The sequence below is a fragment of the Uloborus diversus genome, chromosome 8 (assembly GCF_026930045.1).
Source record: "Uloborus diversus isolate 005 chromosome 8, Udiv.v.3.1, whole genome shotgun sequence".
In the NCBI taxonomy this organism is placed as follows: Eukaryota; Metazoa; Arthropoda; class Arachnida; order Araneae; family Uloboridae; genus Uloborus; species Uloborus diversus.
Genome location: NC_072738.1, coordinates 79,232,198 through 79,304,286, shown reverse-complemented (window position 1 = coordinate 79,304,286; position 72,089 = coordinate 79,232,198). Strand labels below are relative to the sequence as shown.

The 72,089-nt window shown below is 33.2% G+C and overlaps 3 protein-coding genes across 3 annotated transcripts in view; 2 read left to right on the top strand and 1 right to left on the bottom strand.

The window, feature by feature from the left end:
* The window catches only part of LOC129227284 (adult-specific rigid cuticular protein 15.7-like), a 12,215-nt gene extending 4,744 nt beyond the window's left edge, over nt 1-7,471 (top strand). Inside the window, exons 2-3 of the mRNA XM_054861820.1 lie at nt 3,769-3,828; nt 6,658-7,471. Coding sequence (XP_054717795.1) covers nt 3,769-3,828; nt 6,658-7,170 — 573 coding nt within the window. The 3' untranslated portion in view covers nt 7,171-7,471. The remainder of the gene's footprint in view (nt 1-3,768; nt 3,829-6,657) is intronic.
* An 11,830-nt stretch (nt 7,472-19,301) lies between these two features.
* LOC129227373 (JNK1/MAPK8-associated membrane protein-like) lies at nt 19,302-22,092 on the bottom strand. Its single transcript, XM_054861923.1, has one exon. It carries the CDS (start codon nt 21,983-21,985, stop codon nt 21,074-21,076), a length of 912 nt encoding a protein of 303 aa, XP_054717898.1. The 5' UTR covers nt 21,986-22,092; the 3' UTR covers nt 19,302-21,073.
* A 302-nt stretch (nt 22,093-22,394) lies between these two features.
* LOC129227671 (arf-GAP domain and FG repeat-containing protein 1-like) lies at nt 22,395-67,949 on the top strand. Its single transcript, XM_054862263.1, has 8 exons — nt 22,395-22,562; nt 22,883-22,976; nt 36,753-36,992; nt 41,074-41,179; nt 55,928-55,978; nt 59,435-59,722; nt 61,528-61,856; nt 67,361-67,949. The coding sequence occupies exons 1-8, from the start codon at nt 22,399-22,401 to the stop codon at nt 67,430-67,432; spliced, it is 1,344 nt and encodes a 447-aa protein (XP_054718238.1). The 5' UTR covers nt 22,395-22,398; the 3' UTR covers nt 67,433-67,949.
* The last annotated feature ends 4,140 nt before the right edge of the window (nt 67,950-72,089 follow it).

The following is a 72,089-nucleotide window of genomic DNA, read 5'->3' as shown; positions in this document are numbered from 1 at the left end:
TTTCCAAAATTAAAGTCCAAAAAAACGTATTTTAGGCTATATTTGATCATTATTTGATCCCTTAGGGGATCAAAGACACTCGGGGTTCAAATGATGTTTTCACAAATTGATATTAAAGTATCAAAGCTTTAAAAACGTATTTTTAGGCTAGATGTTGAGACTTTAGAAGAGAGAGTGGGATTTTTCTCCAGGAAAGTTTTCAGAATTAAAGGTCTAAATATATATATATATATATATATATATATATATATATATATATATATATATATATTTTTTTTTTTTTTTTTTTTTTGGCTGTGTTTGCTACGTTAGACGAAACAGCAGGGGAAGGGACTCTGTCCAGAAAATTTTCAACATTGAGGTCTAAAAAAGTATTTCTAAACTATCTTTGATGATATAAGAAAAAATGATGAGATATTAAAGCTCTCTCTACCGCCTAAAAACATTTTTGCACTATTAGACTACAAAGTAGGGGTGGGAGAGGTTTCCAACCGGAATTATTTGAAACAGAATACTTTAAAACGCATTTTGAACTATGTTTGTATAAGTAGGGGATCCAAACCAAACGTTAAAAAATGAAATTCGCTTACCTTCCATATCCAAAATTGTCGAATAGATTTCTTCTCAAAAGCGAGAAAACGGAAATCCCTTATACTTCGTTTGAAGGAGAAATTTCTTGTAAAGAGTGGGAAATTAAAGCAAACTCTAAAACATATAAAGTGCGATGAGCAATAAATTGTTTAGTGTAACATTTTACACCTCCCCCTCTTTTTCTTACCCTTGTCACCATTTTTCTGAAGTAAAAAAAAAAAGTTTTTGTTTTACGAATAGGCTTTTAAGAAACTTTTTTAAAATCCCGCTTTAGCTTTTTCTTATAACAAAAGTTGGAAAAGTTCATTGTTTTCGTTTTCCTAAAGTTAACCTCTACAACAGTCTAAGTAACAGAATTTTTTTAAAAATACTATGCACTTTTCGTAATGCACTCAAAGCGACAAAATAACTTTTCTAGGTTAGAATGGAATACTTAAGTATTCCTTTACTTTTCAATTCTTTGTCAATTTCAATGTCACCACAAACAAAGAAAAGTGTGGCTCAAGTCAGGTAGAGAATTTCTTATTATTCTCTACCTGACATCAAGCCATCAAGCTTCTGACCATCAAGCTTTCATTCATAAATTTGTGATTTTAAACACGCATATTTTTCGGGAAAGTTTGGTTTGAAATGACTTTCAAACTAAACTTTCACTTTCTTGGAATTATTACAAACTGCTGGAATACTTAAACTGTCCATTGTGCTCCAGAGAAGTTATGTTGTCCTTTTGAGTGCTTTAAGAAGAGAGTTTCTTTTTTTCCGCCAGTAACAGATTAAACCCATAATTTCCTTATTTGGAAAATACATTCATTTTTCCATATCAAAAGGGTCAATTTGCCGCCCCTAGAAAAGTGCCGCCCGGTGTGGACCGCCCCCTCCCCCCCCTTAGCTACGCCACTGAGTACAAGGCGCTTAGCCCCCCCCTCCCCCCCGCCACACAGTAGTAGCTTCCTCATTTTCTTTGTCGGATAATACGGGGGTTGAACGATCGCGAGCGGGACAGTCTGGAGTTTACTGTACAACTAATTTAACGTTTTGTTGTATTACATATCTTTAGTTGAACATAGCAAAGCATAACGCAGATTCAGGTTTGATATTCAAAAATGAATGTACAGTCCTGTGCATCTGCAGAGAAGAGATAACGAGGTTCAATTATTCGTCTTTGAATACTCATATTTGAAAGAACTTTTTTCTGTGCATGAACAAGATATCCTCTGCATATCATATTTTACAAAGAACATCTTATATGCGCATGTGCTAGATCTCCTCTGCATATTTATACCTCACCAAGAAATTTTTTTATGAGCATGATCAAAATCTCCTCTATATGTTCATATTTCACAATCAATGAACATTCTTAATGCACATGAACAAGGTCTCCTCCGCATGCTCATATTTCACGTAAAACACTTTTATGTGCATGAATAAGAGTTCAAAAAGGATGAAAATTAAGTTAATAATTATTTGCACACTATTGTTCAGTCAACTAAAATAATGTCAAATTTTAGAGTAAAAGTATTTCTTTATCTAAATTATCCCTTCCTGGAATAAATATTTATGTGTTTGTAAGCACTCTTGTATGTCATATAACTTTTGTTAGCCCATTTTAGATTAAATTAATACAAAAATCTTTTTTTTAAAGAAAAGAAAAGTACACGCAGCCTCTTCTCAATGAAAAGCGATTGCTTGTTAATGTTTATCGATTATCAAAATATTTACTTTTTTAAGTATTTCTGGAGATTTGCATAAATTATGCATGTCATCACGCTTACTAAACTAGAAAATTCGATAAAAGTTGATGAATACTTTAACGTGGAAGACGCAACGTTACCAAAGAAATAAAAGTTTCAAATGTCCTTAGAATTTGGGAAATGTAACTTGAAGGAATAAAAAAAAAATTAAGTTAATTTTCTTTAATACTGTTAACGCTAATTTAGAAATATTTTAATTCATGTAATCTGAAGTTTGCAAAGCTTTTTAAATTCCATACTAGGTAGTGGAAAAGGGGAACACATGTGAACATACGTTTTACAAAGTTAACTTCAAGCAAAAACTCTTGCAAAAATCTCAAGTAGTGGCAGTACCAGTCCAGGGCCTTCGCGAAGTCCCCGACCAGTTCTATCTCTTGGCCAAACTTTCAAACAATGAGCCATTTTGTGTTTCTATGGTGACAACTGCTTCGTTTTAGCAGGTGTTGTATACAATTTTATCACTGTCTTCTTCACGTGAAAACGTATTTTGAGCTAGAACTAATAAGCTAAACTTAATTGTTACAAAACATTTAGTGGACATACAAGTAAATTTCTGACAATATTTAAACTTTTTTATTGAATTAAGAATCTTTTTTTTTTTAGTTTGTTCTAAAGTAGACGGTGCGGCACTTATGAACACATATAGGGCACATGTGAACAGTTCCGATACCCTCTTTGTGATATTAATATTAATGTAGGTTAGATTATAAGTATTGAAAAATTGCAAACATTTACAACTATTATTTTTCTTTAATCAGTTTGTGAATTTATTTTAAATTATTACTAGTATTTTTAAAAAATATTTATCTGTTTATTTTTTATTTATCTTTCTTTTTTAAATTTATTAAGTTTAATTTGGTTTAACATTATTTGGGGGAGGGGGGGTATACAGAAATTCAAAACGTAATGTGACGTCTAAAAATGTTTCCCGATATTTATCGGCATTTAAAAACCTAAATTAAAATTTTAAAATTTTACTGGGTGCCGAAAAAACTAAATTAAAGCTCTTGCGTGAAATCTTTAGATCACAACGAGTATCTCCCTTTGAATTCGAAGCTTTGCAATAATAATAATAATAATAATAATAATAATAATAATAATAATAATAATAATAATAATAATAATAATGATGATGATGATGATGATGAATAAATAAGTAAGTAAAAAAACATGCACATTTTTCTTGCAAGTTTACTTTTTTACTTGGTAGTATTACTATTACTTTTTTCACACACTGTCAAGTGATAAGAATAATCGAATAATCTAGTTTGAATCTTAGTTAATAATCTGTTAATTGTATTGTTTGCAACAGAACTCAAATCACTCTAGGTCGTACTTCGCCTTTGCCTTCTTTTTTACGGCAATGTTTCGGTACTTGTAATAAAAACACATTTACAGTTTTCATTTTCCCTCTTTATTGTTTCAGGTTGTTATCCTACTAGCAGTTGTGGTGGCAGTTCAGTCTCAAATAATTCAACCAATCAGAGTAAGTCTCAATGAATATTTCTCTCCCCCTCCCCCATAAGCTAACTATTATTTTAGCAATATTCTATTTCTGAGAATCATAATGTAGTGCAGTATTTGATATGCTTAAATTTTGGTAAAACATCCTGGTAAAAAATTATTACCTGGTGACGCCCCCGGCTTATTATTAATGCTTACGTTCGACGAGCTCAACCGGTAGCAACCGGTTAATTGTCACGTGACAGCTAGTGACGTCAGCTAATGCTAAAGCATTGGAGATGATGTTATTTTTTGACGTCATTATTTTAACCGGTGAGCTACCGGTCGCTCATCGAACGCAAACAATGTGTACCACATTGCGCTGCTAGATTTAAAAGAATGAAATATCACCATTGGGAAAGAGTGCGTGACTGTTCAAGTGAAATCAAACGTTAAAATTTTCAATGGTAATATGTTTACATTTAACTGTTGCCATTCAGCAACAAGTAATAAACTCAACTCATGTGATACGTACGTTAAAGAATTATACAAAAGACTAAAAAATCGCCCGTCAAGGTGTGACGGGTGAAAATTGCTGCTACATTTGAACGAAGCAATTGCATGTTGGGTGATATTTTGATAGTTGAAATTTTAACCATAACTCCAGTGGATTAACCTTAAACTCCAGTTGATAGCGTTCATTGTTAACCACTTTTTTGTTTCTTCATTCCTCTGAAAATAGTCTTACCAGTAAAACAGTTAAGATACCAGATCTAGTTCAGCCTCGTCAAAATAAAGCATTTCCCTGCATTTCAAACATTACCAAAATATATTATCAACTTATCATGACGTGGAGCGAATTTCATTGTTGATGACGTCAGGAGCGTTACTCGATCATTCGCTATTATATATACGGGGATATTTCTCATTACTATCATTCATATATAAAATAACAGTTACTTGCTACATAATGCTTATTAGAACCTCTATATAGTATTATAAAATGAAAAAAAAATGAAACAAGAAATTAATAATTCTTGATCACTTATATTTTCAAAAATTGCAATTTACAAAAACAATTTTCATATAAAAGATACATAATAATAATATTTATAACATTGTAGAATCTTGAATTTCTCTGGTGTATTTACTTGAAGAATTAAGTACAACGTGCATTATGAAAGTAATGAGCATGTTTATTTTTCTGACGTAACTTTGTCGCAGTGGGCTCCAACTGGTAGCAAAAAGTTGTGTGTGTGTGAAGGAGCGGGGGGGGGGGGGGTCTGAAATTCCAATAACGACCGAACTCAGTTCGCTCCTATCAGCCAGAGTTTCAGGAAATCGTTCCACGTGGAGCTTTTTTTCTTTTTGTAATACAGGCTTGAATGTTCTCTACAGACTCCCAATGTTTTTCTTTGAGCTCTTTCTTCAAGCGGAGACACAGAAAAAATCACAGGGAGCCAGGTCGAGACTATTAGGAGCCTGGGAACCAGAGTTGCCCTTACTCTAGACCACAGTTTTGGTTTTTCCGTTATCACATTTCTCATGAGCTTTGCACCTTCCGCATTTTCAAATTTTCGGAATTTTGGACAGCCACGTTAGAAAAAAACTTGTTCATTACTTTCATAACGCACTATTTATACAGATGGATATAGCTCATATTCGTCATTCCTGTGTTTTTTTTTTTTTTAAGCGGAACATAATTTATGATTAATAATAATGATTGCTAGTTGTAAACTCTAGTTTTTTTGTTTGTTTTTTATCCTTCTACTCCCCAAATTATTATTTTCTGTAGAAAATGATTAGATGCTCAGAATATTTTTAAATAATGCATTTAAACATATAAAGTGGAATTTTGTTTCTTTTTTTTATATATGTTTTCAAAAATAGGTTTGCGACTTTGAGACTGAAATATAAACTTGTTTCAGTATCGACAACTTAAATGTAAAGCAGCCATATTGCACCACTCTGTGAACACAGGTAAATGAAAGAATAACGCTCCTACTGAGAAATATAGTAAAGAAATTTGACCTGACTTCAGAGTTACGGTGGGCAGTAGAACAATAATATAAGTGTAGAACAAAATTTCTCCTCCTTACAATATACGTACTTCGCATAATTCTCTCACGCGAATCAAGAATTAAAAATCTAACAACAAATTTTAAAACTTTAAAAATAAGACTAAGGATTCTAGTATAAGGATTCTATATATATATGGAACAATATAACGACTAAAAAAAGTTTATCTCACACAATATTGTATTCCATAGCAATAACTGTAAAATAATTAGAATGGAAAATTGAATCAGGCTTGCGTAAGCTCTAGTAGCATCTTTGCCCCCCCCCCCGCTCCCTCCACTTTTTCTAATTTGGTTCGTGTTGATATAACATTTCTGTCTTGTAGGATTAGGATCACAGAGTTTCACACTATCCTCATTTATATAATAGCCAATGATCGAGTAACCCGCGAGTTTCAACAATGAAACTCGTGCCACGGCATGATAATTTGATAATAGGTTTTTTTAATGTTTAACATGCAGGGAAAGGCTTTATTGCGACAAGTCTGAACTCGATCCGGTAACTTAACTGTTTTACTGGTAAGACTGCGTCATTTCAGGGAAATGAAGAAACGAAAAAAAGGTCAACAATGAACGCTACCTACTGGAGTTTAGGGTTAATCCACTAGAGTTAGGGTTACAATAATTTCAACTATCAAAATATCATGGCTTCGTTCACATGTAGAAGAGTAGAAGCAATTTTCACCTGTCATACCTTGACGAGCGACTTTCTAGTTGTGATAATAGTTCTCAATTAATTTCAGTCAACTGTTATAAGCTGCTTTTCAAATAAATATAACACTCCTGTCTTGTAGGACTACAGAGTTCCCCAATATTATGATGAAAGTCCCAAACCTTATTCATTCAGCTACACTGCAATCAACGAAGACGGTGTTGGTCAGAGCTCCCGAACAGAAACAGCCGACGGAACTGGCAAAGTCGAAGGATCCTATACCCTAACCAACGACGAAGGCCACACCAGGATCGTTGACTACATTGCAGATCAAGATGGATTCCGGGCTGCAATCCGCACCAACGAACCTGGCACTGACAACAAGAATCCGGCTGATGTTGTCATCGAATCAGCAGGACCTTATTCCGACAGACCTCTGCAATATGGTCCACCAGTTTTAAACGCCCTAAGAAGGCCAGTCCAGCCACTGGTGGTGGATCCAGTCGCCCCAGTTGTTGAACCTGTTCCAGTGGTCCCAGATAACGCCCTTCCACCCGTCAGAAGACCATTTTACAGACAACCATCCGTTTATGCCAACAGAAATCTGGCCTACCGTCCAGCTAACAGATATGCTTACAACAGATACCCGTATTAAAATCGCCAGATGCCTATATTTCCTCAACTGTCAAAAGAACTCCCTGCACGAATCCATTTAAGTTCATTGTTATGTTCACGTAATTCCCAATGTCGTTATCGGCATTGAGAGCTTTTATAAACTCTAAATTGCATACTTAACTACTTAACATATCTGCTTGCTATAGGTAAAATGCATCTCCGGTTTCAGCTCCGTTATCTACACAAGACAGCAATGCAATTAGTCAATGTATTGGCTTTTGTCTTTTCATGTAAGATGTGCACACGCATTTATCCTAAGAATAAAATTCCTTTTTTTTAAAGACAGTATTTATTTTTGGCAAAATTCAAGATACTTTTTCGCCTTTATTTTTTAAAAGCATGTGGTTTTAAACAAAGGATCTTCAGTTTTCTAATGTAATGTTTTCCACTATAGGCTTGTTCTTTGATACAGTGTGGTTTTCAATTGTTTGTAGATGCTTTTTATTTGCAAATGGCTTTTTATGTTCCTTTTTATAAAGTTATATAATTCTGTTTCGAATAAATATCCAACATATAAAATTCATTAAACTTATTGTGAGAGAAATTTTGGATTGAAATATTATAAAACTGAAACATATTTAACGGAAACACGGGACAGAATACTATATCCATCAATTTCAAAAGTAACATTCTCGAGTTGGGTGTCATACTTACATACCAAATTAAAAAAGTAATTCGTTAAACTAAATAAACGAATTTTGAAAAATTATTAATCATCACAAACAAATTTTTAAAAACATTTATTTTAGTTGTTAACATTAACTAATTTGGTATGAGATTATTTTCTTCTTTCTGTAACTGAAAAAAGTAAATGCTACTTTTCATTCGCATTCAGAAATTATAGTTTGTGTTCATGATTCAAACGAAATAAAAAACCCACTTCCTAATCCTATCAATATAATCAAAAAGGATATTCCCTCTTACAATCCATACATTTTTTTCATCATAGTTATACTTTATTTGTAGATTTATTACTTTCGTATAATGAATGAATTATCTCCAAAATCAATAGGAACTTTGCCAGAAAATGATTAACATATTAGTAAAACAAATCCTCAGCGAAATATTTTTAATTAAAATTTACTTTGTTTCTAAAAATAATTCAGTTCTACATTTACTCTAGTTTCTTAGTTTCTTTGATCAGTGGAACCCTTTTAAATGCTCACTGTTTTCGTGGAACCCTTAGTATTTTGTCAATAGTTTGCAGTGGCATAACCAAGGTTCTGTTTGAGAGGGTGTCCTGGCTCTTATCTCAGACTATCACATTAGCTATTTGTCGTTAAATTGATAATTAAACAGACTTCATTATGTACCTTGGTTATTATTGCTTGCTGCTATTTATTATTTATTATTATAAAACACCAAAACACTCCTATTTGCATAGGCGGCTGGAGCCCCAAAAATGGGGGGTCAAAGGAGGTGTAGGGGGGGCAGGATTGGTGGGCGATACACCCTTAATGCTAATTTTTTTTTCTTCAGAAATTGGGCAATTAAATTTTTACGTCATTATTAGGACGATTCTCGAAAACATTTCCCGTGCGTAAAGCTAAGTTTTTTATTTTATTCAAGTAACTAGTTGTGTTGCCCGGCTTTGCCGGTCTATTTTGAAAACAAAAATTGTGTCAAGTGACGTATATTCAACAATCACGCATAAATAAAAGAAAAAAAAATATCATGCAAAATTTCCCCTCCAAGCAATGACGACAGATATTAAAATACTTTTAAGAAATTAAAATAAAATGAGAAAGATGGATTTAAAAAGCGTAACCATGGAAACACAAAATAAAATAAGTTCAGAATTGAAAATGAGAAAGATGGAAATAATGGATTCAAAAAGCGTTACCGTGGAAACGCAAAATAAAATGGTTAAAAACTTGAATAGAGAACAGATTTTTGAAATTCATTTAATTCGCTTGTAACTTTTTTTCTAATGGAGATAGAGGGTTAAACTTCCAACCATAGGTCGAGTTAGTTCTGGAGTAAAAAAGGTAGCTCTTTTTAATGGTGTCAGAAAACTGTAGGACAATTCCTTCACTTTTAATTGATAAATTTAATGAAGAAAGTAGTGCCTAAATTTCAGCTAAGCCTAAACAAATTCGAGCTAAAAACGTAAATAACTCCCGCCGCAATTAAGTTAGAGCGTTGGAACAAATTGCGTAGAAAGCGGAAAATTCTTCCCTTTCCAACGATATATAATATTACTAATTGCGAGTAATTTTTCACCCCCATATTCGGGAATTTATGTGAAAATTGGGCCTAAATTGGAATAAAAAAAGAACTATTCATAGAATTGTTTTCGAACTGGTCTGCAAACCTTCTCAGGACTTGAAGGAACAAATTGCGAAAATTTCAGCGAAATCGGCCGGGTAGTTCTCGAGTTTTGCGAGTTCAAACACACAGACGCTTTTTGGAGACTTCATTTTATACTATGTAGAGACTATTAATTAAATATGAGATTAACTGTTATGCTTTGATAGTATATTAAAGCCTGTATTATTAACCGAGAGCATTATTTTTTGAAGGCTTTGATTAGCTGGAAGAAATAAAAAACTTAGCGTTATGCATGGGACATTTTTTCGAGAACCGCCCATTAATGAATTGGCCTTCTTCCAAAAATTCGAGAAACGGACTCGAAAAGCGGGACCAGACGGCCGCAAAAGATTCCCTCCTACCAAAATCAAAGCTCCATTTTAATTTTTACGGAATAATAACATGAAACGAGCTGATGTGTGCATCACATGACTTCTTTTTACTTCAATTTAATGTCATTTCCCCATTATTAGCAATTTTAATGTGATTCAATTATTTACTTTCTAAATATCACCAACAGTGGCCAAATTGAAACCAAATTAAAAAAAAAAAAAAAAAAAAAAAATCTGCCAAATTTGTAGCCAATTTGGCGATAAAACTTGGCGACCAAAAGACTGGTGATATATCACCAAGTGTCCGACAAATTATAACACCACTTAAGTTTACATCGAAATTAACAACGATTTCCCCCCAAAAAGGGGCAAAAGACTGACTCCCTTAAGAACATCCGAATGCAACCAAAAGGGAAGGTTCACAGCTAGGCCCCACTAGGAGTCTACGTACAAAATTTCAATTTTCTAGGCATACCGTTCTTGAATTATGCGAGATACATACACACATACACACATACGCACATACATACGTACATACGGACGTCACGAGAAAATTCGTTGTAATTAACTCGGGGGTCGTCAAAATTGATATTTCAGGTGTCTGTAGGTTCCTAGGGATATATCCACGTGTGGTTGGGTCAAAAAAAAAAAAAAAAAAACTCAACATTCATTCGAGGGTGAGAAAAATGGAAATTAAGGCCAATTTTTGAGTGAAATTTTTTTTGCGAATACAATACTTCCTTTTTTGTAAAAGGAAGTAAAAAGAATAAAACAAGCACCTATTAAGTCAGTTCTTTCTTTAAACACGTGAATAGACCATATTATTTTTCATTCGACCCTTAGTTTTGAACTTAGAAAAGTGGAGGGGTAAAATCCTGTTGAAAGTGAGAGTGCAACTGCCCCCTCGCACGAGCCACCTATGCCTATTTATGATTCTGATTGAGTATTTTTAAAAGGGATAAAAAAAACAGAATTTATGCATGAGTAAAATGATTAAAATATTTTCTTAGTTAGGAAAAGAAATACTGATGTGTTTTACCTACAACAGTGTTAATAATTCACTAAAATTTACAAAAAAAATGTTTTTTAAATTTAAAAACTAAAATGTCTCTTATTTTACAACAATTTTTAAAGTTATTTATGAATCAGGGACTTTGATGTCACTGCATGTTATTTTGATTTAAATTGGTCCTCACTCGGTAAATGTTTAAATTATACTTTCAACTGCAGCCGTACATACTGGGAGAGTGGCTAGTATTAATAGTAGAATATTTGAAATTTAAGTCAAAAATCGAAATTTTTGGCAATACGTGAAATACACCGCCAGCTCAGTTATTTCCAGCCGAAGACTGCAGTTTCGTGCTTATTAGCACTCATCAGCCCGGCATAGGAAAATGACTGAGCTGGAGATGGAAAACCTCTTAAGGAAGCCAAGAGTGCCAAACAAACTGGTAGCTAAAACAGAATTAGCACTGACCAGACGAGTGACCGAAGCAATGGTTTGGCAATATTTGGTAATGATGCAGAAAAGGGAATTTTGCGTGTCCTTCCATAAGTTCTCCAACATTGAAGTCATTTTGTAACTCTCTTCGGTGATCTTAGGGGGTCAGTAGCTTCTTCCGGATTTTTTTCGAAATTGAAGTGTGTAAAAGATAGAAAGAGGTGCTTTATGACTGATCTTGGAAAATTTTCGTAGATGAATCTTAGAGGCACAATTTAAGGCGACAAATAAAATTATTCCCATAGTGGCTAACCCTGATGGGTAATCAAGCTCAGATTAGTATACAAAAGTAAAAGTAAATTTATTTTTAATTTTGGGAATGCGTTTTTATCGATCTTTTTAGTGACAAATTTGAAAGATATGGAATGAAAACATGCAAGTCTCATGAAACCCCTGACCCCTGAGAGAGCTCCGTGGAACCCTGGGGTTCTGCGGAACCATTGGCGTCGTCAGCTGAAATTTATTGGGGGGGGGGGACCATTCTGACTCTGTCATTTTCAAGTTGCATTAAGAAAAATTCGTGTGTGTGTGTGTATATATATATATATATATATGTGTGTGTGTGTGTGTGTGTGTGTGTGTGACAAAAACTTGACATCAAATAGAAATGGGTTTAAAAAATATTAATAAAATACATACTTTTAAACGGGTACATCTTGATTTACATAATTACACAATAAGAAAAAAAATTAAATACCAACGAATACATTTTTTCTAGACTGCACATTTGATACGAATATCCGTGCTTTTTTTTTTTTTTTTTTTTTTTTTTTTTTGTGATCAATTTCGTCCAAGATGTTTTTGTGAAGAAGATAGAGATACAACTTCAGCTTTCTCAGCGCACTGAAGCTTTTTTCAGCTTTACACGACGAAGGGCGGCACACCAAGAGTAGCCGCACCATATGTTCAACATTTTGAAACAGTGGACAATTGAATTAACCGTTCTTAATGAATGAAATCATCAAAAACGAAATCCAGCTTTATTGAATCAGCCGCTTTATGGAATCAAAGTTTAGAACAAAATTAGTCTCATATATAAGCCGCGACAACTGTATAATTAAATTTTTATATTACATAGTGATAAACCCTGGAGCTCTAAGTTCTTGGCACAAGTTGGATTCGAAGGAGTTTAATTTGATGTTTTCTAATTAAAAAAATAAAGTATATAATTCACGAACCTACGAAAAACACAACTACAAAAATAAAATAAGACACAAATAATTAAACTATCATAATATCATATTTTAATAACGCAACCTTTTAAAGTATTGTCTTAATTTTTTCAGGTTTTTTGTAACAAATGCACTAAAATTCTGCTTTTTTGTTGAATCCTCCTTACACTCAATGCATATGAAACCAAAAAGCAGCAAAAACCATGCCCATGTAAATACATTAATTTCCGATTTCCCAAAGTCAGCAGGGAATGTGTCCCTCCTGATCCTCTTTAAGCGACAAGCCTGCCTTATGAGACACACCCCACAGATTGAAAATTACTGGCTACACAGAGAACAAACAGCATTTGGTGTATAATTGAATTCTGATCAGCGGACGATGGGAAAGAGATAGAGAAATGAACTGCTTTTTTCCGACACGTGACAATAAGTTTTAAAATGGTTATTTCAATAAAATTTGTTCAGTAAAGCAGGATTATTAATGAATAATTTTCTGTTATGCTTTAATAACTAAAAGGAGTGTTATTTATTCCATTAAAATTTATAAAAGATGAAAAATAAAAAAAAAGAGAAAGTTGAACGCATCAGTTCCGATAGGACTCATAATGTCAAAATATTGACCGTAAAGCATACCTGATTAGCAAGCATTCAGGGGCTACTCGAGAGGAGGAGGACACTGTGAACTTTCATAAGCTTTCCTTTCCCAGAAAATTTTGTCTGACGAGTCTTCAAATTTCGAGTAGTTTTTTGTGAAATATTGCATTAAAAAGATATTCTCATTAGATGTAGTGATGTGGGTAATTAGGAATTTCATTCGGAAAATCGAGAAGTAACCCCATCTGAATAGTATAAAATCGGGGAGCCCCTGCATGTATTACACTAAACAGAATGGTACTTATCTATCACGGTCTTTTGACTTTTTGAAGATGGTTCCGTGGATGTTGATGATGATTGAATAGTTAAAATTTTCTCAGGTTTATTTGATATAGAAGGTTTGCTACATTTTTCCGTTTCAAAGCCACCTCTCCATAGTCGTAATCGAATATGTAAAAAAAGTATTTTTACCAAAATAGAAGCGCTCTTCAGGTCACCTACTCTCAAGGAGACCAAAAGACCACATGAAATTATCTTTATTTTTGTCGGAACGTTTTCCAATAGGGAAGCTCCTTTTATTTCTGTCTTTTTTTTTCTGGTCATCTAGCGCTTCTTTTTTCGTTGGTCTATCGGAAGTGACATCACAGTATCCATCGTTATGCTGGCTTACGATTTGCTTTTGAAATTGCACGTTAATTTTTAGACTCCTCCTCTTTTTTTTCTGTAAAGTAACGCTTTTTTGGTCAAATTCGAGATGCCACAAACACATTTGAGAAACTGCGCTTCGGTAAGGTACTTTGAAGCCACGTTTTGAATAATGTCAAACACATGACACGTCCTTTCCCTTTCTACCCCAAACTTAACCTTTGACCAGCTAAGTGGTTTTCTAAATTTTTGTGCCTCCTTTGGTCAGGGTTTTGTTGCCAGTTGCAAAAAACCGCCAAAGAGGTCTGGTGTCTCATTTTGTTTGGGTAACATCGGGGTCGCTATAAATTGAATCGAATCGGAGAAACAAACACTGCAAAACTCGAAACAGAAACCTGGAAGCGCCGAGAAACGAGATAAGAAAGAAAGGGGCAGAAACTCAGATCCCCGTCTGACTTCTGTTGACTTATTAGCACGAGAGTCGTAAAAAAGGGGGGGGGGGGTATCCATCTAGTAGTTTCAGTATCTCAAAGTTGTCCCGTTGTTTCCCCCTAAATAGCAACAAATACGCTGGAATTACTTTCAAGCTGGGGAGGCCGGCGACACGACTATGGATGGTTGACATTGCACTCGGGAGAAGGTGTCCCCTTTCTAGCATCCTCCACTAAAGCTAGTGTGCGCAGAGAGCAGAGCAATGGTTTGTCATTGGAGTTTCACTTTCCGACTTTCCGTTCACTATACACATCAGCTATTTTGTTTTTTTTTTTAGTTCATTTTTTTTCGATGTTCATTTCGTTTTATTTGACATGAATTAAACATGGTAAGTTATGTATTATGCAACTGTTTAAATCTTCAAAGCAAAAATAATTTCCCCAAAATAATGAATTTCATCTTAACAATTATCCACGGGGTCCGATTTTCAAATATTAGGGGGGGGGGGTCCGGTCCTCAAATATTGGTGGGGGGTCCGAACCCCTTGGACCCCCCCCCCCGGACGCGAGGCCCATGCGCGGAACACAATTTAAGAAACGCTGGTTTAAATAATAGCAGAACTGTTGAAAATTAAGTATAAGTATGGATTAATCTTTAAATACCGCGTCACTTTTTTCTAATCTACTGATACTTGTCCTCATTTTACAGCGCAAGCTTAAAAGAAACTCAAAGTGAAAATCGAAAATTACTGCCGTTTACCTGCTCACGGTAGCATAGTAACCATAGGGTGCTCGTATAAAACGGAAAATGCTCATTTGACTTTAAATTAAGAAGAATGTTACTCGGGTTCAATGATACCAACTGTAGAGATCTGCTTAAGAATCACTGCATTATTTAAGGTAGAGGTTCTCAAACTTTTCTGACGCGCGGTACCCTTTTAAAAATTAAAAATTTTCACGGCACCCTAGTCTATCTCTATTAGTATATACATATCAAAATTCCCTCCGGAGTTTGGAAGCCTTATTGAAACAAATATATTACCAATGTAGCAACAACGCTGACTTGACTGGAGAATGAAGCTGTAAAAGTATGTTTCACAAATGTTCGATACAAGGACCTTTCGTATTGCGGCAGATATCAAGTCTCAAGTCTAATTCTTGTTTTACTCGGTGTAACTTGTCATGATCAATCTTAGAACATACAATTGTGATCTTGTCCCGTAAATCTAACGAATCATTTGGCCCATGAGGCTCAAACTAACGATCTTCGATGTAACACCAAAAAAAAATCGATTGGAGTTAGATCCGGAGAGCACGGTCGCACTGCAGAAGGCGATTGTCGTCATTAGAACTTCGTCAAATCAAACGACTAGGAAGCTCTTTATTGAGGAAATGGGGAACGTCTGTCAGATAAGGGGGGGGGGGGGGGTGCCCCATCTTGTTGAAAAATGAACGACCATTGGTCCTAGCGTGTTACAGCGAATGGCAGATGAAATAGTTTTAAGACTTGATACCTTCCGCATTATGCTAGATTCACGTATTGAACATTTGGGAGCCAAAACTTGTACAGTTTCTTTCACCAGGAAAGCCAACAGTGTTGCTGTCTTATTTATGTGTTTATTTAAAAAGCCTTTTAAGCCCTGGAGGGAGTTGTCAATAAACCCGGACACCCCCTTGCCAATTCTGGCGGCACCCCAGGATGCCAAGGAACCCAGTTTGAGAATCCCTGATTTAAGGTACAAATAAAATATAAAAACAAACAAATAAATGAACTAAAATATCAGACAGTTTTTCATGTTTGGACACAGCTATTCGAACTCAGAAAAATAGTTAAAAGCAATTATTTTAGCATTCTAACTCAGCATTACAAGTGTTTTTAGTATATTAACTCAGAATTATATTAACTCTTTAATAGCTTTAAAATATGGGGGGGGGGGGGGTACCCTTTTCACTTCCTTTCTAAATGCTATTTGAAAAGTATGTAATTATCATCAAAGTCTGAGTAGGCCAGTCATTGATTGTTAATATATAATATTAAAATTTGAATGAATTTTGGTAAATTTCGAAGAATTTTTACTTAAAAAATCGCTAGATGGAGGATAATTCTGTTATCATATTTTTCGGAAAGTTTAAAAAAAAAAGGTTATGTATAAGTTATCATTGTTTTTTTTAATACTGATGTATTAGGGGTTTTTTTAACACTGAAGTAAAGGGGTGTTCAAATGCAAGGCCGTAGCCAGAAAATTGTTTGGGGGGGGGGGGTCATAAATTTTCGACAAAAAGACGAAGAAGTCAACTGTTGCTATGATTTTTGAAGCATATTGCACATTGGTAGACATATGGCGATTTAGCAAAATATAAAAATTTTAGGAAGAAGACTCGAGAAGGGGCAGGCGGTATTATTAATAATATTATTATTATTTTTGAACAGTAATTTTACTGAATTACCAAGACTTAAGGTTACTTTATCAAAATGCGAGTAAATGTTTTCTAACATAATTTAAATTTATCATTATAATATTGTCAAAATTTAATAATGTACAAGTTTTGATAGTTCAGAAAAAGATGTGAGTTGTCATAAATGTCGCAATTGTGTGTGTGTGTGCGAATGATACCAACGACATAAGGATCTTTAATTGGCTCTCAAGGAATTGAAATAGTAATATGTACCACTAATCACTTTTCATTGAGCTCTGAGGGTCAGGAGCGCCTAAATGATTGTTTGCAAGGGAAGTGCACGGTGCAGACATAGGAGTATGTTAAGTATTTTGAACTACATGCCAAATTGATACTGGGTTCGGTATCTCATTTTAGACGCAATTTCAAATGGCTTTTTAAAAATGCAATTTCAAAGGCTATATTTGGTAGAACTTGTAACACAAGGGAAAAGGCTTGGTTTGCGCGGCACTCCCCTAGAAATTTTTGGAGCCTTAAAAACGCATTTGGGACTGTCCCCGGAAAACCGTATTATTGAAATTTTAATAACGCAATTTTGGGATACATGCTGACATGTTAGGGGAAGAGGTGGTTGCTCTAACTCAGAAATTTTCTGAAGTTATTAAGCCTACGCTTGATGACGCTGGGGGAAGGGAGAAGGTTCGGGGGTTCTCAAACTTTTTGTCAATAAGACTCAGGGCCGGATTTGGAAGTGTGGAGGCCCCGGGGCAACGAAGTAGTGGAGACCCCTAATCAGGGTTCGAAAAGATCATCACATTTTCGAAAATATCCGATACTTTGATATAAATCCGAATATTTTGGTATATATGTATATATTCGATATTTTCGATCCGTGAAAGTTAGGGTATTTTGTAAAAATTTTATTGTGGGGGCCCCTTTGTTGTGGAGGCCCCGGGGCAGTAGCCCCGCCTGCCCTCCCCTAAATCCGGCCCTGATAAGACTTTAAAAACGTCATTACAAATTTTCTTTGCGTGAGTTTACGGAAAGGAGATGGAAATTTATGAGTTTTCTCTTCTTAAAACACATTCTAAAATTCTCTTTGGGAATGTTAAGGGAAAGAGGTTCCCCAGGGAAAATTATTTACAACCAAAGTCAAGAAATATGATTTTCGATTATGTTTGGTACGACGGCATTAGGAGCGGGTAAGCAGCTGCTGTCCACCCGTAAATTTTCGAAATCAAAATTCTAAAAATGCAACTTTCAGTTACGTTTAGTGATATTAGGGAAGATAGCAAAGATCAGGAACATTGACCAGAAAATTTCCAAAATTAAGGATTTAAAAACATAGTTTTGGACTCTTTTGGATCAGCAGTAAGGGTTTTTATCACAATACTTAAACTTGCCGCTCTTTAGTCAGAAGTTGTTGCCGCGGCATGATCCGATTCTCTGGGCCATTCCGAGGTTGAAAAATAAATGGGAGGTGCATGAAATTGAAGGCCTCTTTTTTACATCACATGTGTCTTAAATACACATGGGGCTTCTCCCCCAGAAAGTTTAAGGATTTGTAGGCTTGAATCGATCATTTTTGACGATCTTCGGTAATGTTAGAAGGAAAAGAGGTTTCAGGATGCTCTCCCGTCCAGTTGTTATATCTCTGATGATGTTAATAAAAGGGCTGTTTTGGGACCATCAACGAATTTTTTCTATATTGTAGCTCCAAAAACGCAGTTTTAGAAGATTTTTGGTGATGTTAAGGGAACTAGAGATTTAAAGACTCAACCCCGGAAATTTTCTTGTTTTGTAGATTTAAAACAAGCAGGCTGGTGGCGTGATGGTTAGGTACTGGCCTTCTACGCCTGGGGACCCAGATTCTGACCTGATGGCCAGTCGGTAGATTTTCGAGATGCAGAAAATCTTCATCGTCCATGTCGTATGATTATGCGGCATGTAAATGATCCCTTGGATATTCGTTTGGCTTAGAATATCCTTCGGATAAATTAAATTCCTAGTGCAATTTTGCATCAAATGAGAGTCCAAGTACCTCCATCTGGTGGAAACTGGGCGTCAAAAACACTACTGTGTCATGCATCAGCGCCTTAATGGTGACACACAAAAGACTGATGCATTGTTGGGGAGTGCACTAGGTCTGGTTATGTCCCAGATGCCTCTTGAGGTGGGTCTCTTATACAGTCCCATTGGAAAGAGATTTAAAAATACATTTTAGATAATTTTTGGTAGTGTAAAACCGGGGGGGGGGGGAGCACTCCCCAATCCGTTTTTTAAATTGAATCTTTTGGTGAAGATATGTCGAAATAATGAAAACTGCAGAGAAATTATGTAGTTTATACATCAGATTTTCGCTCCCCATTTGATAGGCACAATATCTTTACATTTGCTCATGTTAATGCCCTTTCAGTTGTACTCCCTCATTTAAATGACCTATTGTGACAAAGCTCAATAGAATATTCCAATGAAATAAAATTTTATTGGTCATGTAGATATTACTAGAAATGTGACAGACTTTTTTAAGGGAGGGCTTTACCAATCACAATGATTGGTAAAGCCCTCGCTGAAAAATGTCTGCTTATGACCCTGATTTTGTGAGTTTTCTTTTCGTTCTTTCTTTTTTTTTTTTGTCATTGGAAGATTAAATGTTAAATTTTTGTCAAATATATTGGTTATGCACAATAGTGAATCAGTTAAGTCTTTAGTAATTACAAATTTAAAAGTACAAAATGTCTTTTTCATCAACTGTCATACCTTCAGGCCAGCAATGTCAAGCAAAAAAAAAAGCTGAAACTTAATGGGAAAAAATAGTTTAGAAAACCTAAAGACATAATATTATTTTTATTGGACATGAATGAAAGTAGCTGTGATTTTATATTATTTACTTCATTATTATTATTTTTGCATTATCTTTTCTTAAATAAACTTTCACTTTTTCTATTAAAATGACTCTTTGAACACGAATTTTTTTTTGTAAGCAGGCTATTTCAAGCAAAATGCATGCATGGAATCATCAAAAGTTTGTTTTCAGAATCGAGTTGGAAAAGATCTTTTATCAAGTTTGGCTTCCAGTGGTTCTTTTTTCAAAGTCATACTTCTTCTTGTGACTTAACATAAAATGTGAATTGTCAAACTTCTTTGTTTACAGACACAAAATAATCAATTACAGTACAACTTCATTTGTCTGGAATAACTGGTCGCAAAGGTTATCGGAAGAATCGAAAATCTGGATGGTAAGAAGACAAAATGCTTGCCTTGCTCCTTAGTTAGATCATAATAATATTATTACAACAAGAACTTTTTACAATACATAACTAAGTAAAAATAATGTTTTTTTACATTGCTTCACCAAAAAATTAGTTTACTGTACCGTACACCACTGTATATTTGTTGAAGTATGAAGTGAAAAGGGGGGCGCTTGAAATCAACACGAGCACCAAGACCACAGGTCTATTGTACTAGCCCCGCTTAGGCTACTAAAGGAGCTCAGTAACAGAAATAAATCTCAGCAGTTGCCTAACCAAAATTTTAGGCAGTTTCCAGGACTACATAGTGGTATCCCAAGTGCTCAAATCTTTGTGCAGAGTAGAAGTCACATTCACATAGACTGTATATTTGTTACAATGATTTATTATACAATATATGCAAGAGCTGCACATTTAATGAGTGAATATTTACCACATAAAAAATTACGTTCATGCTAAATTGCACAATTTTTAGTTTACAAATTTGATCCTGATGAATGAGGTTTTACTGCATAATGTCCAGATCCTATTATTGAACATACAGTAAAACCTGTAAAGTTGACCACCTTTGTAAGTTGACCACCTGTCTAAGTTGACCGCTATTCTCAGGCACAGAATTAGTTCTATGTCATATAATTCAACCTCTATAAATAAACCACCTGTTTAAGTTGACCACCAAACTAGTGTACCGTAAGTGGTCAACCTATACAGGTTTCACTGTATTTTCAATTTAACAAACCCTATTGATCCAGATGAATGAGGTTTTATTGCCTAATGTCCAGACCATATCATTGAACATGTTTACAATTTAATGGATCCTACTGTCTGTCTTTCACGAGAAAAGGTCCCGCCGTCACGTCTGAGCCCGTCTACTGCCATAGAAAGACTTCGTTCATTTTCTGCAAGGGTTAGCAGGAAAGTTTTCTGGCACCATTTCACCACTCCTCTGCTCGCCTTTGTGCAGTCGTACGGGTTTTTCCAACATTAAGCTTTCCTTGGAAAAATGAGATGCGCCTCATTACTATAGCAGTAGACAGGCGCAGACATTTTGGCAGTGGCTTTTCTCGTGATAGTCGGATAGTATTGATCCAGATGAATTAGGTTTTACTGCTTAATGCCCAGACCCTATCATTGAACACATTTACGAATTAATGGAGCCTTTTGATACAGATGAACCAGGGTCAACTGTATAATACCCAGGCCCTATGATTGAACATATTTAGTTTAATGGACCCTAAAACTTAAATCACCTATTCAGAATGAAGCTTACAAGGGTCCGTAAATTTAGACGTCAAAATATAGAAAATGGTAGGGAAAGGGACAAGAGCAAGCAAAGAGCCATGTAAAACTGGGTCTGTCAACTGTGTAATTGCAATTATACCATAAGCATGAAGTAACCAGTGCCCTAACAAAATGACTAAGTTTCTAATATCTTTGACAGAGGTTATAAACAAAGATTTCATCGATTGATCCAGTCTAAATGCCAGGTGCGCTGCTACAGATATAAAGGTTAGAATAATCACAATAAAGGGAAATGAGTAATAAATTAAACCGCCACATGTTGCTTGAAGAACAACAAGCAAAGGAACGAGATACATTGTTAGATATATCGATTTTTTGCCTCTTCCAGCAGAAAATTTACCGACTATGAACGGTCGGAAAAGAAGCATAAAAAGCAGACCAAGAGCATAGTGTATGAAAACCATTGAATACAATGGATAGACGGCTTCTTGGGTACACCGTAAAGTTTTCAAATACCCCGGAGTAGGATTGTGTAGCATTGTATACCAATCAGATAACCGCTTCACTTTGCAAGCAAACACATTTAAGCTTCCACGAGGTTCACTGAGCAATAAAGTACAAACCGCAGACAAGATGTTCTCAATTAGTGCACAAACATGAAGCGATAAAATGTCTTTGGTGAAATTGCGTCTTTTCATAGTCTGGTCGATAATGTACCATTCTAAAACAAGCAACAGCAGAGCCATAAAACCGAGGTAAAACCAGTCATAAAATGTAGGAAAATCTTTGCAAGGTAGACAAATTGAATTCGCGGCAGCTCGAAATCCTCGAGGACATGCTCCACATTCACCCCAACTTTCATTTATACGAATACGACCACAGTAAAGCCCAGGGCAATGAGTAGAATGGTCCATAACCATCTTGGCCTCTAAGTATATTGGAGTTGGTGCTAAAAAATCAAAACTGTTCTTTTTATTTCTACCTACTTCACTTTCTTTCTGAATTGACTTTTGACACCAAATTTCGATTTCCGTATTGTAAACAAAAACATTTAGTTACGGTCACGAGCTAATACTTTCACTTTTTGTTTTCTTCACTGGAGGTAAAGTTGCTGAAAATGAATGCTTTTAAGACATTAAAAATTGAATCAGTTTATCCATCAGTAAATGAGTCTTTGATTTTCATCTCGATAATTCCTGATTAAAGCAGTTTAACGCACAGTTTTACAGGATCATGCGTTATCGACAACATTATATTTATAAGCTGTGTGAAGAAATACCAAATATTAAATCCCGGAAGTTACTGTTTCATTCTTTCCGGTTACAAGTTCGCAATGGCCGCCCGTGAAAAAACTAGAGATGAATTGGATATGAAAACTTTGCGTGAATTGGCTGCTTTACCAGCTAACAAATATTGTTTTGATTGCGGGCAAAGAGGACCTACTTATGTTAACGTTACTATTGGTGCTTTTGTTTGTTCCTCTTGCGGTGGTCTTTTGTAAGTTGTATTTTCTCATTGGACAGTGTTTTTAAAATTGTCTCACAAAATAATATAATGCTGTGTTATATTGTCTTCCAATTCTATAAATGTGCTTAATAAAGCTTTGCTTTGAATCCTTAATTTCTTGAGTCCTATTTGTCAATATTTTAGACCTCATGCACATCTCTTCAGTTGGCGTTTTCGAAGTGACATTTAGGATGCCTTATGCATTGTGTCTGAGCATTACAAGTTTAGAAGTCCATAAAAAAAACCTGAACGTAGATTATGTGATTAGTTTTGTCATTTATTTTTGTTTAATTGAGAAATTTTTTTTGCAGAAGAGGTTTAAATCCTCCACATCGTGTTAAATCCCTGACCGTATGTTCGTTCACAGAAGTTGAAATGGATCGAATCAAAAGTCGAGGAAATGAGGTAAAATATTTCAATAAGAGGCACTTAATTTTCATTGAATTCAGTATGGATACAATAAAAAAGTTATTTATACTAAAACTAATTTAAATTATTTACTGTAGTATGCAGCAGTGAAACCTGCGTAAGTTGACCACTTGCGGTGCAGTACTTTGGTGGTCAACTTAGACAGGTGGTCAACTTATAAAGGGGGTAAAGATTTTTTTTTTTTTTGTAATTCTTGCACCATGTCAATTAGTCATTTTTTGACTAATTGACACTTACTCTTTCTGCTCAACTCACTTTCATTGTTTAGTAATACTTTGAAACAATAATTTAAAATGTTATTCAAATATTTTTAGAGATTATTTTTCCAGAATGACGTATAATGTGTCATGCAAATTTAAAATTTTAGTAAACTGATCAAAAAAAAAAAGTCTTATTGTTTATGAAAAGTTACTCATTTTATATTAATAGTTTCTAAAAATTTATAACTAATCAAAAATTACAAATTTTTCGCTTAACAACAAAAGAAAAACAAGTTTGGAGAATAAAAGGGTTATTAGTAGTTTTCCCATATGGTTAGACTCAAAAGGAGGTTTAGTTATGCTGCTGTTTCATTTAGTTAGTAAAATGCTGGTCTGGCATCAAAAATATTCTTGGAAAGTTATAAAAAAATAATAATAAAAAAAATAATTTGCCAAATAAAATTTAAAAAAATAAACCAAGTGGTCAACTTACAAAGGGTTTTTTACAATACTTCAAACCAAACTTGGTGTTCATTAGCGGTCAAGATAGACAGGTGGTCAAGATAGAGAGGTGGTCAAGTTACAGAGGTTTTCCTTCATTATATAAGATAGGACTAATTCCGTTCTTGACAAAAGCGGTCAACATAGACAGGTGGTCAACTTACAAAGGTGGTCAACTTTACAGGTTTTACTGTATCTAGAACTTTAATCCTCATTTTTTGACATTTTCCCCCTCCGCCCTGTAATCCTTCTCTCTCTCTCTCTTTTTTTTTTCATATTAAAAGTTTAGTCACTAATGCTTGAGGAGCTTTTTCACATTTGTATAACTTAAATTCTCTATGGTGTTCATTTGATATGGCTATAAATTTCAGTATGTTAGACGTTTTCCCTTATCAAAAGTCATGAAAGGGTTCAATGTTGAAAAGTGTACTGTCAAAAGTTGCTGAAAGCTTTGCAGTCTGACTAGGTCAATAATTTGTCAGACAAAATATCCCATCAGATTTAATATCCCCCCCCCCCCCACCACCTGTTATGAACTTCAGTTGTGCACCATCCCCAAAGCAGAATACTGCTAAATTTGCGACGTACGTCGCAGAACAGGTGCCTGAGCTGCAGAACAATTCTGTTCAAGTGTGAGAGGAAAACTGACAAATTTTCTGCAGAAATGCTGCAATTTTCAGTGAAATTTCTGCAGAAACTGCGGTGCAGAAAATCTGCAGAAACTGCGGTGCAGAAAATCTGCAAAAACTGCAATGCCGAAAATCTGCAGAAACTACGGCGCAGAAAATCTGTAGAAACAGCAGATTTTCTACAAATATCTTCCAACTCAAGATAGACTTTTGCAGAAATTGTGCAGATTTCTTATAAAACTAGAAGAAAATCTAAAATTCTCGCAAATTACGATAATTTGGCGGAAAGCTCGCCATGTTGAATTCAATAAGTACTTTGTAGGACTTTCTCAATCGATCTTCATCCACTGCAATTTCCTCCACGTACGTATGTTTTGGAAACATGCCAACATTGAAACACGTCAATCGCCGGAAATTGCGTGTTTTGTTTGAGATTTCAATCCCTTTGCATCCAGAAAATATTTCAATTATTTAGAAAGTTTTGAAGTGTTTTATTATATGCAACCCAAACTCGACTCATTTTATTTATTATTTCAGTAATTTCTTTATTTAGTAACATTATTTTAATTGCTCCTTCATGCCACGTAAAATTAACCAAAAAAAATGTGGTTTACTACCTAGGTTCGGATTTTTATAAAATTTTGTATCTTTGCTCTTTCTGTGCATTTTAGAAAGCATATTAACTATTTTCGGAGAATCTCAATCGAGTCGGGTTTGACACCTTTTTAAAGTTTTTTTTTTTTGATTTTATAGTTTTCATGATCAACTAATTTTCCAAATTCAGTCCTTTTTAGTTAGTCATTTGGTTGAAAGCTGTGATGTTTCCGGAAATATCAGATTTCCACAGAAATAAATAGCAACAGTCCAGTTAAAAAAAAAAGAAAAAAAAAAACTCCCACGTGAAACGATTTTGATTTTTGACACCCAATTTGTGGGAAATGTCACGTTTTTTCGCGTACAATTCTTGAAGTACTGGCAGAACAATTTTGGTCAAATGATTTTACGTTGCAGAACATCATAAAGTATTCTGCTTTGGGGTGCACCATGGATGAAAATTTTTGTACACTGGTATAAGAAATTAAGAGAATTTTCTGATTTGGTTGATTATTTTCAAAACTATGGACTGATTTTAATGAAATTTGGTATGTACTTACATTGAAATAATACAAAACAAATAACTATCTAAAATTTAAAGTACACACACATGATCATAAATAACAGTCAATAGAGTCGGATGGTATGAAACAGCAATTGCAAAATTTAATAAATAAAAAGGGGTTATTAGGGGTTACGATCCCCCTCTAACAGACATATAAGCCTCACAGTGTGATTCCATACTTGAAGTAGTTTATAGGGGTGGGGGGGAATTGTTTCCACTTGTTCAACAAAGTTGTACTCAGGCTATGAAGGGTTGTTGCGAGTGTCAATCGCCCTCCAAAGAGCGTCCCAAAGAGCCCATGCTCTATAGAATTGAAGTCTACAGGGCTCCCAAATGGTCCGTTTTTCCCGCCAAAGTCCGTTTTTTATGGTAAAGTCCGCTTTTTAACATTTTGGTACGATTAGTACGCTTTTATTGTTTTTACTTAAATATCAGATTTTAAAAGTGTTTCATTTCGTTAAAAATTACTGTACACCCAAACACATTGCCTCAGTGCGTGTTAAACAAGGTTCGTACGCCTATGAGAGGACCTTGAAAAGTTCTTGGGAGAAAAAAAAAAGAGGTCATTTTCAAGTGCTTGAAAACCTTGAAAAAGTATGGAAAGGCTCTTTATTGCTTGAATTCTTTCAAAAATCATTGGCTTGTGCTTGTAATTCTTTTAAAAATATTTCATTAGTGCAATTTTCTAAACATATATATTCGATATGATTTATCTCAAAAAATTGCTTTCGTGTTTGAGGTTTCAATCCTTTTGCATCTGCTTAATATTTTGATGCTTTTTACAATCCGAAGTGATTTTGACATATGCTACCTTAGCTTAGCTCATTTTTCGTTTAATTTCAATAATTGACGAAGGAAATATTTTGGAAACTATGGCAACATTGAACTCACTCGGACTTCTCGGAAAAATGCTTCTCGCGTTTGAAACTTCAATCCTTGTGCATCTTGTAAATATTTTGATGTTTTCCACAATTGGAAGTTATTTTGACATAAGCTACCTTAGTTTAACTTATTTTTCGTTTAATTTCAATGATTAACGAAGGAGATATTTTGGAAACCATAACATTGAGCTTATTCGGACTTCGCGGAAAATTGCATCGCGCGTTTGAAATTTCAATCCTTTTGCATCTTGTAAACATTTTGATGTTCTTGACAATTGGAAGTTATTTTGATATATGCTACTGTAGATTAGCTTATTTTTCATTTAATTTCAATAATTAACGAACAAATTGTTTTGAAAACCATGGCAACATTGAACTTACTCGGACTTCGCGGAAAATTGCTTTTAGTGTTTGAAATTTCAATCTTTTTGAATCACGTAAGTATTGTTAGGAGTTCGATGCAACTTTAAACTTTCTTTGAATGACCACACAGTTCTTGAGAAAAGAACAGGAGATTTATTTACAGCTATGTGCATGAAATGTAGTTACAACTGCTAAATCAATCGTCAACAGTTAAGCAGATTTCAATTAACACTATAAACTCAACAATGGCACACGTATTTGCATCCAAATACGTAAAAACACAGTGCAAATGCTTCATAATAAACAGAGCAATGACTCGGACGAATCTCAGATAGTTAAAAAAGCATAACTGACTCTCCTCATTCACAAGACACCCAACATTTTATACTATCAAAGAAATTTCCGGACCACTTTCTCGTATTTTCTTTTTATTCCATTCACAAAACTTATCATTTAGAAATGGGGGGGGGGGGGGGTATACTTCAGTCGAATGTTAGGGATCTGTACATTACAAGGAACTATTTACAGGTTATGTTACTAAGATAATTTTAGATGAATAATAATGGAATAAACGCCAAATTTAGCCAGATTACAATAAATTAATCACGAAAAATAATTACTATTTACAGAATTTGTAACAATATTAAAATAGTTTGCCCAATCAAATGTTATTTTCCCATATGTCATCTTAGATTAGCATGTTTTATGTTTAATTTAGTAGAAAATAAATAAATTTATTTTATGGGGAACATGCCACCACTGAACTTGGTTCGTGAAAATTTGCTCCTCTGACCTTTCAACCGTTTTGCATCTTATAAATATTTTTATATTTATGGCAATTAAAATTAATTTTGACATGCTACGTTAGATTAACTCGATTTAATTTTTATTTAAATAACTAAAAAAATAATAATTTTTGTGTTGTTTAATTCAAGTTTATTTAGTTTAGAAGACTTAATTTTTATTATTATTAGTTTATTTTCGGTTATTACTATTTTTTGAGGGGGGGATATTAAAATTTAAATATTTAAACATATAACATTTTAAAGTAGCGTTTGTATTTGAAACAAAGTTGAATTATATAATTTTATGAAGTTGAATTTGTGTACATCATTTCATTGTCATGATGCCTGCTAAAGGGGGGAATTTTTTTCCCCAAAAAAAGTTCAAAGCACTCATGGCCCTACAATTATGGAGTTTTTTTTTTTTTAATTTAAGCTTTATGATTCTTGAAAATATACATTGAATATGAAAATTGCAAAACTCAGCCTCATGTGATCTGATGTGTGAATAGTCCTCCCAAGGTCCTCTTTTGAATCCTAACTGGTCCCCTTTAGTCCTCTTTTTGATTGAAAATGGTCCTCTTTTACCCTTTTCTAAAGCTAAAATGTGTTGGGAGCCCTTAGTCTAGAGCTTTGATTGACCAATCCATCCTGTAAATATCCCCCTAAGTATCCCCCTTCAGGAAATTCGTCGACCAGAAGAGCTGGTCTTGTGCTAACATCCAATAAAATTAACTCTGGGCTAACAGCGCCCCTCAAGAGGTTGTCATAGAGCTCCAAGACCACATCCTTATACCTCGCAATCGTCACAGAGCCTCTCTCAAAGGCATGGAGAGGTGTGCAGCCATCCAACATGATGTCAGCCCAGACCGTCAAGCCTCCTCCTCCATAATGATAGATTTCGCAGATATTGGAAGGCAAATAGCAAGTCCCGTTTCAGCTTAAACGACTATTCTTGTCCTACGTTTACATGGATAGAAGCAGGAACCTGCTACCTGATAGACATCGGTAAACGATATTTATCCGCGTTCTCATTCCTAATGTAATGTAATATAAAATTAACTTTATTCAAATTAGAATAACTTCTCAACTCTTTCGGCACGTGTAAAGTTTCAGTTTTAGGTTGGCATCCTTTGATGCCCAATCATATGTAAATGAGGCAAGTATAAATAGCGAACGATTCCAATCGTTCTCTCTCTCTTCTTTTGTGTTCGTCAGCCTCTTGTGAGTTAGGTCCGATAGGTGTTGGGGAGTTGCGAACTCCGCCTCCACTTATGGCCGGGTTTTATTCTTAAGAACTTAGTTTTGTTAGTTATATTTTATTTTAGTTACTATTGACCAATAAATTCTTGGTAAGATTTTAACAAGTTTCCAATGTTCATTTCTTCACATTAATATTTGATTCTGCACCTTCCACTGTGTGATATTATCTCTGCTTGTATAAGCATGTAACATTGTTGACTGACTTACGAAATTTAGCCCTTCGGCTTTTCGTTGAAACATCGTAAGTTATCATAAGGGTTATGGGCCCAGCCCTACCCAATTGTATCATAACAATTACGTGTTCAGTATCATGATGTATTAAGATGTTTTCGAATTGTCAGCAGAGTAGAGTATTAGACTTCGTGTTTTTGTGATGAAATGGAATGTTGTAACTGACTTGTCTTTTTGCTGAATCGGTAGATGACAAGTGTTTGGAAATCTTTTCAAATTGTTTTCCCCGCATCGGCGTTGAATGAAAACTGTGAAAATAGAAGTTTTTCTTTTGCCTTTTGGAAATTTGTATCGAATCTTTAAGCCATGTGTAGTGTAAACTTTTCTCAGACGTTTCGTTTGCATTTTATGGGGGGATATAGTTGGTTTGGTGTTAGGCAGAATAGTGGCTGCTAAATTCAGCGGAAGACCTGGACTTGTTCCAGGGGGGAAGCTGTAACAGTTGCACTATTTAGGTTTTTTTTTCGGGGATATTTTGAGATTTTGTTGGTTTTTTTTTGAAATTAGGTTTTTTTTATTTTTTGGCGGTTTTTCGTGTTCTTATCAATCATGGCATCCCAGAGTGTTCCTATCGAAAAATTAAGGTCTGACAACTATGTGAGTTGGTCATCTGATATCAAATTTGTCCTAATGGAACGAGGTCTGTGGAATATTATTAGGGGTATTGAAAAAGAACCTTTTTCTAATGATGAAAAAAAGGCTACTGAGCAAGAGATTCGTAATTTTCAAAATCGACAGGATGTGGCTCTATCCATAATTTATTTAAATTTGGAGAAAAATTTCAAAAAGATAATAGAAAATCAGGTCAACGCGGCTGATGCCTGGAAGGCTTTGAAAGATCACTTCTTTCCTGACAATCGTTGTCAGCACATGACATTGTTTTCAGAGTTATCCCAATGTCGTATAAAAGAGGAAGAGTCGATAAATCTTTTCGCTGCCCGTACTAGGCAAATTTTTTAAAGAATTAAGGCTATAGACGCGAATTTCTCTGAAAACTATTTGATTTTTCAAATTTTGCGTCATTTGCCCTCGGAATTCGACAATATTTGTCAAGTTATTCTTAGAACTACTGCACAGGAATTCACATTTAATAAAGTAGTCAGCGAACTTATTGCCGAGGAATCGCGAATTCGACTAAAAGATGAGGATGATAAAATTATCGGCAGGGCTAACTTTGTAAAGAAACCGGGTAATTTTGACAAGAAAAGAGTAAAAGGGAAACTAATTTGTTTTAACTGTAATAAACCCGGCCACAAGCGGAATGTGTGTCACGATAAGAGGCTTGACAAGGACCTCGAACAACGTAACAGAAAGTCAAGATCACCAATCCGGAACAAGAGGAAGGCGAACAAGAAAACTGCGAGGTGCAGTTCCCCATCAGTGGAAAAGGAAGCATGTGAGTACCAGAACTTTTTCATTTCCGAAGTACATCTAAATGAAGTATCAGAAGACCCAAATGAATTTATTTTCGACACTGGTTCCACCCATCATTTCGTCAACATTCGTAGTGCGTTTGAGGACTTTAAACCATTACGAAACAAAGAAATGGCTGTAGCCGTTAGAAATGAAACTTTCCCCATTTTGGGGATGGGAACTGTGAAATTAAAGTTTGATGATACTATCATTGTTTTAAAAGATGTAATGTACTCTCCTAATCTGCGTCAAAATTTGTTATCGGGTACTAAATTCGATAAGGGGGGTGCTAAGTTTGAAGGGGGAAACGGCTCCGTGACGATATCTGGTCGAAATGGATTTATATTTAGAGCAATTTTGAGAAATGGCATTTATTTTGTAAAACCTCAAATTTTGTATAATAAATCGTATCAAGAAAGTATAAAACTAAATAAAAGTAATGATCATTTCGAAAATGAGAAAATTGAATGCTCTAATGTAGAAAAATTAGAATTGTGGCATAGAAGGCTGGCACATATTAACACCGATAGTATCAGAAAGAGCGGTGAATTTGAGTGTGTCCATGGCCTGCCTAAATTCAAGAATGTAAAAATAGATTGTGAAAATTGTAAAATTGGTAAATTTAAACGGGTTTCATTTAAACCAATAGGTAAAATACGGTCTAAATGTCCCCTAGAATTACTTCATGCTGATGTGTGGGGTCCATGTAACATTAAGGGAAATAAGGGGGAACGTTTTTATTTATCAATCATTGATGATTTTTCACGTAAATCTGCTTTGTATCCAATTAGTGAAAAGAGCAAAGTACCAGAAATTTTCATAAGGCACATAAAGCGTGCTGAAAGATTTTTAAATCTTAAAGTAAAAGCTGTTAGAACTGACAACGGGGGAGAATTCGTAAATAAAGTTTTTGACAACTATTGTTTGGATAACGGTATAAAACACGAGTTAACCAATATTTTCAGTCCAGAGATGAACGGTTTGGCCGAAGTGTACAATCGCTCAGCCGCTAATGCTGCAACAGTATTATTGGAAGAAAGCGGGCTAAGTAAAAGATTTTGGCCGGATGCTATGCTTTATTTCAATTATACTTGGAATAGGATTTGTCACTCAGGACAAACTAAAACACCTTTTGAGTTATATGGTGGACGTAAGCCAAGTGCTAGGCACGTCAAACCTTTCGGTGTTTTGTGTTATCTTGGAACACCCCGTCAGCAAAGACATAAACTTGATGTTAAAGCCAAAAAGGGTATATTTTTGGGCTATGCATTTAACACTAAGGGTTTTCGTATCTGGATTCCCGAAAGCGGAAAAATTTTTGAAAGTATAAATGTAAATTTTAATGAAAATGTTTATTACAAAGAAGCTTTTAAAAATATATCAGAGAGTGACTCTAGTGGAGCTGTGCTGGGTCCCTGTCTCAAATGGTCAAATATTCAATCAGATTCTGAAAATTCAGAAAATGAACCGAATTCCGAATCGGATAACGGAAGTGAAAGCCCGAGTACGCCGTCTAAATTCTTATCTTCTGATGAGAGTGAAAGCGAGACGAGCGGGGATGAATCAGATTCGAATTCTGACTTGAGTGAAAATGGGGAAAACCCACCACGCGCACAGCTGCGTGAAACAGAATGGGTGAGGAAAGCAATCCCAAGGTCAGATAAATCTCGTACTGATATTTATTTTTATGAGAAACATTCTTCTAAACGATTACGTTCTTTAAATGATGTTGAAAAATATTGTTCTAAAAATGCTATTTTGTTTAAGCCACATTTATTTGATTTTAATGGTAAAAATTTATATCAAGGTGAAATTTCTGATCAAACTGTTCATTTAAATTTATGTAACTTATGACTAGATGATGAAATTGTAATTCCTAAGAATTACAAACAGGTTCTTAAATCTAAGCAAAAGGACCAGTGGTTAGATTCAATGAGGGATGAATTAGAGGTTATGCATTCTAGAAAAGTGTGGGTTTTAACACCTTTGCCTGCAAATGAAAAACCAATCGGATCGAGATGGGTTTTCAATGTTAAAAGAGATGAATCGGGGAAAATTGTTAGATATCGTGGGAGACTTGTTGCTCAGGGATATGCACAATCCCCTGAATCGTACGATCAGACTTTTAGTCCGACGATTCATTTTTCATTGGTTCGATTTTTCTTTTCCTTGAAAATATCAGAAGGTTGGTTCGATTTGCAGTGCGATGTGAAAAATGCTTATTTATATGCACCTCTAAAAGAATGCATCTTTATGAGACAACCACCTGGTTTTGCAATAGAAGGGAAAGAAAATCTAGTTTGTAAGCTTAATAAAGCAATTTACGGTTTGCACCAGAGTGGCCGTATGTGGTTTTTTGAGATAAACAGTGTTTTATTGAAAATTGGTTTTCAGAAATTTGAAGAATGTAATTGTGTTTATATTTATAATTCATGTGTCATTTTATTGTTGTATGTTGACGATATTGTTTTGCTCGCACGGAAAGAAAAGAATTTAAATCATGTTTTAAATTTACTTAGGAAAAATTTTGACTTAAAAGTTCTCGGAAAAACGAAAAAACTGTTAGGTGTTGAATTTGAAAGAACTGAGAATGGTTTGAATTTGTTTCAAACTAAATATATCATTGAAGTTTTTGAAAAGTTCAAACATTTTAATTTTTCGGTTTCATCATTGCCGATTTGTAAAGGTACTGTTTTTTCGAAATTGAATTGTCCTAATACAGAAAATGAAAAATTTGAAATGTCAAAGATTCCTTATCGTAATTTGTTGGGTTGTCTTTCTTTCATTGCGAGCAGAACGAGACCGGACATTTGTTATGCGGTCAATATCTTCAGTCAATTTCAAAGCAATCCTGGTGTCATTCATTGGAACGGTCTTTTAAAACTTCTGGGTTATGTTTTTCAAACAAAAGATTTAAAACTTAAATTAAATTGTAATAGAACCCAATTAATAGCTTTTTCTGACGCCGATTATGCAGCTAATCGAGATGATCGAACTTCACTCGGGGGGCAGTTAATTTTGTTGGATAATGCGCCGATTGAATGGTGAACCTTCAAGGAACGTTGTATTAGCCTTTCCACTATGGAAAGTGAGTTTGTGGCCCTTTGTGAAGTGTCTAAAGAGCTTATGTGGTTTGACCGTGTATTAAACGAATGTTTACGCTGGGGAATTGTTAGAAAAAGTAAAATTAAATCTGTAATGTACGTTGATAGTCAATCGGCCATTGACTTTGTTAAATCTCCGATTGAAAATCACCGTACAAAACATATTGATGTAAAATTATTTTTTGTTCGTGATTTGATTCAACGGGACATTTTTACCGTAAAACATGTAGGCAGTAAATCCAATAGGGCTGATATTTTTACGAAGCCGCAGACCCGTTTTGAACTGAATCGTTTTTGTGAACAAATATTTTGTTAATTTTTAATGGTATGAAATTGTTTAGTATAATAAATATAATGGGATATTAAAGTATAAATATTTTTGTAACAACTGAAATTCTTTTTCAAATTTCTCGTTGGTTTAATCTTTGAGATGGAGGAATTTGATTCAATGACAAGAGTTTATTTTTGGAAACTAAGCGTTTTAAATAATTTTGTCATTGTGAAAAAAAAAAAATTTTTTTTGTAAAATCATTGTGCCCATCTTTTTTCAAATATACTGTTTCGAGTATTTTTGTCAATTACAGTTTGACAAGATAGATTGCAGTGGAAATGTTAATCTTGGACTTACTATTTCCTTGGACTGTGGATCATCAATAGGCAAGAAGGACTTTTTTGAGAAAGGACTTTAATCAAATAAGCGGTGATGTATTGAGCTGCAGCTGCTGATGGATGATGTATTATGATGGATATATATCCATATTTGTTTATTGTTGAATTGTTAAATTTTTTGTAAAAGATTAAGCCTGGCCCTTTGTGGATTTTTTTGGGTTATTTTTGAATCTATTAAAATTGTATAAAAATTTAAAGTTTAATAACATTACTGAATGAGAAGGGGGGATATGATAGACATCGGTAAACGATATTTATCCGCGTTCTCATTCCTAATGTAATGTAATATAAAATTAACTTTATTCAAATTAGAATAACTTCTCAACTCTTTCGGCACGTGTAAAGTTTCAGTTTTAGGTTGGCATCCTTTGATGCCCAATCATATGTAAATGAGGCAAGTATAAATAGCGAACGATTCCAATCGTTCTCTCTCTCTTCTTTTGTGTTCGTCAGCCTCTTGTGAGTTAGGTCCGATAGGTGTTGGGGAGTTGCGAACTCCGCCTCCACTTATGGCCGGGTTTTATTCTTAAGAACTTAGTTTTGTTAGTTATATTTTTTTTTAGTTACTATTGACCAATAAATTCTTGGTAAGATTTTAACAAGTTTCCAATGTTCATTTCTTCACATTAATATTTGATTCTGCACCTTCCACTGTGTGATATTATCTCTGCTTGTATAAGCATGTAACATTGTTGACTGACTTACGAAATTTAGCCCTTCGGCTTTTCGTTGAAACATCGTAAGTTATCACTACCTACCCTCCAATATTGGCGAAATCAACCATTATGGCGGTGATAGTTTGAAGGTCTGGGCAGGCATGTTGGATGGCCGCACACCCCTCCATGTCTTTGATAGAGGCTCTGTGACAATTGCGAGGTATAGGGATGTAGTCTTGGAGCTCTATGTTCACTTCTTGAGGGGCGCTGTTAGCCCAAAGTTAATGCAAGGCCACAGACAGCTCTTTTGGTCGACAAATTTCTGGAAGGGGAGGATATTCACTCGATGGATTGGCCATGTAGATCTTTAGGCTCCAACCCTATAGAACATGTCTGGAACGCTCTCAGGAGGGCAATAGCAACTCGGAACACCCCTCTGGGGGCCATCCATAGCCTGAGAATGATGTTGTAAGAACGAGTGAAATAATTCTTAAAGGATCTCATGAACTGCTTCATTTCAAGTATGGAGTAACACTGCAAGGCCTATACGTCTGTTAGAGGGGACCATACGCCCTACTAACCCATTTTTTTGTTTATTTTTGCAACCTCTGTTTCATGCCATACGACTCTAACAAGTGTTATTTATGATCATGCGTGTGTACTTTAAATTTTGGGAGGTTAATTGTTTTGTAGTGGGTTTCAATGTATGCGCATACCAAATTTCATTAAAATCGGTCCAGTAGTTCTGGAGATAATTGACCAAATCTGAAAATTCTCTTAATTTCTTACACCAGTATATTTCAATTAAGGTAAAATGTTAGGATTCAAAACTCAAATTTATGGAAATGCATATGCACAAGCATTTCATGGTTCTTCCTTTAATATTTAAGCACTCAATTTAGGTTAGCGTGCATTTTTGATTTAGTTAATACTTAAGTAACTCTCCAGATTCTTTTTGATGTAAATTAAAAGGAATAACTATGCATATTTGCATCTTGATACTAAATTCAAAAGAATAATTTCCCTGGAAGTAAAAAGGAAATAATTTTTAAACAGTTGAATATTTAGACCAAATAAAACTTAATAATCTCAACATATGGTCTTCCCCAGTTTTTTGCTGAACTTAATATTCAGTTTATAAAACAAGTATTCAACTGCATTTCTTTATGTGTTTTAGTGAGGAAAAAGGGGGGGGGGACTTATCAGGTTTTTATTAGTTTCTTTTCAGCTATGCAGTTCCATTTGCTTTAAAGTTAAATCTTATAATCTTGTGTGTTCCATCTTTCTACTAAATAACAATGTTGCATCTGCACTTTACTTGAAATGTGTAAGCAGGATAAAACTGATATGCAATTTAATGTAGTTCACACATCTGATCAGTCTAAGTAATCATTTTTTTGCATATTTTGAATTAAAAACAAGAAATAATAATAAATACATTTTTCTTATTAACTTAAGTTACATATAAAATTTGACAGTATTTGACAAGGTTTTTTACCATAGTTTAAACTGCTGTCTATAAGTTTATAATGTAAACTTTTTTCAGTTTTCTATCTCTCAGACTGCTGAAAAAATGTTTACTCCCAGGATCACTAGCACCACTAACTCCTATTCATGATGTGCCTTTAGGCATGATGTAGAGTTAATAGGACTAATACAGAAAAAATAGTTAATTTTGTTGTACATAAAACTCCTTAGTGATAAACTTATTTATAAGACATGCAATGTCAATGGTGTTTTAAGTTTTTTTTTTTTTTTTTTTGTGTGTGTGTGTAAACTTTTTATTTTATGAGATTTTTAAAAGTTCAAATAGAAGAAACTGCACATTGCACCTAAATTTAAACAGTAAGAGTTTTCATATTTAATCAACAATTGCAAATATTTATTTTTTTCTTCTTTAGTATTGTCACCACATTTGGTTAGGAAAATATGATCCAAAATGTTTTGAATCTGATGTTTCAAGCCCTGAAAAGAGAAAGCAATTCATGATCCAGAAATATGAGGACAAGAAATATTATGTTGATCCACGTGAAGCTATTAAGAAGATGAAACCACGTGCTCCTGCTGTTCCATCAAATAACTCTGTTACTCAATCCAAAAGTCACACTGTCATTCCTAATCGACAAGCATTAGAGTTGCAGGTAAACAATGGATTTTAATGTCGAAGATGTGGGAATAATTTAATTTTGCATAGTTAATTTGTCAATAAGTTAATAAGTTAATTTGTCATGTGGAAACATTTCTGCTCTTTTTTAGTCAGATGAGTTGTGTTACATAAAGAACTAGACTTCAACATTCTTGTGATTTATTAATTTTATTATAGGTTCTTTTTGAGCAATAGAATCTTAAGGAATAACATTTGCTCCCCACTGCCTTTATTAGCCATCTTTCATCAACCAGTATGAGAGCTAATCTTGATCACATGGTAAAAGATTAATGTCTTGTGTTCTGAAAGCATAAGAGATAAATATTTCGATCTAATATTTCTTGAAATGATATAGTTCTTCCTAATTATCTAAATGAAATTAATAGTTAAATTGCTGAGTTTTTTCAGTGCTTGTAGAACTTTCTGTTGATCATATATTTTTGAGTTTTTGTGATTGAGCTAATGCGAACCCTCTTATAAACTCTTGTACATCATTTCCAAGAGTGAGATACAATGCGATAAAATGATATAATTTAACAACCCTGTGAAGAAAATTACATCCATGCAGCAAGAAGCATTGAACTCATATCCTTCCTCCTCTGAGCTAAATGTGCTATTCAGCTACCTACCAGGCTGCCAAGGCATGAATCCAAGGCCGCCAAGACCTCATTAAAATGATGCAGTGACTTTTGGCTTTTTTGTTTTGTATTTATAATTTATTGATTGTTTATCTATTTATTTTTTTTTTGAACCAAAAATTTAGACTTTTTTGATAGAAAAGGTGGTAATCATGTATCCATTTGCCAAAAATCATTTTATTCAGATTTGTTAAATTAAAATTTTGTTCTGAATTGCCCATTTGAAATAATGTCAACATCAGTTATGCCATGTTATGAATCAACCAAATTTTTTGCAATGGTAGATGCCATGAAAGAATCTCCTACTCCAGAAACCCTAAGAATAATTTCTTAATTTTTCAGCTATATTTCAGAAAATTTTCAAACGTTCCCTACTTTTCGTATTTTGAAAAAAAAAAAAAAAAGCAAACTACGCGAATGATGTTAATAAAGAAAGAATGAAACAAAGCACTGATTATTTAAATTATGCCTCCCTTTTTAAAATTTTGGTTTCAAATATTTTGGAATAGAAGTCCATCCTATCCCATTTTTTCTCAGTTTTCTTTTTGTCTTTCCACACAATGATGCATTTATTTTAAAAAAGTAAGGATAATTTGTGTATTCAGTTCTTTGAAAGCAAGATTTTGAGAATTAATAAAGGCTTAAATTACTCAATATGATGTAATTATTACTTTATATTATTTTTTAATTACTATTCTAACTGAAGTTAACTCAGAGTAAAGTTAACTTCAGTTTATCGCAATTAATCCATTCCGGACTCGACCACAATAAATAAATCTCTGGGAAACAGGATTCTTTATACTTCTTATTTATCTATAAATTGAAGATTTTCCTAGTAGAGCCTAGAGAATTTACTTATGACCTTATAAATGCATTTTTAAACATAATTACAGTCCTTTCTATCTAGAAGTGAAATAACATCCTTTAGTCACCACTAGCTCACAGTACCTAAGTTATTACGTAAAATATGAAAACATTTCAAGTTGGACATTATGAGCAGCTTATTATTATTATGGTGCAGTAAAGTACACACACTAGGTTTCTTGGTAACTTTTTGGTGTCAGCGCCACAAAAGTGTCCCTGAGAATCAAATATACAGCATCTTCATGTCCTCAAAGTGCACAAGTTGTAGATATTTTTTAACCGACTTAAAAAAGGAGGCGGTTATCAGTTCATACTGTATGTATGTTTTTTTTGTTTGTCCACTCATAGCGTCTCACCTAGTGAACCGATTTTGATGATTCTTTTTTTAATGGATAGGGGATAGCTCAACTTAGGTCCCATTACTTTGTTTGACCGTATTTGTTCTTTAAAAAAAAAGTTATGGGCAAAAAACAGTAAATTTTATGCAATTTCCCTATTAAATGATTAAAATCATATTGTAGTGAAGTTCGCACTCTTCATCCGTGGATAACGGTGGCTCAGTGGTAGAATTCTCGCCTCCCACACGAGCGACCCAGGTTCAAATCCCGACTAGGACAAAGTGAATTTTACTAAAATTTCGTTTCTTCTGTTTCTCGAATGTTCTATTAATTTCTGTATCTTTCCAAGTCTGGAAAGTTCCTGCACTTTCTCAAGTTGTATGTAAAGGGGATGTAACGTTCATTCGTGATTCTGAATAAAGATCTCGAGTTGAGACTAACGAGTATTCGCTTCATTTGGCTTTCACATTGTCTTCGCTATCTTCATCTACGCGACAATATGAAACTCATTGTTAAAGTTTGGTGCCATATAACAGTAACATTAATAGTAATTGTAATGATAATTTTGAATAAAGGTTTTTCTAAAGCAATACAGTGATATAGAGCCGAACTTCTTGCTAGGTAACTTCTTACTTTTACTGAAACATCTACATTTACACTAAAAAGAATGAAATAAAAAAATTTTGAAAAAAAAAAATAGAACGGACTTCAAAATTGCTCTAAAAAGTGAAAAATAATTTTATTCTTTAAACACCATCGATAATACTTTTAAACATAATTTTTGAAGTTGGCACAAAAACAAAAAGTAAAATCCATTGTAACCATGCTTCGTTCATATTGTTATCAAAAAATCATCCAAAGTTAGGAACGAAATATTTATATCGTTACTCAAATATGCTGTCATCAATGCGTAATGCATGTGGTAGTGAAGAAACTGGACCTGGTTAAATTTATACTTGTAGTTGAGTTATGGCTGTGAATGATTTTATCGATCGTTTTTGCACCAACTTCAAAAATTATGTTTAAAAGTATTATTGATGGTGTTTAAATAATAAAATTATTTTTCACTTTTTAGAGCAATTTTGAAATCGGTTCTTTTTTTTTTTTTTTTCAAAATTTTTTTATCCTTGATACTTTTCTTTTGCACAAATAGTAGTGTAGTGTTTTTTTCTTCAAAATATTTTAGAAATCCAAGTTTGAGCTTATAATGATTGCACCCTTTAATAAATATATTGTCAAATTCATTTTTTTCTTATTCTGCAAGTTATTGTGAACATTCTAGTGAAAAAGTTTTGTGATATCATGAAAATTGGTTCAAGTTATGAATTTTTGGCTTTAACTATGTCACTAGCAAAAAAAATTTCGGGAAAAGCAAAATCGTTTGTTTTAACACATTTTCAAAAATTAATGTCCCAAATATAATAATCCCAAAAAGTATTCAAGATATGAATATATATATATATATATATATATATATATATATATATATATATATATATATATATATATAGAGGGTTGATTGATAGTGATAGTAAATGGAACAAATTAAAAAAAAAAATTATTACAATCTGAGACCAATGGTTTCATTTTCATTTCTGACTGGATGATTTGATATGGAATGACCTAGTAGAGTCTTGGAAACTTGACCTAATATGAGCCAAACAATGACCATTTGAAAATGCTATGTTCTAAACAATGGGTGAAAGAACAAAGATTTGTTTTGTTTGCATTGTTTTTTTGGCCTAGCTAGCTACAGCAGAGTATACAGGAATTGGCCCAGTCATTGAGTGCTGAGCTTTTGGGACTCAACCGTATATCATTCTTCAGTTTCCTCTTACGTGTGATAAAGAATAATTGAGGGAGTAGAATTTAATTGCAAATTTGTCTTATTGTATCAAGTTTGATAAATAATGCTACTTGAAATTATTTAAAACCCTTTATATTTTTATTTTGTGTCTAAATTTTCCATTAAGTAATGTTCATAAATTGCTGGTGATAGTGAATAAAAACTTCAAAGCTTTGATATTGATGCTGTAAATTGGTTTTCTATGGAGATTATTAAGTTGAGAACTTTGAGTTTATTGTTTTAAAATTGTGGTACATTATTTTCTTATAATGTAATATAATCAAAATCTAAACTCTATAGGTGTTAATTAATCAAATTTTCTAGCCTGTAAAAAGCTTAAATTTATTTTTGTAGCTTTCTTTAAAATGAATGTTTATATTAAAAAAATAGAAATCTGGAGGTCTGCCTCAAGCATTGTCTTCTGGAAATATTGCAGTCAACTCTTCTCCAGATTTATTTAAAGATTTTGGGGATCCTTTCAAGGAAAGCAAGCAAGGTAATTATATTTCCCATAAAAGGCTCTTCTTTGAAGGAAGACACCTGTAAAAAATTTATTCTTGCATTTGTTTCGATTCTGTGATACCTTTAACTGTTTTATTTTTCACTGTGTGATGCGGAATCAAGGCGATAAGGGCTCAAAGGCTATACTGCCGCACTAAGCACAAAAGTCGTATCTGCACTTTTTATCAAAATTTAGTCATGGTTACCTGGTGATTCTTTGCCACATATTTTACCTAAATACAATGTTTTATGGTCATTTGAGAATGGGAAATATTTTTAAAAGAGTTCTTAGAAAATGCATCTGAATCAAATACATGGGAGGTACAAAAACTTTAAACAGCAATTCCTCATTTTGAACTCGGACTCAGATAAGACTTTTATGTTTAGCACCAAAGGCCTGCGCATGGGAGTCACCAGGGTACCGCAGTACACCCATTAGCTCAAAAAAAAAAAAAAAAAAAGACGAAATTAAAAGTCCATAATATTTTGCTGTAATGTGCAGACTACTGAAACGAGAATGAGGTGGCCGACGGGCAAAGGCATATTCTACAAACCAGCTTCAGCTTCCACATCACACACTCAGCTTTCATCATTTCTTCTTCTTGTATACGCATTTCATTTATGTTATGATTTTAAAAAAAAAATGTTTTCATGCAATGGTGCTGCACGGCTATTAGTCTGGGAGCAAATGGTTTCCCTTGCGATTTTTGTGATACAATTATGAGAGTTGGTTTTTCTGAATGGCATTGATGCGAGGAAAACGAATTTAGATGTTGCCAACTTCGAAAATGTTTCAGGGGGCAGAGGGGGTGGTTATAACTGCAGGGGGGCAAGTGGTTTCCGTTCAATTTTTGTGATACAATTACCGGAGTTAGTTTTTCTGAAAGGTATTAACAGGAAGAAAACGAATTCAGATGTTGCCAACTCCAAAAATGGTTCGGGGGGCAGGAAGGGGAGTTAAACTGCACTGGGGGCAAGTGATTTTCCATTCAATTTTTGTGATATAGTTACGGGAGTTAGTTTTTCTGAAAGGTATTGGCACAAGGAAAACGAGTTAGGATGTTGCCGACCCCAAAATTTGTGCAGGGGGAGGGGGCTATAACTGCAGTGGGAGAGGGGGCAAGTGACTTTCCGTTCATTTTTTGTGGTACAATTCTGGGAGTTAGTTTTTCTGAAAGTTACTGACACGAGGAAAACGAATTTGAATGTTGCCAGCCCAAAAATACTGCGGGGGGCAGATCGGCCTAATCTCGATAACTCAAAGTTTATAACTCGAATATTCCTTGATCTCAAAGTTTTTATCGGGTCCCAAACTCTTGACATTATTGTGGAAACTTCCTGTAACTTGAACTACCAATAACTCGAATGTTCCCTTGGGACTTCGAGTTATCAAGAGTTGACTTCATATATCTTTACTAATATTATAAAGAGAGAGGACGAATTTTTGTGTGTTTATATGTTCGATGTAATCTCCGGAACTATTGCACCTATTTGAACAATAGGGAAGTATTCGATTTTCTAATTTTATTTTTATATGATAGAGTAACATACATGAACATCATCTGCGAAAAAATTTTTACGATACGACTAATACTTTTTTTTAAATAATTTTTTTATGTTCACGCGCGAGTGACGTCATTTGCTTGTAAGTCCTTTGACTGACGTCACTGCCACGCTGCGAGGCGGCGGGGTTGGCTAGGACAAAGAAGTGCTTGGCGATCTTTGGGGGAAGGCGCGGGAAAACAAGAGCCTTCTAACAGCAGCGCGCATAAAAGGCTAGTGAAAATCCTTTGCTGTCTGTAGGGTTTAATGCATTCTGCGATTGTTTTTAATTTGATTTTCTTTGTCATGGCTAGTAGAATCAATTACAAGTATTGCTTCGTTCCTGGATGCGTATCTACATCTAAAAAAACTCCTCACAATTGATTTGTTATTGTTCCGTCCCAGCAGGATCTTCGAAAGAAGTGTTTTCAAGTGTGTTTATTAATTAAAATTTGAAAATGAAAATTTGCACTTCATTTTAATTAAAACTTTGTCAAGTGAGAAATACAGTTTGAAATATATGTTCACAACTGTTCATAAATAAATGCTTAATAAGCATATGAAAAATTTTGAAAAAAAATGCAAGTAAACAAAAGAATTTAAACCCTGCACAATAAACTTAAATAGAAAGTAATAGATGCATTACTATTTCCATTTTAATAACAATGCAAAAACTATTAATGCTTTCTTTTTAGCATTCAAACTATCTTCAAATTTAACTATTACAAATTGATAATTTAAAAATACATTTTCAGTTTATCACCAGAAGCGTTTCTATATATACAAGACCTTTCTCACATGCAAAAAGGTACTTATTTTATGAAATGAACACCATTTTCAAATTTATTATTTTTATCAAAAGAGCAAAAAAATATATTTTTCCTTTTTTTGCTAAGTTGCACAAAAACTCAAGGATAATTAACATGTATTAATGGATTTAAAACAATTTTCCACAAAAAAAAAAAAGCAGATCAACTTTTATTGCCAACAAAGCGAAAAATTTTCACGCAAAAACTGCTCTAAAACTTAGTACTGGAATCACTTGCAGTAGGGTTGTTACAAAATGCGCGCCTCATTAAAAGCCGCCAAGTAAGAACTGGAATAGTGCTCTTACATTGTAATTTATATATTCAGATAAAAAAACCATCGACACACAAATGGAAATGATCAATCTTGATAAGGGAAACTAATGCGAATAATATGAACTGCAAACATAGACGGATATGTACGTACAATTTTAAAGAATAACAATGGTGAAACTTTGTTGTTTCACTCCCCGTACTTCTAGGACATTAAATCTCTCGTCCTTTCGAAAAAAGTCAAACACCATGAATGACTTTACTTGAGGAAGGTTATTGGATTGACCTTTCGTGAATCCTAGCTCCATGATGGAAAAAATGCTGGTTAAAGGCTTTAAAAAGGCTGAAAAAGACAGTGCTATTCACCTCCTGGTAGGCGCAACACGGCATGGAAATGGAGCTCTGATCGGAACAGGGAAATGACGTCAGCTGCTGACGTTTTAGGCCACACCTCTTTTTTGCGCATCGCTCTTTAAAAAATTCATAAAAAATCAATCGTTGGTTTTAAAAATCCGGCCATGGAGAATTTTTGTGTTTTGTAAGCTTGTCAACATTGTGCAATAGTTAAAATTGGAATATTTGATAGGTTGATACTTCCCTATTCTTTCACTGTATGAAAGGTGCCTTCTCACTGAGTAACATAGGCTATAATTCGAAAAAAATCCGATAAATAGTTCTTTTTTTATTCCAATTTAGGCGCAAATTTCACCTTTGGCTATTAAAGGGGTGAAAAATTACTTGCACATATTAATATTATATACCTTTGAAAAGGGTAGAATTTTCCACGTTCTAAGCAATTTGTTTCGATGCTCTAATTTCATTACGACAAGAGTAATTTGCATTTTTCGCTCGACCTTTTTTAGGCTTAGCTGAAATTTAGACACTACTTTCTTCATTAAATCTATCAATAAAAAGGAATTGTCCCACAGTTTTCCTTTTGACAGCATTGGAAAAAGCGAGATTTTTTACTCCAGATCTCTCTCGACCTATGGTCGAAAAAATTAGCTTCTATCTATAAAGGAAAAAAAGTTACAAGCGTTTTTAAATCAATTTCGAAATATGTCATTTTGATTCAGGTTGTCAACTATTTTATTTTCACGTTTCCACGGTTACGCTTTTTGAATACATTTTGAATTCATTTCATGTTTCCATGGTTACGCTTTCAAAATCCATTTTTCGCATTTTAATTTCTTAGAAGTATTTTAATATCTGTCATCAATGTTTGGAAGGGTAATTTTTGCATAGTGTTTTTTTTTTTTTTTGAGCAATCACGATTGCTTATTGTTCTCACTTGACTGTTTTTGGCGTTCCTTTGATTTTTCCCACCGCCACCCTCAGCACCATCACCGTCGACGGGTTCCTCAAGATGCTGCACCTCTAGCAAAAGCCGTCTCCTGGTTGCATCCATGTCCTACACACATGCACATACATACACAACTACACACACACACACTCATACACACATATACACCTACACACATACACAAACACATACACACACGCATACATACAAACACCCACACACATACACATTCATGCCTGCACACAGACACAAACACATATCCCTACACACACATACACATAACCTGTACACACAAACACATACCCCCACACACAAACACACAAGCCTACATACACACACTCGTGATTGCGAAAAACATAATTTGAATTCAAGATGTCAAAATTCAAATTAATTTTTTTTCCTTTTATTTAAGCCTGATTGTGGAATATATGTCACTCAACGCAATTTTTACTCTCAAGGTAGACCGGGCAAAGCCGGGAAACGCAGCTCTTAATATATAAAGATGTGAAAGCTACTGTTAATGTGATCATATACCTTTTTGTTTGTTTGGCGAAACATTTATTCTTGCCAAAGAAAAAACATCCGCTTCACTCGCAAAAGGACAGACTTCCGGTAGCGTGGTCGCTTGGCGTGTTAGGCCCTTTGCTGTTCAGTCTAGGATTATTGTTTTAAGGCAACCGTTAATGAAATTCATTGTTTTGGCGATTTGATTTGAAATAAAATAAACTTTTGATTTGTTTTTATTCGAGTGAAATGTACGACATTTTCTTTTTTTCTGACGATGCTTTTTGAATGGTCCACGGCATGTTTTTTTTTTCGTTAGACGGATAGATTATGATAGCGTGGTTGCTGGGCAAAATTGGCGATAAACAATAGAGTTAGGGAATTATTTTTACATTTGAAAGATATTATTTGATGTCTTTTTTTGTTTATTTGGCGAAATATTTTCAAGGTGGCGACAGGAACTGGAAAAAAAAGTTCCCTGACTTTTCCCTCATTAAGTTCACCAAATATCCCTGATTTACGTTACCAATGATAATGGTTTCCTTTCTTTGCCCTACCTGAAAAGCATTGCATATTTTTTAAAAATGCAGTGTTTAGGATGGTTTAAGCTATTAATTAAAAATATATTTTGAAAAGATGTTCCTTTTTTTTTTTTTGGTAAAATAGTATATTAAATTATCAACAGAGAAATATTGTAGGAAATTAAATCCAAAACAAATACTTTACTTCCAGGAAGCAGTTAACGTAAGAATTCTAAGAAATTATTAAAACCATTTTTAAAGAAATATTTGTAATCTGAAGTGACAGTGAATAATACCATGGCAAAAAAAAAAGATCTTCAGACAAAATTCTATTTTAGTAATTAAATTAATAACGCCAAGTGATAACTTTTAAGATTTTTTCAGCATTAATTTAAAAAAGATTTTTTTCCTTGAAATTGTGATAACAGTATGCTAATTACTTCAAGACAATGAGTAAAGGCAAGGGAGCCAAGTCATTAATGACGGCTTCCTCTTTGCCTGTAGGGTTGTTTATTTTACGTAGCTTGGAATGCTTGGAAGGAAAATTCAAGCAAGGTAAAATAAACAACTTTACAGACATAGAAGCAATCTTAGGAAGCTCATCCTAAGATTGAATACTTTGACCTTGAGGAAAAAAGATGCACAAATATGCGGCACTGTATAATCACACCTCATTAATTTTACTTTTTTAAAACAAATAATTGGCGGAAAATTCGTAGGGAATCAAAGTCCTTCATTTTGCAAGGAAGAAAAAAAAAATTTCTCTTCATTTGATCAATTTTCCCTGATTTTTTGTTATTTTTTCAAATTTCATTGATTTTTCCCTGAGTGATAAAGTTCCCTGGCTTTTCCCTGATTTCCCTGATCTGTCACCGCCCTAGTTTTATATTGCAGTAAAAACCGCTTCACTCGCTAACTAGAGTTTTAAAGAAAATGTAAATCTAATTTAATCATTTGACGAAAAGTTTTAAATTCCAAAGAAACTTTTTTTTTTTTTTTTTTTGAAAAGGTGAGTACTCATTTTATACAAAGAAAAATGATCATTTCTCATCAGAGAGGAGGGGGCGTTAATTTTTTTTTTTATTCGATGGACCTTCATCAAATTTTTAGCACGGGCATCGCTGTGCGGGTACTGCTAGTAACATATATATGTATATAACTGCAAATATATAGCTCTATATAGCTGCAAATGTAAAACAGTTTGTTTTCAACATTTGTTAGTTTACAACAAGTTTTCAAAGCTTAAAATACTTAAATCCATTAATAACAACATCATAACAGATAAACATCCAACTTAAATTGCATTTCAGAGTTAAGAGCCAGCTCCCTTTTCAGTGTAAAAGATGTGAATATGTGAAGGAAAATGAATCTGGATAAGCGGTTCCTTGTACTCAAAACCATATATTTAGGCAATAATGTCAGCCTGCCTTTGCTGTCTGGGAAAATTTTGAAATGACTGGCCTGCTTGGGGTAACCAGTGGCATAACGAAGGAGAAGAGGAAGCGAGTGGCTCGTCCTGGCCACTATTTTACGATTCGGAAATTCTAAAACTTTTGATGTAGAGAAGCAAACCTATTTTCCTAGATATCTAAAATTATTTGTCGGTTTCAGATTTGAAATTACCATTGTTTGGGAGCGGTAAAAGGAGAAGACTAATTGCTCTCAAAAAATCTGCAATGCTTTACCTAGCTTTTGTGCACTCACTTTTCGTAACTTAAAATTGAGGTAGCATATTCCAGGCCACTCATAATTAAAAGGTGAACCGAATACGACCTGTAAGTTGAATACCTATAGCCTATAAAATTTACAGTGCATTCGTAATTCTATAAATTTCCATTAGGCATGCTTTAAGATATTAAAAATGGTCGTGAGCGCAACAATTATGAAGAAATTGCTGGTTAAGTGAAGCAAGTTATTGTTCAATTGAATCCCACCTGATCGGACGAGGGGGGTCGAAAACAATGCCTATAGGTAAAAATGTTAGAATTTAAATTTCAGAGGGCTCCCCTAACACCCCCCTCCCCCCCACCTTCAAATGACGGGCCTGGGTAAAGGGTACAAATTCAATACTAACTCCTTTTCCTAGGCCAAAACCTATCAGAAAAACTAACTCCCATAATTTTATCAGAAAAATCACAACAAAAACCACTTGCCCCCCATTCCAGTTATAACCTCCTTGCCCATCTGCTCCATTTTTGGAGTTGGCAACATCGAAATTCGTTTTCCATGTGCCGATACCTTTTAGAGAAACTAAGTCTCGTAACTAGATCACAAAAATTGAATGGAAAACCACTTGCTCCCCAGCACAATTCTGATTTCCCCCCCCCCCCCTGCCCCCTGAAACATTTTCGAGGTTGGCAACATCTGAATTTGTTTCCTCGTGCCAATACCCTTTAGAAAAAATAACTCCCATAATTGTATCACAAAAATTGCATGGGTGATAAAATTTGACTATTTGCTCCTCCACTATACGTTTCTCAAAATCAATTCGGGTTCTAAATTTGAATGGGAACTGTTTTTGACACCCTTCAAATTGATTTTTTCCCCCTTTTTACACGACATTCATAAAATTTTAACACTTACTAAAAATATCAAGGAATATTATGCTTTTCGTGAAGGAAAACAAAAGATGCTTGTTTGAAAATTTAAGGTGCTCAGTGGCGTGTCTATGGAGTCCATAGCATATTCGGTGAACTCTAAGGATGGCGCCCTCCCACCACCTCGTTTCATGGAAATTCATTAGTGAAAATAACATGTAGCAATTGATTATGAAACGTTCGCAAGTAGAATATTCACATAGAAGTAGGGGGATCCAGAGATTTCTCCCTTAAAAAAGTCTCTAAGCTGTAGCTGTAAAAACACTGTGTTAGACGCTGTTTGATAGTGTAGGTCTTGGGGAATAAGAGGTTCGGGTTCCCTCCGCCGGCAAATTTTGCAATTGAATTGTTCTCTTTGCGCCCCCCCCCCCCCCTTCCCGCCCAATTTTTGAAATTATAGTTTGAAAAATGCAGATTTAGAGGAATTCCAGTGATGTTTAGAAGGAGGAGCGATTCAAGGTCCTCTGGAAACTTTTCGAAATTGAAGCGCCAAAAATGTTTTTTAGCCTTAAATATACTTAAGGAAGAGTTTTTGAGGCCTCTCACTCAAAACATTTATGAAATTGAAGCCAAAATTTTATATTATCTTGAATGTTTTTTTCGCGAGAGAAGGGGAGACAATCTAGTGTAGAAGTATTAAGAAGACCCAGAAAATGTGCCATGCACGCAAAATTTTTCTATTTTTATGCGGGAGGCATTAGGGATTGCCTCTTTTATCCTTTTAGCTCAATTGTAACTTTTTTTTTTTTGAAAAAGCAATTAAAGTAATTAACTTTAAACTCATATTTTTCGAAATAATCTTGGCGAATTACGTCCCCTCCCCCTTTTTTTTGTTGCGCCTATGGTGAATGTCACTCCTGTACCTCTAAAAGGTACCATATCAGTCAAAAATAGGAAAAGTATTTTTACTGAGACCTTAAACGCTTGTATTTCAAGCAAATAAAAATATCAGGCTGGAAATAGAAAATTTCATTTTTTAAAACAAAAGCACTCAAATGGTTTAGGAGAAAAAAACTCGGGAATTATGGATATAAATATTGTAGAAACTCGGGTTCCAAAATTCTTATATCAGTAATTGACACAAAAAAGAAGATAGGGAGATAACAAAGAAAAGGAAGGGAGGGGAAGTCCTTGAAATGTATCCTTTCATTTTACAAAAGTAGAATAGAAGAGGGTTTTCGAAACTTTGATTTTGAAAGAAGTCCAGTGGAGAGTTCTTAAGCCCCATACACTGCAAAAATTTAAAAAAAAAAAAAAAATTGTTTACTTTTTGAGTCAATTTCAGGTTCTCTTAAATGAAATCAATTGTGAAAAATGATATTTTATTCAGATATAGAATATGAACGTTAGATAGTATGAAAAGCAATTAGTAGGTACCTACTCCTGGATTTTATTTATTTTTTACAAGAGTATTTCTGTTTATCATTTTTTTTTACAGAAGCTTCATACAAATTTCGTACCAATTGGGTAGGTTTCTTCGTTGTCGCAATAACTAAAACTGCTCAAGACAATACAAAACTGTTCACAAAATATTGAAAAACGATAGTAAAAATGGGTGGTCTAAATTTGCAACTTGAATTCCTGTATTTTGTTTACTTCAAAACGAAAAGTAAACGAAGCAGCATCAGGATTCGCCGATAAGGCTGAATAATCTTAGATATCTGAGTAATAGAGTAATAAACAAGCTTTTGAAGAATTAAATTGGCAAATTGGCAAATATAGGTTTCAAAGGGGACTTTGAGAGCTGAAGCATAAATTTCAAAAAACTTCCCAACACAAATGAATGTTGACACAAGAATAATAACTCTGGAGCTTGGGGTAAACAGCATGAACTTCGCTGGACAACACTTGTAAACCTCCTAAATTTTTTTTAGACTTTAGCTTTGCTCCAACGACCACTACATGGCACATACTACCAGATTCGTTCAATGGTCTAAATTTGTACGGTTTTATGGTATGTTTACGATTGGGTTTATATTCTTTCTACTCAGATTTAGTTTTCGACTCCCTAACTCCATTTTAAACCAGAAACTGAATTCTCTCTAAAAAAGATGCTTTAAAAACAATCAAATGCTACCAATTTAATACACCTTATCTAAATTTTTGACCTTGCGGTGGCTCTGTGTCCTCTTCTGGTGGTTATCTAAATGACCAGGTTTACTGGTATAGGGATACCTCCGTTACTGAAGCTCTGCGCATGCCTCTGCTTAGCACGGCAGTATATGAGTATCACTCAGATTCTTGGAATATCTAGAACAGTTAATGAGTAATGAAGAGTTGCTTTCAGAAAATCGGCTGCAGTGCAGGTGTAATGAGACTAGCTTTCAGCTGGCATAAATTCAATACAAGTTGGCTAACTTGTTAAATTTAGTATAATTTTCCCACCATTAAATTGACATTCATTCTTTGAATGAGTATAGGTTTTGCATTCCCTATAATCTTACTCCATGTACCTATTCTGAAATAATTAAGATTTTAATTATTGAAAAGATAAAATGAAAGAAAAGTTTATTCATGCCTGCCAACTTCTATACTGCCATGGGAAGAGCAGTGTCTGCAAATTTTTCTTTTTTTTTTTTTCATATTTGTATTCTATTATATTTTAGCTTTATTGTACAAGCTTGTTTAATTGGTTTCCTCTGAAAACATGTCGACTTAAGCAGATGTCAACTTATTGAGGTTCTTTTATTTAAATTCCTAAAGGGGTTCCGTATCACTTCCTTACTAATATTAACATTCACATTATGAAAATTAATTCTAGTAAACAAATTTTTTTTTTTTTTTTTTAATACATAGTTAAAATCACTAATATTATTTGAATACCTAATGAGGAATAAATCCATAATTTTTGAAAAGTGGTGAAAAAGCTTTTTGTCAGTTAGGTCTGTTTAACATAAAAAATTTCTGCCTACCACATGTGAGCAGCATCTGCAAAATATGTCATGGTGTCTTTCTTTGGAGATCTTTCATGGGTCCATTTATCTTACTATTTCTTATGCTACTTGCACTAACAGCAGAGTGTGGTGTCTGACTCCCTTGGATAAAGGGTGGAATTCTCTAAAAGAGCATTCCAGAAAAGGATTGACCAGGGTGGCGACAGATCAGGGAGATCAGGGAAAAGTCAGTTAACTTTATCACTCAGGGAAAAATAAGGGAAATATCAGGAAATTTTGAAAAAATAACAAAAATTCAGGGAAAATTGATTAAATGAAGAAAAAAAAAATTTTTTTTCTGTGCAAAATGAAATAATTTAATTCCCTGAGTTTTCTGCCAATTATTTGTTTAAAAATATATATATAATTAATGAAGTGCCATCATACACTGCCGCATATTTGTGCATTTTTTTCCCTCAACGTCAAAGTATTCAATCTTAGGATGAGCTTCCTAAGATTCCTTCTGTGTCTGTAAAGTTGCTTATTTTAGCAAGTTTAAATTTTCCTTCCACGCATTCCATGCTACGTAGAATAAACAACACTACAGGCAAAGAGGAAGGCCATTAATGACTGTAATAATTTTCCCTGAAAAAACATGAATTAGACTTGCATTATTTGATCCAAAGTACTTTGAGATGACACAAACGCTTAATACTTTCATTGAACAAGTAGGGCTTGTTTAAGTAAATCAATTGATTAACTAATATCTAAACAATTAATACATAAACTAAAAGTTACTGCTTGTGTTTAATAATGTTTCATAAACAGGTATACAAAATAAAACAAATAATTCTGTTCTGAAAATTTCGACATTTCTGCTTTTTTTTTTTTAAATAATTTCTGGTTTAAAAAAACAACCCTTAAGAAACCCTTAATTTCATCAAGCAAAATTAAGGTTTGAAATTTCAGTTCGAGATGATTTCCATTTAAATTTTTTAGTTTAATCATGATTAGATATGTCTTTAAGAGGGATTTTAATAATTTCTTAGAGTTCTTATGTTAACTGGTTCCTGGAAGTAAAGTATTTGTTTTAGATTTCCTATAATATTTCTTTGTTAATAATTTAATGTACAATTTTTACCAAAAAAAAGGAGCATCTTTTCAAAATATATTTTTTATTAACAGCTTAAACTGTTTTAAACACTGCATTTTTTTTAATATGCAATGCTTTTCGGGTAGGGCAAAAAAAGGAAACCATTATCATTGTTAACGTAAATCAGGGAAATTTGGTGAGCTTAATCAGGGAAAAGTCAGGGAACATTTTTTTCCACTTCCTGTCGCCACCCTGATTGACTGACCAAGAAACCACAGCATAAAATTCCGAGAAGAGGTCAGTATGAAAGCATGTTAGTAGCAGAAATTGTACTGCAGTAGCAATTGGATGTCTACTTGTAGGGGTTTCTGCAAATGTGTGTCAAGTTAGAGAGGTTTCGCTCATTCAAATTAGCATTGGCCCAACCATAAGAAAAAAATGTATAGTTACTGGGGTAACCGGTTATACATAGGTCGAGTGACCAAAGTTTCACTTTACTGTGTTTTACCTTCCAAAGGCAGTATATGTTGCACGTTTTGACTTTTTTGTTTTGCTCTTACTCTCAAGCAGACTTTTTTACATGATTTTTAGCTTTAGGTAAACCAAATCCCATCGGATTTTTAACCTTTTATTGGTACCTCACAAAAGTCATGCGAGCAAAATCAGTACCTGACAAAAAAAAACAAAATGAGCATATTCAATTTTTTTTAAATTTATTTTCGTAAAATTCTGTTTTTTTTTTTTTTTTTTTTTTTAAATGGGTATTTTGTCCTGCCTGGAGTAAAATGTGTTTTTGAATTCATTACTTCAAACTAGAGGTGCAGATTAGCGGTCGCCACTCGCCAATTGGCGACCAAAAATTTTCAATGGCTACCAAAGATTTCAGCGCCGATCGCCACCGGGTGACCAAAGGGGAAAAAAATTCCCCTCTCCTTGCTGATTCGTTGACCACTTCCCGTTTGATTTTAATATATATATATTTTTTTAAATCTGAAAATATTTTGACAAATGCAGCGTTAAATTAGCTTATTTAATGTTTAATTTTCATGACTTTTTATTTAGGGAGCCATATTAAATTTGAAATCGTACTTCGTGCGAAAAATTGCACTTCGTGATTTAGATTTCAATCCTTTTACACCTTGTAAATATTAAAAATATTTTTTTAAATCTGAAGTTATTTTGCGCAGGCTAAATTTAATTAGCTTATTTCGTGTTTGATTTTAATGAATGGATTTATTTTTGGATCCATGCTTCCTTTGTAATCGTACTTTGCGGGGCTGCACCTCGTGGTTGAGTTTTCAATAGTTTTGCATCTTGTTCATTACTTAATATTTTTGACAAATGAAAGTTATTTTGACGTATACTACCTTAGATTAGCTTGGTCTATGTTCCATTTTAATAAAAGAATTAATTTTTGAAGCCACGCTTCCTTTGTAATCGTACTTTGCGGGGAATTGCACCTCGTGGTTGAGTTTTCAATCCCTTTGGATCTTGTACAGATTTTAATATTTTTGATAATCCGAAGTTATTTTGGCACAGGCTGCCTTAAATTAGCTTATTTTTATGTTTATTTTAAAGACTTGATTTATTTTTGGAATCGTACTTCGCGGATAACTATAACCACGTGGTTGAGTTTTAAATCCTTTTGCATCTTATACATACCTTAATATTTTTGACAGACGAAAGTTATTTAGACAAATGCAACCTTATATTAGTTGTTTTATGTTCTATTTTTATAAAAGAATTTATTTTTGAAGCCATGCTTCCTTTGTAACCGCACTTCGCGGGGAACTGCACCTCGTGGTTGAATTTTCAATCTTTTTGCATCTTGTACAATTGTCTGCATATTTTTGATAAGCAAAAGTTATTTTGATGTGTGCTACCTTAGATTAGCTTGTTTCATGTTCCATTTTAATAAAAGAATTTATTTTTGGAGCCATGCTAACTTTGGAATCGCACTTTGAGGATAATTGCATCTTGTGCTTTAGATTTCCTTTTGCATCTTGTACCAACATATTTTAATTTTTTTGGCAGTCGGAAGTTGTCAGCTTATTTTAAGTTTTATTTTAATAAATAATAAATGCAATTATTTTCGGGAAACGTGCCGACATTGCACAACAGTTTTGCTAATCTTTTTGCATTTTTTAAATACTTCAGAAGTTTTGATAATTGAAAGTTATATTTTAATAACTAAAAAGTAATAAATCCTGTTCATATATTTATTTTTACAAGCTTTATTTTAATCAATTTAATTTTATCCTAAAATATTAAATCTAAACATATTTTTTTTTGCCGTTGAATTTGAAATGCATTATTTCTATAAACGATACTAAATGTCGTATGTTGATAGGCAGATTTCTAGAGTAGTGGATAGCTACTTTATTATTAGTTCAATTCTAATTCGGACTTTTAAAATAAGTGGCATTGATTATTAGTGACATCCTATTTCAATCCAAATCATTCTCAGATTTCTTCAATGAGAGAAGGAAAATACTTACCAATCTTCACTGGTACTGATTTTTATTGTGCTAAGATTTTTAATACACAGATATATGAAATATATGTACAGTGAAGCAGAGTTTATACGTTTTTGAAGGGACTGTATGAAAAAAGCGTATAAGGGGAAAAACGTACAATAGGTATGCATTAAAATGTATTGGATTCTGCAGGGACCAATTCGAAAAACGTACCAAAGAGAAATGTATAAACTGTGCTTTTCTGTATATATATATATGTGTGGGTTTATGTTTGGCTACCAAAAATTTGAAGTGGCTACCAAAGTTTTTAGTGTTGGTAGCCACTGGCTACCAAAGAAAAATACCAGTCTACACCTCTACTTCAAACATTGTATGAGTAAACCATTTTTGTAACATGTCAACTCATTTTTATCAGTTTTTCTGTATGTATGAAAAAAATAGACTTTTTCAATGTAGTACTTTATGTATAATTGTGTTGCAATCTTTTAGTATTTGTTTCTAGTTTGACCTTTTGATAGTTTCCTGAATTGGTTGAATTTTTCCTGTTTACCAATACATTATTTTGGTCATGGAGTAACAAGTTATAACTAATCTATTGCTTTAAATTTTAGAAAATAATAAACAGTGTATAATGAACTGTAGGGGAACTGTTTTTTTTTTCTTTTTGTCATAGTTGCATGTTTGTTATTTTTTAATCATTGTTATGATTGAGGTGGCATTTTTTAGCATCTTATAAATGTTTATCTCTTTCTAGATAACAGTGGTGCTTCTTTTGCCGATTTTAGTAGTGCCTTTGGTGATGATAGTGAGTGAACATTTTTATATCAAATAAGCAGAAATACAAAACGCTTTCTGATGTTTTTATGAAGTGATTTTTATAACTGCAAACTCTTTAAGACTATTTAAAATGCTGTAGTTGTGCAAAATATGAATAATCTTTAGATTTGAAATCTGTTATTTGGTTGCAACTCACACTTAAATAATAAAACTCTTTCTGGCAAAAGAAATGATAAAACTTTGCTAAACATATGTATTTTTTGGGGGGGGGGATATTTTATATTGTAGATCCTGATTTGGAGAAGAAAAAAGCTCGATGAAAAATAATTTCAGTAAAACTGTATAATCATTCATGACAAAAGCTAGCTAAAAATGTTTAAAATATCAAATTATTGTACTGGTATGGAACACCCGCATTTAATGAAATTAGTTACAGCCCAGGACTGTATGCAAGGATTAGGCTTCTAGGGTTCAAACCTCTTCCAAAATGTTTTTAAAATTATTCTAAAAGGTTTTTAAACTTTTGTTTTTCTGGGGGGAAAATATTATAATTTTCTATTTCATTTGAAAAAGGAAATTATTGTTATTAAAAAATTGTACAAACTCTTGCTTTTTTTTTTAGATAAAGTTTTTTAAAAAAAAAATCTCTAATTTTATGAATGGTGTTAGTTTTAAATAACTCAGAAGTACAACTAGAGTTTAATTTCAGAAATTGAGGGAGTAGCAGGAGGAGCACGCAAGTGTTCTCGGAAGTTCAAAAAATAGTCGTAAAAAAACAGAGTTCAAAATAATCATTAACATTGAACGGAAAAATCTTTTCAAAACTTGCAGCCGAGTTTGTTTTGACGTGCAGTGGCGGATTTAAAATATAGCAAATGTTAGAATTGCGCAAGAGGCCCCATAAGCATAGGGGCACCGTAGGAGTTACAAAACTGCTTAAGATAAATGTTTTACAACTTGTGTGATAGAGAAATAGGGCCCCATAATGTATTTCGACGGGCCACAAACTTGTAACTCCGCCGAAGCGGTACAGAAAAGACTGCATTACTGTGATTCATATTTAAAAAAAAAATTAAAAATTACCGTCGGCTAAACGGAAATCTAAAAAAATGACACAAAAACCGGTTTTGCCATCTCATATTTGTTTCCATGATCTCCAATTCGGCAATATATCACCAAATGATCGTCAGTCTGAGACGCTACTAGTTTTGCATTGAAATCAGTAATTAATAGCCACAAAAAATGAGTAAAGAGGCTTTTCAGAATACCCGATCGAAAACAAAAAGGGAAGTGCACAACTGGAACGTACGCACACAACCCACATGCGAAAATTTATCCTTCTACAGCTTAGAATTTTTGAGTTATGACTTATGAGGGATACATACGTACATCCAGCTGCAAGAAACAAAGCAATAATTAACTTGTTTGGTACCTGAATGCAGTATTAAAAACTCTTTCAAAGGGGACTAAAATAGAAAGTCATACTGAAATTTAAGTAAATAATTTTATATGAAAAAAATAACTCCTTTTACTTTTTATTAAAAAGTAAAACATCAAAGGTCTTTTTTTTTTTCGAAAACATCGGCCAATTCCATCGACTTTTCGATGTTTTTAAGGCCGATGGTCCGATGTTTCCTGAAAGTTAGCATCGGCCGCCGATGCCGATGGCTAAATTGTTGAACCATCGGTCGAGTCCTATTAGTCATAACTGGAACTTTCAGCAAATTTTACTTTTTGGACTTTTCTGCCTATTAATAATTTGACTAGTTTAATAAAATGATTTTGTATTAATAGTTTTGAATATTGTACATTTTTTGAAATGAACTTCATGTGTCTTTTGATAACTGAATTGCCAAAAATAAAATTCTAAATTTTAATAATCACAGAATTCTTCATTTTTGTCATTCCTGTACCTAAAAAACAAAAAAATACCTTTGTGCTTGAAAATTGGATGAATTGCCAATGTTTTGATGCACAACTTTTGTGCATCAAAACGTTGGTAGTTCATCCATTTAATTCTTGTACCTGTCATTCTCATTCATCATTTTTCCAAAATAAGGAGCCTTTGAGTGCAATTTCTTGAACTGAGCAAAGTATATATGTTTCTATGTTCTATAAATACATACCCATGTTAATGCCCATAGAGCAGAAATATCTGCAACTCATTTAAATAATCTAAAATGGCAAAAAAAGAAAAAAATAGAAAATGCAAATGAAATCAATTTTGATTGATTACGTAGATTTCTAGAGAAACGTGCAACTTACTCAATTTTAGAAATCGAAAGATCAACACATATTTTGTTTAAAGATTTGACAAAAAGTTACAAATCGTGTACTTTATTTACCTAATGTATCAGTGACAGCAATTATTGAAACAGTACAAGTAGGTTATAAGAAAATCAATATGTTTTCCTTTGTAGACAATGCAATTTTTTTATCAAAGGAAAGGGAAATCATTTTAATTAAACGCCTCAGTACAAACAAATGAAAATACTCTTAACTTATTTTAATATTGAGGTCTCATAAAAAGTAATGTGATTCTTCCCCCATTCATACATGGGACTTCTTTTATTATATTGGGATCAAAAAAGTTCTTTGAAAGGTGAAAATTTGACATTATTTTTTTTTAATAAGAGCACCCGGTTACATGAATATTTTCTGTTTTCATAATTTTTTATATTTTCTTTTCTTGCTCTGACTGCATTGTCTATTGAGGATGCAAAAAGTGTGCAGGTATAAGCACAATTTTATGCTTACTCTACTTGCATAACCTTAAAAATTATAAGTTTCTAAATATATTAAACCTGTAATTCATCTTTCAAGCTTTGCTAGTTACTTTGCTTTAATTAGATTTTACTCTTTACAATAATATGTAAAATTTATGAAAATATTTGGATTTGGGGAAAACAATGAAGTTTTTCAAAAAAAAAAAAAATATTTAAAAAAGAAAACGTTGTTTAAATCACGATTTAAACCAAACAACCATGGGTATGGGTATAGATTCATGACTTACGCGCATGGTGCTTTTAATTTTTAGAATTGCATATTACCAGAGTAAATTAATTTGGGCTTCTTTATGCAACAAAATGTCACTAGCCATTTTCTGGCAAGATATGTGAATGGTGAAATTTAATGGGCTTAGAAAACTAAGTGTAAAGGGTTTTTTTTTCTTTAATTAAGCATATTAAATTTTAGAAGGTATGTTAAATATTTTAAAAGGTTGTAGTGATTATTTTGTTTTTGAGATTTGAATTTTTAAATAAATAATTCGTGAAAGATCCATTTTGGTTGATCGGAATTTTGTTAAGGATCTGTTTGGTTGATCAAAATTTTGTGAAGGATCTGTTTTGATTGATCGAATTTTTGTGAAGGATTTGTTAACGGACCCAAATTTCCTCTAGCCTGACCTGACTGGCGTATGCAATAACTCATTTATTGGATGTTAACATGTTCAAAGTTAAGTGTTATGTGTACTCTTTTGCAGATTCAAATGCATCCGCAGCTATATCCGGCCAGATCAACACCAGCTCTACTGTCAGTTCCTCATCACCTGTCATCTCAAGTTCAGGACTTCAAAGTGTCAGCAGCCACAAAAAACCAGCCCCACCTCCTCCGGATCGCTATGCGGCACTGGCTGACCTAGATAACCAGCTGCATCAGCAGCAAACTCCTGACATTCCTAATACTATTCCATCCGCTATTGTTACGTCCGCAGCTTCAGTCTTTTGGCCCACTGTCACTCCTGCCATAAGTGCTGGTGTGTTTGCTCCTGGTATGTTTGCACTAAGTTGTTTGTTCAATTCAAATAGTTGGAAATTTTTAGTGAAAGAGTCTTCAAAAATGGTATTTTTTCTGGTCACATGCCTTTTACAGTAAAAACTTTGAGGAACAATTCATGTAATAATGTTTACATCAATTTTAGATAGTCTATCAAAATTTTAAATTACCAGTATGCCTAGCAAGCTTACTGATTTGGAAATATACTAAAACTATACTATTTTTTAACAGAAATTTGAATTAAAAGGATAACTAAAATTTAAGCTGTAATTTAATTTAGAGAATTAGATTCTCACTAATCAATAAAATAGCTCATTGTTTGTACAAATACCAAAATTACTTCTTTGATATTGGCCTCCATTTTCAAACATTAAAATTTTCCTTTTTTTTATTTTCGTGAGCAGCAAGGTATTTTTTATTCTATTTTTTTTATTTGTGAGTAAAATAATTGGAACTTAGCTGAGGAATTGTTTATTGTATTTCTAGTAGGGAACTTTCATGTAAGAATGAAACAAAAGAAAACAAAAGGTTTTGAAATTGAAAAATGTTTTAGTTCAAAAGTTACACATTGTGAGGAATGACCCGTAAACATCTGAATGTCGATTCAGTTCTCACAGCCTTAGAATATTTCTTATAGAATATCCTATATGTAAGCTGACATTTAAGGAAATCTTTAAAAAGGTACTTTGGAAATATGTGATAACGATTTTTAAAATACTAAAATAAAAAAACGTAGTAATTTAAAAAAGGGGTTTCTTTTAATTTGAATTTGTGTTCATTTAAATTGTAAATGTAATAGATATGAAATGTAAATTGTACATATATACACAGTGCTTGAAATTTTTGGTGGTCTCCTGGTATTGGAGTATTGTGAGATTAAAGTTGGTAGTTCACAGCACTGTCAATCCAGCTATTCCATATTATCTGCAGTTTTATGTACAATAATTTTTTATTCTTTCATGTAGGCAAATTTTTCTTGGTTGCAAGATCAGTAATGTTTTTAAAATTAAATAATTAATTTCATTATGCAAATTTTGAAGGAAAAAAAAAGATCTTAATACTAATGCTTTTAGTTGATATAGAGACTACCTGTATTTGGTGCTACATTTTTGGTAGTCCAGTATGTCTTCATGCTTATTGGTTTGAAGTTCTAGTAACTTTTAGGTATTCTAGAGTGTATATATATATATATATATATATATATATATATATATATATATATATATATATATATATATATATATATATATATGATTCAAGTTGCACACGCTCTTGTATTTTTTGTTTTATGTCAAAACAACTGTAAAAAAGTTTCAAAAATTTCAACAATGGCAACCTGTGCTGACTTGTGTCTGAAAGTGAGAACTAAACTTTCGACTAAGAAATGAACAGTAGTAGTTTTCTACAGCGTAGCCTCTTTGCATGCTTGTTCTATACCCTTGCTCTCTTTGACAATGGAGATTCTTAAAAGATCAAGTCTACCACAAGATATTATTCATCATTTTCATGTAATGGGTGAGGATTTATTGTGTTCTACCTCATAACATTTGGTCTTGTGAATGGAGCAACTTTGTAGAACCACGAGATTTACATGAAAATGACGTAGGACATTTCTTCATGCATTAGCATCACCTATAAGTGAGTTTTTGCATTTATGTTTTATTTGTTTCAACAAATGTCTAGTTTAGAACCATTGTTAAAATTTTTGTGAAAAAGAATATACTTTGTTAAACAAAAGTTTTACCTTGCTTTATTAGGTATTTAACTGTTAAAATTATTTCACTGAATATCTCTTTTCAGTTGCACCAAATCCTTTTGGCCACACTGCAACAACTTGGTCTCAGCCTGCGCTGACTTGTGCGCCTAATCCGTTTCAGGCACAACCTGCTTCTGGAAATGTTATAGTCTTGCAGAATCAAAATGCCAATGGCTTGCCAACTGCCATTGGTACTAATCCGAGCTTATCTAATGGGGGTGTTTCTGCTGCATGCTGGCCTGGATCATCAAGTCAAATCTGGGGTAGTTCATTTACAAATGGCCAGTCAGTTCAGAATAAAAGTGCTGTTGTGGGCGATGGATATAATCCATGGGGCCAGTCTTTTGCAACAAGTAGTGCCAATCCATTTTTGGTATGATTGAAATGATTGTTTTATTTCGCTGAAATGTTTTCTGTATTCATTGATGTTTTCTTGCTGTAAAAGAAGTATTTTATAATCTTTATGCTTAGGGGAAGTGCATCTAAGTCAGACCCCCCAGTTCAGTTTCTTCCTAGACCTTTGTTAGTTTATAAAATAAAATAGCTTATCAACCATATTATAAAACATACTTCATTTAGTTGCTCAGGTCTCCCATAGCCCTCATATAAACAAATTTGTAAATAGAATTTTGAATTTTGACCCCCGACCAATCACGCCAGGAAAATATTTTTTGTACCATAGTGTAGGGAATTTAATTTCAAATATGACGACCGAAAAAATTTTGAATATTGAGCAATTTTTGAATTTTTTATGAATTTTTGAAAAAATCTTTATTTTGTGTTTTTTCCTGGGTTTAACTTTTTTTCTAAAACCGTCCCTCAAAAAGTATTAGATTGACTACTACATACTTTCTGAAAATTTCGTATGTAGTAGTCAATCTCTCTTCAAAAAAAAAAGTTTTCAAAAATACGTGATAGCTTTTTTTTTTTGAGCAATCACGATTGCTTATTGTTCTCATTTGACCGTCTTTGGTGTCTGTGCCTTTTTCAGCTCCCACCGTCACTTGCAGGTGCGACTCCGTCCACCGATAGCCGCTCCTGGTCGGTGGCGTCCTACACACATGCACGCTCATATACTACGCACTCACACACATACACACAGTGCCTTTACACACACGCCAACGTGCATACACACAGGTCTACGCACACACAAAAACCTACACATACACAACTAATACACACGTCTCCGTTCAAGAGGAGAGGTAAACTTGGAGGTACAGGAGCTGTGACTAGAAACAAATGAGTAGGGTAGTAACCAATGGGTAGGATCTTGTCGCAACTTGTGATTGCAAAAAGCATAATTTGAATTCAAAATTTCAGAATTCAAATTATTATTTTTTTTTAAAATTTTTTTATGAAATTTTGAAAAAAAACCTTTATATTTTGCTTTCTAAACCCATCCTACCAAATGTATGGGAACTTTCTTTCTGAAAATTTAGCATGAAGTAGACAAAACATTTTACCTTCTTCAGAATTTTTTTTTCAAAAATATGCAATAGTGTTTTTTTTTACAATTTTTTAAATTTAAAGTGACACATTTTATCTGTTACCGTCCTTCCAACCAGGAGAAGAAACGGTTCTTCATTCTGTGACGTCATCAGTGACGTCAGGCCTGGATTTCGATTGAACTAGATCCGCTATATATACAGGCTGGCGCATCAGCTTAAGTTTAGCCATTTTGGATCAGATTTTTCATTGTTGCAGAGCTAGGGTTACCAGAGAAAAGTTTCAAGTTTTGTAAAATTCTTCAGAAATGACACGTTATTTAACAAACAATTAACGTTGCTCGGTATAACTTGCCAGAAAAGAAAACCACTCAAACACGCGCTCTGATCCAAAATGGCTGATCTTAAGCTGATGCGCCAGCTTTTATATATAGGGGCCTTAGATTAAACATTTGGCTGTGTCGGTTTTTTTTTTTTTTTTGCATCAACTTACGGTTGCGGTTGAATGGAAGAACCGGTTTCTTGATTTGGTTATTGCGCCATTGTCAAATTCGTTTACAGATGTTCATTGTGTGAATGTTAATTGATTTTCTTTTTAATTTGAAAGTTGCTTGGCAAATTTGGCGACTAACAATAGAGTTGTGGATTATTTGTTTATTTTGCAAAATATTTTAGATTGCAAAGATTGCACTCGGCATAAAAACGGGGCGCAGGCATGGCCGTGCGAGTACTGCTAGTATCCCAATAAAAGCCAATAATAGCAAGAAACATAATGCATCTTTTTATTAGCCTGGAACTCATTTTAGTGAAAACTACCTGAGGTGAAAAATATTCTTTCTGAATTCACCAGGCCGTACTGTTAATAATGCGTGATACCCTGTATTTGCCTTGAAGTCCACCATCTTCTAATAATTCGGTCTTCAAGATGGTTTTTAAAAAATCATTTTTGGGAGTGTGGGGTTTTCTTTTGTAGTGTGAGTAGTTTCTTTCTTTTTTTTTAAATCATTATTACTTATAGCTGAACAGTTACTATTATATGTATAGCAATTGTCCTTCGAACAACAATTCTTTTTCAGTATTAACTGAGAATATGTCCCGACTGATTATGCCTTACCTCTTTACAATTGTATTTACAGGTATTATAATTATTATTTCGCTTGGTGTAAAGCTGAATAGCAAGATAGAACAGCATGCTAACACCTGTGACAACAAATTATTCTTTGTTATACTACCAAAAAATGTTTTTTTCAAAATTAAGTACAGCTGAAAGAAAATATCATAAAGAATTGCTGCGATTGATGGTTGGAATAAATTGCTTATAGCACTAACATATTTGTAATTACGCTTAAGATTAATTTTCACTAGAGGGCAAGTCAAGGAAATGGAGAAAATAAAAATGTGGTTCACATAAACTGATGAAAGTGCGATTCATCGCACCATCTGGTGATAAAAATATTATTTTGTTATCTTTCCGCTACTTTTATTCATTGATACTCTATAGATTAATGCTTTTGAAACCAAATTTTTACTTCAATAGATTGACATTAGAACTGTGTCATCGAAAAAGAAATTTATAGTTAAAATAAAAGTAGATATCTAATTAGTAAATTGAAAACTCTTTAATTAAAAACTATTTTTAGCTAATACCAAAAATACCAGTTTTGCAATCACTAGTTATAATTTGTTAGAAATTGTTTTCAAAACTTATAATCAGTAAATTCTTTTGTGTACTATATACTAGTCAATGTATAGTCATTCTTACCCGTTTGAAAGTGAACTGATGATGCTTCATAATCACACTTCAAACACTACTTAAAAATGACTGACCTGAACTGAGCAGTAGTGACCCTTACAGGTTGTTGACAAAAAAGTGAACTATTTAAGATGTCTTCTAAAAGTATGTGTAACATATTTTTGCAAAATAAGCTGGTAGTCCAACCTTAATGAACTTCCTCTACATTCGTCACCTCAGAGCAACAGTAGGATATCTTAGTGTTATTTCTGGGATTAGTTGTCTTAGTGTTGCTCTAAGGCGGCAATATAGTTTAATTTCTCTGAAATTTAACAAAAGGGTTTTTCAAAATGTGAAGTGATTTTGTATTCAAGTAATTTTTAAGAAATGTTATCTATCTTTTGGTTTATGTTGTTCAGACCGTATTGTAATTCAGATGCTGAATTTTGCTTGCAAAAATTTGATTTTTTTAGATTTAAGCCCACTTTCTTTTCCGTCCTCCAGAAATCTGAACATTGTTCCCATTTTAATTCATTGTTTTTTTTTTCTGACTAAACGCCCAGAAAATGAAGATATTGAACAACATATCCTAATATAATTTTATGTCATCTGATTGTTTATTTAAGACTTAATTATTTGGCATCATAAAAGCTGAGCTAACACCAAACTGGTGAAAACACTTAATTTTGGATGTGTGAGTTTTCCCATTTGGTTAGTAACTTGAAGACCCATGATCACTTTTAAAAAAAAATATCAAAAGACAGCAAAAAATTAAAAAAGTTAAATTTTGTTAATTTAGAATAAAAGCAACAATTAAAGAATTTTAGTCACAAAAAGAAACAATTTACAAACAAATTTTTTGTGAAAATGAACTTTTTGCACTAAAACTGGGATTGCAGAAGAGAAATGTTTTTTATGAATGAGTATGAGAAATTTTTTGACATGTACTATGGATTTTTTTGTAATTTCCATTTTAAAACTTGATCTAACGTTTGTTCTATTTAATGTTTTTGGAAATGTTTCATACAACATTTTGGGATTAGATTGTAAATGCATACAGACACAGTCACATGCTGTAAATGGAGTCTTGTTTTTTATCTAATTTGTCAAGCAGTATTATGTCGCACATTGCATCTATTTTTGCTTATTTTGCTTTGTTTATTGATTTTAGAGTTAACCACTGCAATTGATAATTAACAATTGAGGCAGTGAGAAGCAAAGGGATGTAAGTGGCGTTGTTGAAGTTTTAAGTAAAACGTGTTTAAAGTTCTGGTCCTAGGTAGGCTTTCATTGAAAAATGTTTCTGAATCATGCCATATAGCAGCACCTACCAGGGCTACTAGTACCTACTCTTGCTCCAAAATAGAGGAGAGGTTCACCTACCATTTGTACTGGTTACCTCCTTTTTTTTAATTTTGGACCTTGCATCCCTTTGCAAAGGGGGATCATTGCCTCAATTGTTCTGATTGTAATGCCTTGATATGTTTCATTGAAATTAAAATAATAATGTAATAGTGTCTGCGCAATGAAAATAATTTTACTTACAAGTTCAATTTATGCAATCAAATCCTTGAAAACCTATTTTTGTAATTAATTAAAGTATGAGACAACAATTTCAGAGTCCCAGAATCCGGAACTTTTTACTTCAATATAAAATTTAAAAAATTCTTGCCAAAAAACCAAAAAAAAAAAAAAAATTGTATTATTTTTTTTTTCAGTTTTAAAAGTTTAAAGTTATTAGCGTTTTGCAATTACTTGTTCAAAACAAAGTACTTTGAGATCAGTTTTTTTTTATTTTTTAAATCTCTTTTTGTTGCAACGTGTTATGCGTTTGGCTCTGATTGTGCAGCAATTTTTTTTACATCCACTTTTGGTTAACGATTCTTTTTTTTTCCTTCTCATAAGCATGCAATACAAAGTCTACTGAACCAAGTACAAAATTATTGTTGGTAAAAATTGATTTATTTATTGTATCGACCGGCACATTGGATAATAATAAAAAGCAACATCAATGACTATACGCTGCTGCAAGTAATCTCTTACTTTTGTTTTAGCATAATGAAGTATACTTTCATTCAGATGGAACAGAAAATAAAAGTAATTTAGCATGAACATTAGTGAAACCAGGAAAAACATGACAAATACCACATAACAAGCTATTTACTATTTTTTGACAATCTAAAATCCAAAACCTGGAAAGGTACCGTCTGTCTTTCACAAGAAAAGCTCTCGCCTTCAAGTCTAAGCCCGTCTACTGCCAGAGTAACAGACTTCGTTCATTTTCTGCTAGGGTTAACAGGAAGGCTTTGAGACGTGCCTCGTCGCTATTTCAGTAGACAGGCACAGACATTTCAGCGGTGGCTTTTCTCGTGATGGTCGGACAGTAGCGGTTTCGAGCTTTCTGGATTTAAGGTGCCATACTGCATTAAGATTTCTGCTTGAAAACCATAATGCTTGTAATAATTTGAGCGACAAAATCTGAAAGCATAAAATTTTTATTTTGAAATGCTTCGACTATTCATCTATATATGTACTCATCTTTTTTCAAATCATTGATTTGTTAACGTTACAATTTGTCATGCTTAAATGTTTAACAAGCTTTGTAGTTTTTTTTTTTTTTTTCAAAGCAAGTTCAAATGAGATTTTTTTTTTTTTTTTGCAGTATATATTTCTAGTTTAACTTTCTAATGTTTCCTTCAGGGTGGCTCCTTTGCATCCAATCCTCCTGGTGATGCATCTAGAACAAATTCTGGAAAGAATCCTTTTCTATGATGCTTGATGATCGTGATGGTTTCCTCTCTCTTGTTACAACTGTGTGATCGCTCAACATTTGTGATGCTCGTTGCTGCGACTTTTGCCATAATCTGATTTCTTAGAATTTTACACCTGAAGTATTTTATATTAAGTTTAAACAAGTAAAAAGTTTCTTATGAGATGTTAAAGTTTTTAAAGCAACTTGTTGGAAAGCATTTTAAGCACTTAATGTGAATTCTTCCATTTAATTGCGAACAGATATTTTATTATTTACAAAAGGTTGCAACATCTTTTATTCTAGTATCAAAATCTGTTTGTATTAAATTCAAATGTATGTTTTTAGAATGTTCGATGATTGTTTGTATTATTGTTCTGGTTTTTACTCTCAAGGTTTTGTAAAAAACTTTGTATTTTGCAACATATTTAATGTTTTTATGGTGTTTTTGTTTGAAAGCCATGATTTGAATAGTTCCTTTGCATGTTTGAATTAAATAATGAAGATTTGATTCATGGTGAGAGACTTGGTTATATGCACAAAAATATTCACTAAATATGTAACATGCCATTAAAAAATTTTTTCTCATGTCATGTTTTTACTCATATCACGTTAACAATTTCATGAAATGTTAGTAGATATATTTTTGTGCTTTAAGTTTTAATTAAAAATCCTGCCTGTGTATGATAGAGTTACATGAATGGGTAATTATGCATTCATAAAACATCTTTAAGTTTTACTGGTAAATGAATTTGTAGTCTTTTTAACTAAAAATACATTCTTGTTTTAATTTTTATGTTTCTGCAGGTAGGCAAAGAAGTAAATATTTTGTGATGGGACATTTGTTTACTGCATTTCAATTCTTAGATATGATCATTGGTTATTTGCTTGGTTTAAAAGTAATTTCTTTACAAAAATCATTTGCAACTAATATTATGGAATGTAATTAAGAAAATTTAGTTTAGCATTATATTTCTCTATTAAGATACTTAAAAGATATTCATCCATTTTTAAAAGCTATTTTTTTTTTTAATATTCATTAATAGGAGTGATGCTGCTCAGAGGTTTCTTTGGTTCTCTGTGGATTATGCTCCCTCACTATTAACCTCAAAAAGTGCATTGATGTGAAAGAATATTTTTATCTTCATTTAGATAAAGTTTTTGTACTGTATAATATTTTTTTGCTGCGAAGCTTCCAAATCTATACCTTATGAACAACTTGTGCAAACTTGTAGGTAATAAAAATCAGTATGCATTGTTTAAAACTATGAGAATATTAAGGTGAAAACTTTATCCACATTTGTAAGCATAATTGCCTGGGACTACTTTCAATTTTGCTCTGATTTTAGGATTTGAAGTCAAGTGCATTCACAGGTCATCCAAATTTTTGTGGCATTTTTAATTAATTCTTGGCAACAACTTTTCATTTATGTTCAATTTTGCAAAGAAAACAAGCTGTTTGCAGTAATGCAAATATCCAAGCTCTCTCCTTAACTACATATTATTGTAAATGTTTTTAAAGCGAGCATCATATGTAAGTTGAAGAAATTGTGTTCAAGGTATGTTGAAAAAATGGTAGTCTTTTTTTTTCATTTGTGAGTGTTGAAACTGGATTTTAAAGTTTTACAAAAACACTTGTGATGATAGTAAGTGAAGGAATTGATCTGATTTTATGGAGATTTCTTTTATATTTATATTTTCAGGGTGTCTGCTGAACATAAAAATTTTGAATAAATTAAACTGCGAAATATTACAAGTGTTCTATGTTGATTAGATTTTTATAATAAAATACAAGCTTATTATATCTGTTTTCAGTCACGGTAGAAGGTATTTTTTATTGGACCATTATTAGTAATGAATGTTTAAAAATGTCATCCATTAGTTAAAAAAGGAAAAGAAAAGCACTTCAGGAACCTAGAAGCAAAGGGTTGTTAGTACAGTTGACGTTCGTTATAAACGACCCCTGTCGTCCAAACGGAATGGGTTGCTATAACAAGATGTCGTATTAACGTATTGCAAGTTGTTAAGTCGTTTTTGAAAATGCAGGAATAATTTCTCATAGTTATCTTTATTTTAGAAGATAATCAAGAAACTAACAAAATAATTTTTTTTAAATTGCGTGAGTTTTTCTCTTTTTTAAAATTTTATGCTGCAATTGTAGAAGCTTTTTAAGACTTTTTCCATTTGTGATGTCTATCATTTGTGCGCGATTTTCATTATTTCTTTTACCCTGTACTAAAAAATAATTCATTTAACTGAACATATTTTACCTTTAGAAACATATAGTGTTAAAATATTAGTTTTCGGATAGTTAGTCCTGAGAGTAGAACAAAAATTTAAACTTAGTTTTGGATGTTATATTGGAATGAACAGTTCAGTTCGGATGCTCTAATGGACAGTAAAATAATATTGCATCTATGGAATTGGAAACAGTACTTCATGCATCGGTTCCTATAATGGAAAGGTCGCAGTAATAGCAGGTCGTTAGACTGTACCAACTTTTAAAATAAGATAATCAGAACAAATAACACCCTGATTTGTTTCAGAGCAGGAGAGAGTAATTGTAGCTCTGGAAGGTGCTGCTATCCAGTATGATTTAGAAAAAAAAATTCAATGAATGCCATCCTACATTTTAAGCTTTGCACTTGTTTTACGCAAATCTCAAAAAAGTCTACTTACATCCCTTTGCTTTTTACTGCCTCAGTTAGGATTTATCCTAATTTTCAGGATTTAAAATAAGTATTGAATATTAAAGGTATTTTACCTGGAACAATAATTATTGAAATGTTCAGAATATCCTTTCAGAGCACATTGTATGAAGACACCCTGAGATTCACTTTGTTTATGTGTATATATTTTTACTGAAGTGACAATTTTACATTTATCATATTTATTTGATGCATTTTGTACCCAGAATACACATACTGCTTTTCTATCTCTTTGTCTTTTTGCTTCTCCTTTTCTAACAGGTGCTAGTGGCTTAGGTATAAAGTGCCAAAAAAAAAAAAAAAAAGATAATCAACGAAATCACTGTGTTGGTGTGATAAATTTGTGCCTAACAGTATTTTTTTAGTTAAAATTATTGCACTGTGTATTGTGGTCCAGTATTGCCTTATTTTTTGTGAGTGTCAATTTTAACTCTACTCTCACTTTCTTGCTTAATGAATACCAAAAACTAAGTTTTAGATATAATAGAATTAATACTTGTTACATAAATCCCAATGAAAAAGGTAGTCACACGTCCTACAAATTTGTTTCCTTAAAAATTTTTCAAGAAAAACAGTTCAAAACAGTGTTTTATATTTTTTATCTTATTAAATTTAGAAAAAGTAAGGAGTTAATTTTTAACTTTAAAACACCTCTCAAAATTTACTAATTATTTAAAAAGAGGAAAGCATCAAATGATGTACTATGAAGAAACTAGAAAACAAGAACACTCTGTTGTATATATTTATTCATCAAAAATATTTTTAGGCACACATGTTTATTGTAAATTATAAACAATGCATCTATTTTGAGTGAGAATTCATCCTAACTGAAAAAATCCCCCCCCCCTTTACCATTTAAATTGTTGTATCAAATTAAACATTTATTGCTGTTCCAAGTTATTGAGAGCTAAAGAGTTAAAAGATTGCAAATATTGTTTAAATTTTTCAGATGTTTAAGAATACTTTTAAATGCTATTTTGCTGAAATATTTTTAAATTGTCTTTAGTTTATTAAGTCTTCAATTACAATCAAGTTTCTGGTTCATAAATTTTTCTCTTTGTAACTTCAGTATTAAATAGAAGATATTAACTAGTCATTAAGAAATACAATTTTTTGTATTCTTGTAGGTATAAGAATCGAGAAGTTTCCATGTGAATGTAATTTTAATGTTTTAATCTGTCCCCTGGATCTTGAAATCCATGTCCATAGAAATGTCCCCCCCAAGAAATTATTGTGCAAATGTTACTGTTAATTTTGTGCAGAAGAAAATACATAAAAAGTTAATCCACTTTTAAACATATTTCTAAAGCAAAGGATACTAGAGCACTGATGTAGTTTTTATTTATTATAATGCTCAAATGAGTTGAAATTTGCTTTTGTTCAAAAGACCTTTTTATATATTAATCCTGCAGTTCAACAGCATTTAACCTGGGCTCTGTGATAGATATAATAAGAAATACAAATTTGCTTTTTAATACTAAGAAAATATCCTCTTTTATGTTTAGAAGAATTTTTTTTAATATCCTGTAATCTCAGAAAAAAAAAAAAAAACGAAGAAAGAACAGTAGACCATTGTTTTACGCAAGGGTTACATTCCATGGAAATGCCGTGTAAATTAAGACTTATTAGAAGTGATAAAGTAGTATTTATTGTGATACATGATGCACAATGCGCATAAAGAAAACATTAACTCGGTGTTCATAAAAAGAGAGTTATGATATTCTTTTGGCAGTTATTAATTATATTTCTCTATAGTTCTTTATAGAGCTTTAACGCTTTCATGATCACTTTCATCATTTCCATGACAAGATCTTCATTCACAAAATGGTATGGCTCAAAATTTTCAGTGAGCAATAGTTTGGTTAGTTTCATTTTCCTGTATCATTTCTAAAAGCTCTTCTACAAGTGAACTCTGAATTGTGCAAATTTAATAACTTTACTTCTGTGCTTCTGGAAAGGGCTCTGGAACCTT

Bases quoted from the DNA above. Each gene is read 5' to 3' on its own strand.
- LOC129227373 (XM_054861923.1), bottom strand. From the start codon at position 21,985: ATGGTTATGGACCATTCTACTCATTGCCCTGGGCTTTACTGTGGTCGT.
- LOC129227671 (XM_054862263.1), top strand. From the start codon at position 22,399: ATGGCCGCCCGTGAAAAAACTAGAGATGAATTGGATATGAAAACTTTG. The intron at 41,180-55,927 runs GTAATTATATTT...ATCTCTTTCTAG, and splicing joins TTTCAAGGAAAGCAAGCAAG to ATAACAGTGGTGCTTCTTTT. The intron at 61,857-67,360 runs GTATGATTGAAA...TGTTTCCTTCAG, and splicing joins GTAGTGCCAATCCATTTTTG to GGTGGCTCCTTTGCATCCAA.